Below are 72,089 nucleotides of genomic sequence, written 5' to 3' on the forward strand. Positions count from 1 at the left end.
TTTTATCATCATTGGGATAACGTGGTCAGCTGTGAAGGGGAGTCTCACTGAAGCTGGGGGAGGCACCCACCCATGTTCTGCAGGTTGAGGCTGCTCTGCAGGGTGAAGGTCAGGTTTCAGAGTGAGTCCTTGAGAGAGGAGATGAGAGGTTGACTGATCATTCCCCAACCTTGGCAGGCATTCCTTTGTCTGCTTTCGTTTGTTTACTTGTTTCAGAATTCTTCTTCTTACCTTGAATGATTCCTGACAAGCTGGTGCTTCTCCACCATCATGCTGGCTCTTGTTTATAACTTCCTTGGCAGCCTTGGGATAGAGGTTATGGAGGTGATTATCGGGAGAACTTGAGAATTCCTTGGTTCTCGAACGCTGGCTAGGTTCACTAACACTGCACTCTAACCCTTATCAGCAACTATGGCTTCATGGAGAAATTACATTGAAAAAGAATCAACCCCTTCTGTGTGGTGTGTATCTTAGAGTTTGCAAAGCACTTCCAGAGGCAGATGAGTACGAGGAAATTTATGAGTGTTTGCTGTAGAGAGGACTGTTTTTCAAATGTTAGAAACGTGATGATTGTTTATACTGCATCATCAGTTTAGGGGCATTTGCTGCAACTATTAAAAAAAAGTTAGAAAACAGCTAAAAGTTTTGAAAGTGTTTGCAATTGGACCCCAGATGATTTTTTTTTTTTTTTTTTTAAATAACAGACTTGAACATTTTCCTACAAGTAAAGCACTGGATTGTTTTTATCCAAATTTGTGTGCTTCAAGCATGCCATTGCCTCTGACAATTAAATGTGACAGTTGTGGGTCACAGTGAAGGGTCTGGACCGTTTTCCCCTTTGTTTATTCCCAACGTAGGTTGTTCGTAAACTTGCCTATGGTGTCAGTTTAGGGACGAAGAGCAGCAGAAGTGTCATCTTCCCTGTGACATGAGCTGCCCAGCCCTGGGGAGGGAGCTCCAGTTAACGAATGAAGATGTCAGGCTGTGTTCCATGACTGTCAACAGCTGCATATTTATCACTGCGCCATAGGCCCTCTCAGACTGAAAGATTTCACTGTTTATTCACAGCGAAGACACTTAATTAATGACTGGGCCTAATCGGGCTGTCTTATTATTTACAGGGATACCAGTGTGGCTTAGCTCAAGCGATGTGCAAACAAACCAGCCTTGAGGAAGCTTTAATTAATAATTCTGAGCCAGGCCTTCCGAGAGGCCCCGTCACGGGCTCCCGGGTGATCTACAACATCTCCTTTGCCATGTTCTCATGTCCCCTGCATGCAGATGAGTGGCCACCCGGCAGATCTTCCTGTTTCCACTGCACTGGGCCTTGTTTATTACAGAAGCGCTTTTATCTTTGCAGAGGACCTAATGGAGATGGATGCCTCCATGGGAAGACGATTCCTGTGTCTCTCCTGAACGTGTTGCCATTCAGAAGCATTTCCGTGAGGTTATTGACACTGGCTCTGCTAAAAGACTCATATGGTAGATCAAAAAAATTAGGTTTAATTTTGTTCATTTGGGAAATCAGAGCAAAACCAGATATGACAAGACAAGGTCACCTGTGTTCAGCATTGAGCAGGTGAGGCTGGATGCAAGAAAATCGGTTAGAGGCCTTCGCAACCCATTGGTCAGAGGATTCCTTACCTTGGTATAAAATAGGGTCTAGGCACTGGAAATAGAACTGGGGGATTACATTTGAGATATTTCAGGAGGTAGAATCAAGAGATTCAACATGGGATTGGATGTGGGGGTGAAGGAGAGAGTAAGACCTTGACAGAGAGGACGTGTTCTCATGGTTGCGTGTACATACTAAGTTGATTCAGTCATGTCCGACCCTTTATGACCCCATGAACTGTGGCCTGCCAGACTCCTGTGTCCATGGGATTCTCCAGGCAAGAACATTGGAGTGGGTTGCCATGCCCTCCTCCAGGGGATCTTCCCAACCCCCAGGGACTGAACCCATTTACATGGTTACGTAAAAATAATTTCCAACTTTTTTTTCCTGTAATTTTAAAAAACACTGCTTGATTGTCTTTTTGTATCTGGTGTGGCCAATGGCAGTTTGGTATCAAGCAGGCTTCTGTTCTTTTGTAAGTATGTGCATGTGTAAATACAGGTATATATGAATCTGTCTGAACGTGCCCATCTATGTGTATCTCAGCTCAGTTCAGTTCAGTCGCTCAGCTGCGTCCGACTCTCTGCAGTCCCATGGACTGCAGCACGTCAGGTTTTCCTGTCCATCACCAACTCCCGGAGCTTGCTCAAACTCCTGTGCATCAATATCTATCATCTATTTATCACTTCTCCTCTGGATAGACTTAGATTTTTTAGATCATTGCTGCTTTCAAATTTTACTGTGATATCCAAATGTGAGCTTTCTTTATTTATCCTGTTTGGAACTTGAGAAGTCTTGAAATCTGAAATTTTCATTTAGATTCTTGATCTGCCTCCTTCCTCCATTGCCTCTCCTTCTCAAGCCCCTCTTATCTTGATTCAGCAAGTCTATTTCATCCCCCGTGTGGCTTCGCTTCCGCTGTGCTGTCTGTTCTGTGCTGTCCCACTGCTTGGGGGCAGTTCTCCTGAATTTCCAGCCCTCTGTCTCGTTCCTGGTTCTGTCCATCTACTATTTCCCCCATCCATGTGTTCTCTATCTAAATTATTATATTTTCTCATGTCAAGTACTTTCCCATGCAGTCTCTTATTTCTGCTTTTAGTACACTCGTCTGCCCTAATGCCTTTGGGTATATTAATAACCTTATTTTAAATTCTCGGTGTGATGCCTCGTGTTCTCTCTGCTGTCTTTCCTTTACAGTGGTTGCAAGAACTCAAGTTTCGTCTTCCAAATTCCACTCTTCTGGATGGAATTCCATCCAAGGAATTCCAAATTCACCTGTGCAAGGAGACTATACTTCAGAACTGGAGAATTAATTTGCCTCAAATTCTGCTTTTATTTCTCCAGGCCTCAGAGACACCCCCTCCCCCCGACAGAGATTACTTCCTTTGCAGAGTAGTTTTGGACTGTTGTGTGGAAAGCTATTGAGATCAACTATTCTATTTATACTGGAAGGGAGGGTATACAGGGGTTGGAGTTTCTTCACAAAGTCCTGAAAGAACCCCAAAGTTCTGGTCCATTATTGACACCCTCACAATAGCTCAATTGGTAAAGAATCCACCATCAATGCAGGAGACCCTGGTTTGATTCCTGGGTTGGGAAAGTTCCGTGGAGAAGGGATAGGTTACCCACTCCAATATTCTTGGGCTTCCCTTGTGACTCAGCTGGTAAAGAATCCACCTGCAATGTGGGATTCCTGGGTTCAACCCCTAGGTTGGGAAGATCCCCTGGAGAAGGGAAAGGCTGCCCACTCCAGTATTCTGGCCTGGAGCATTCTATACAGTCCATAGGGTCCCAAAGAGTCAGATGCAAGTGAGCCACCTTCACTTTCTTTACCTATTTGAAGCACTTAAACATTTCCCTTTTTAAAAAAATCTGTGAATATTCTATCAGGAAGACATGAAAAAGAGAGACAAATAAGTGCCATTTTTAACTGAAATCCCAAAACTCCACTTCAAATGAATTTTTCAAGTGTTCAGATGGGCTTCTGATTTTGAGCCCAGTTACTATATCTGCTTGCATTAAATGACAGATACAGTCTGTTTTAAAATACAAATATATGAAAAATTAAATAAAGTTTGTAGGGTTAATTATGACTGTTTTTGAGCTGATGTTTGTTTTCTCTGTGGAATACATGGAACTGTGCTGTGCTGTGCTTAGTCGCTCAATCCTGTCTGACTCTTTGTGACTGCATGGTCTTTAGCCCGCCAAGCTCCTCTGTCCATGAGGGTTCTCTAGGCAAGAATACTGGAGTGGGTTGCCATGCCTTCCTCCAGGGGAACTTCCCAACCCAGGGATCAAACCTAGGTCTCCCTCATTGCAGGCAGATTTTTTCACTGTCTGAGCCACCAGAGAAGCCCAAGAATATTGGGGTGGATAGCCTATCCCTTCTCCAGCGGATCTTCCCAACCCAGGAATCAAACTGGGGTCTCCTGCATTGCAGATGGATTTTTTACTAGCTGAGCTACCAGCAAAGCCCACGTGCAAATATACTTCCGGCTAAAGTTTGAAAATTGTCAGTGTTAGTTGCTAATTAGCATGTGAGCAAACTTCCTGCAGATCTGCTTTCCTTTATACTTGTTATTATTTGTTGAACACAGTTCATTGTGAGGAGCTGTGGCTCAGAATTGTTATGATTTTGGCACTTAATCTCGTCGTCTACTCTCAAAAAGTAATCATTAAGTATTTAATATCATGTCAAAATGTATACAAAGAATTAGGCAGTTGGTTCACACTTTCTAGTAGCTTATGATTTTCAGGAAATTCTGACAGTGATACAGAAGCTGTAGCAAGGAAGTTACGGCTCTTATTTTTTAAGTGATGCAGTCTAGATTCTGGAATACTCACATATTAATATGCACAATGTAAGCATTTGCAGTCATTAACACAACTATCCAGGGTACATTTCAGATCACTGGACAGTTCCTAAGTGTCTTAAACAGTTTTAGAATTTACGGTTCTATTACACAGTTATTCTATCTTATTTTTAAAAAAAGTTTCCTAGAATTATTGCACCCAAGTGTTTCTGAAATTTAGGATAATTAGCATTAAGGTGGACAGAATGATGCCTCTTCAACCTGGCACAGCTTTGATTGCAAATTGCTAAAAAATCCTGCCATCTTCAGCTTTGGAGGCACTAGCCTTTCATTCTTTGCAGATTACAGGAAATTTGAAAACTTACTATTTCCACTAGTCTTTGAGAAATTCTCTAGAGTGATACATTTTTCTCCTTTTAAGATGTGGTTCACAAACTTTTCCCTTTGAAATCTGAAACTCAAGGTAGTTTTTAAAAGTATAAGGTAAATGCATCTGAGTCATTAGCATCTAAACCAGATTTCTCTCTGCACAGCTGAGCCACCTAGAGTCCCCCTGTGCCTTCCTACTATCTGGGCTCCGGGAGTCTGGTGGCTAAACGTGCCGTGTTCTTCTCCTGAGCTTTCATATGTCTAGCTCCTGCTGATGAAAATCATCTCTCCATTCCCCTTTAACATCCAGACACTTTCCCTCCAGGTTTCAACCTAACTGTTTCTTCCTCTAGAACTCACCTCAAGGAACTCCCTTTCCCAGCAGTGGGACCACATGGGATTCTTACTCTTGAATTTCCATCTTTCCTGATAAGCTGTCTGCTCTGTAAGAAAGCCCACTGTGTTTTATCTTTCTCACCACCTATAACCCAATTCAGTCCCTGACCCATGGAAGGAATTTAACAAATATGCTTATTGAATGTGAAATGCCATTTGCTAAATCTGAAACTCCAGGGAAATAGTATGCCATGACTTCAGTATTTAAGTTCACTGTGAGAAACTGAGGCTTTTTTTTTTTTTCCATTATCCCCTTTTTCTTTGCTTTCCTCGCCTTTCAAGATAGTCATATTTGTCTTGCTATTAATTTTAATACAGCAGTGAATTTACCTAGTTCTGAAACTATGTGCCTAATGGGTTAGCCCAAAAGCTTTGTAGGGAGTGAATTCTAGAATCTGGTTATCCTGTGAAGTCTTTTATCTTCAAAACTATTTCCCTGGAGTTTCAGATTTAACAAATGCTATTTCATATTCAACAAGTATATTTGATAAATTTTATTCAAACTCACTGTGGATCTCCTCTGCATAGGTGATGCTGGTTACTGAACAAGTGAATATGTGCTAAAAAAAAGTATGAAAAAATCTGCTTCTGCCTGAAACTGGCAAGTGATCCTTCTCTTCACATCCCACTGGACCAAGGACATCTTATAGTGACCCCTGATTTCAAAGAAATGGTTAAGTTTAACTGTTCCACATGTCCAAGGAAGCAAGAAAATCTGGGAAGAGTGGTGAGCACCAGTGAAGTCTCACCAGTAGAACCAGATATGTCCAGGCAGTGGAAACCAGTACAGCCCAGCTTAGGCGGCCTGCTATGGAGCAATGCCACCCATGGTGAGCCCTACTCAGGGGACAAAAGTCTTCAAATTTCAAAGAGAAAAGTGCATCTCAGAGTGATGAAATACAGTATCTAAAAACTGTTTGCATTCCTTAATTGAAAAGTGTTCAAACTGGGGAGAGTCAAAGGCCAACTTCTTTAACCAGTTAAAGCGTACCTGGTGTTGGGTTGGCCAAAAAGTCTATTTGGGTAGAAAATAGCCTACAAGGTATTACAACATTTTGAGGCATGTAGCAATCTTGTTTTTAAAATCACAGATGCCTGTGTTTCAATATTCACTGAAAGTTGAATCATTCACATTTGTTTCATTGATTCTGCAACTTATGTTTTCGTTTCATACTAACACTTGAGCTGAATTTCCAAGTGTGTTAATAATTTAATAAATGGAATGCATGCTATTTAGTTTGGGCTTCCCTGGTGGCTCAGACGGTAGAGAATCTGCCTGCAATGCGGGAGACCTGGGCTTGATCCCTGGGTAGGGAAGATCCCCTGGAGAAAGGGCATGGCAACCCACTCCAGTATTCTTGCCTGGAGAATCCCATGGACAGAGGAGACTGGCGGGCTACAGTCCATGTGGTCACAGAGTCAGACAAGACTGAGCGACTAATACACATACACACATGCTATTTAGTTTATTAAAACTCATATTTGAAGCATGCATATTTATTCTAAGTTCTAAAATTTTGAACATAGTACATGTATTGTATAAGCTCATTTTACACAGTCCGTTGCTCTGTCTTGGTGAGTGTGGACTGTAGCCCACTGCCCAGGTGTGCCTGGCACCCATGGGAGAGGCACTGCATTTCCCTGCATTTGTTTGAAGACTGAAATACAAAGATGCAATGAAAGGAGGAGTTTGGGTTATAGGCTTTCTAGCAAGTACATGATGACAAGAACTTCAAATACATTCACAGATAAATATCTGGGAAAACTGTAAACTGATCCTTATAAAAATTGAGTTTATTGGCCAGTACAAGTTGATATATTAGTGGCCTTCAGGGTGTTAAATTATAACGTATAGCATTTTCTTGATATATATTGCTTTTATTTTTTCCATTTTTGAAAACAATCACTTTGTAAGACTGTCACATTTGTAAAACTCCTTAAGTACTTGTATGAAAATGCTGGGTTTGAAAATCACTATTTTCCTACTTGCAGTTTACACATAAGGAAACTGAGGCCTGTGAATATTCAGAAACACATCTCTGAATAGAGAATTTAGAGTTCTGTTTCTGGATTTCTGGGCCAGTTTTTTTTCTCTGGACCACACATACGCCTGCAGATGCATATGTGTCCCTATATGTGTGCATGTGTATGCATGTAAGTTTCCCTATGTGTGCATGCATGTAGTCTGTATGTGTGTGTGTGTGCAAATATGTCTGTGCATGCACACATGTGCATGCAAATTTGCAGGCATGACTCTGGGCATGCCTGCCTGCCTGTGTGTGTGTGTGCAGGCATGCATACATGTATAAAGGCAGATATGAATTCATATCTGTGCATTAAGCATTTACAGCTCCTTTACAGAAAAACATGTGCAGGCACAAATGCATTACAAATACATTACATTATATTTTGGTTTGTGGTAAGTAGCTTGACATTCTCATAATAAGCAACATAATCTGACATTAAGCATGCTAAGAAGAATATTTAGTATATTGGTTATTTTTATCACTGTGAAATAAATTTGTCTTTTTGAATGCATAATGCATACTCATTTTAAAAATATAGAAAGGCATAAAAAGAAAGGAGCATCTTTTGAGCTTGTGCCACCTTAAAGTAGACACCACTACTGTTTGGGCAAATATGCTCTCATGCGTTCCTCCAGGGGTGCGTGCGTCCAGCTAATTTTACGGAAAGAGTATTGCATCATGGCTCCTTCCTGACTCCTGCATCTTGCTTTTCCTTTTGCTGCTCCCTTCTTGGCTCAGTTCCCTGCCCACACGGCCCCTCCAGGGCCCCCACGTGAGCCCTTTGTCTTAGCTCATCTTGCTTCTCGCTCATATCCTCTTGTGCAAACGTGCAAATGCACGTCTAGGGTGACAGTTGCTGCTTCACCAAAATGGGGTATGTTACGTGACCTTCTCAGCATCTTAATTGTCTCACTAAAAAATAATATCTTTAAAAATTCCTCAGGTTAACTGATAGAGATTAGGTTGTATTCATTTTAATAGATGCATGATATTTATGATATTTAGAATTGAGCACTTGTTTTGATCCCATTTATTTAAACCTTTTCATTTGGCTGCTTTGGGTCTGAGCTGCAGCACTTGGGATCTTCCATGCAGGATCTTCCGTTGCGGCCTGCAGACTCTATCTGCGGTGTGCGGGCTTTGTTGCCACACAATGTGGGATCCCAGTTCCCCAACTATGGCTGGAACTCACATTCTCTGCATTGTAAGGTGGATTCTAAACCACTGGATCACCAGGGAAGTCTCCCATTTATTTTTACCAGTAACATAGGCCTTGACAGGGGACTTTCTTTTGGTTTTCAGGAGTCCTCTTACCTCATTCTGCATACCACTCTACTGGTGAATTAAGAAGACTGGATTGTTAAGGAAAAAGGAGTAACCCTCACAAGCGGCCTATTAGCAGATGAAGCTGGTCTGGAAAGTTATATTAATGTCTAGGTTATCGCATTCATGAGAATTCACCAGAATTTTTCACATACTTCCTATTTATTCTGTTTCGGCTATCTGACCATTAATAAAATTTTTAATGAGAAGTTATATTTCTGGGTGAAGCATTAAAAGATGAACAGATTATACTGGTGACAGGTCATAAATGATAAATTAGTGCAAGGGAGCACCCTCAATTTAGCTACTAGGGGGATACCCCCTACAATAAATCTGGCCTCAGCTCTGAATCTCAGCAGTGCACTGGATCAATGGCAATAAAATAGTAACTTCTCTTTTTAGTGCCTTTGCAAATTCAAGGCCGGAGGCTAATGCTTTTGTGAGCATATAACTCCATTCCTCCTCGTATTTTAACTATAGCAGAGGAGATGGATCTTTGGTTTCTACCAATTAAGCATTTTCCTCTCTTCAATCCATTCCACCTCTTCCACTTTCAGTGTGAGAAAGGGAAAGTAGAACTCTTCCATAAAGAACTCAAGTAGACCCTCTTCCTTCAGGGGGACTGCTGTAGGGTGCCCTCATTTCTAGATGCCATGGAGACCCCACATTTGGGCACAAGGATAGCAATCGTGACTCCTTAGGACGTTCCCGAAGAAATGCTTAAGCCTTGGGAATCTGGCAGGAACAAAGCAAAATTATTTCCCTCCTTTTTGTTACTGAACCTATGACAGAAACAGAAGCTATATTTATAGACACAGGTGATTTCCTTCTGTTGTCAGCTGCTTCTAAAATGTATGAGTGTTTCCCAAAATATACATCTTTTGCAAAGACTTGAAATTAACATTTATGAAAGAGACAAATTGCACATTGAGTGTCAAATCTACCAAACTATGAAATACTTGAGAGGAAATTGCCCTTGGAAGAAAGAAAGCTCTTAGAAATTGGGAGTGATTTTCCTAAGGAATGCCTGAATTAAAACAAATGTGGACTGAACACATAACAGTGTAAAAGAAGAGGGACCCTTTACCTTCCCCATGCACACTGTCACTCCTGAAGTCCCCTTCTTCCCTCCCTCTAGCCCTCGGTGGCAGAGCAGGGTGGACTTAGGATGCCCATCCATATAGGAGTTTCCACGTTTCTTCTTGAAAATCCAAGCAGTTCTTTAAAGAAGGAGAGCAATAGGGCTCTAACAGTAGCCTCCGTATATGCAAAATGGACATAAAAGACAAGTTGAGGCAGAGACGGAAGAGTTGTTTTTCCAAGGAGAGTTAGCTTAGAAGTTTCTTCCAACCTGGGAGCTATTAACTGACAGAATATGGGAGCCAGGAAACCTTCAGGTCTGAATCAACAGGACAAATAGAATAGGACAAATCGAAAGGAAGTCGGGTGATGATGATGGCTACATGGAGTTTCACTTCTTTTCATGTGCTCCCTGCTGAAGTATGACTGTGTGACCCAGAGCTGGAGTTCCACATCCAGATGTCTGAAGCACTTAACATTGTTCTCAGGATGTTTCTTTAAGTCTACATTTGGCTGACTTCCTATTTTTATGTAATATTGTTCAAAAATGGCAAGCTTACCTAAAATTATTTTCTCATCAATAGCAAGTCAAAATGCCAACATGTAAACATTTGCTATGCTCCTTTTCATTCTGTGTTAGGAAAAATATTTTTGTTTGGCTGACTCATTAATCTGTTGGGAATTTTAAAAGGAAACCCTGCAAGATAGAGGATATATCTGTTCTTTCTCCACTTGCAAGTCTGAAAACAACTTTTAAAGATCTGAGATATGCATTTACTTCCAGCAGTGTGATATGCACTGATTCCTTCACACATTCTTTATTCCCAAAGTGCCATAGGTAACAGTTTACACGTCTTCTCTGATATACTAAAGAAACCATTCTGCCTAAAGGACTCCTGAGGATGCTCCTCCATGGATGCCTCACTTAGTCAGTGACGAGCCTGGGGAGAGAAGGAGTCAATATGGCACCCAGCATGAGCACAGATGGCCTCGTTCAAGGCTGAACATGCTACTCAACCAGCCAATCAAATCACACTGCTGTCCTGAAAAAGCCCTGGGGATTCTAACATGTTAGTAAAAAAAAAAAAAAAAATGTATGAACAAGACAGTTAAAATGTGTGTCCTGCATTCCACTGTTAAGTTAGCCTTAACTGGGCAAGGGATTTTTTTTTCCTGTGTAATTACTAGTTTTTATTATGCTTTTGAACTGCATCAATCATCTTGAAGTATAATGGATAAAGCAAATGGATTTCATAGCTGAAGAGCATAAGTCATATAAGCATATCCCCTTGGCTTAAACAAAATGGTAAAAATAACAGTGGGTTTGGAAGCAGGAGAAGATGAATGATGAAATTTTAATCCGCTCCAATCCATCATGTAACGCAGTACAAAAAGCAATTCATCTACTTACCCATTTCCACACGGTTTATCTGCTAATACCTTGGCATTTAAGGGAGAGTATTAGGCGAGATCAAAAGAGAGAGGGCAGAGATTACATTTTCTCCTCTTAGCATCGAGAAGCTCTTTGGGAAGCTTTCACAGATGTGGTGGTTCAAACCAGGAGCAATCATGAAATTCGGTAGAACAAGGCGAAAACTTACAGTCAGGGAATGGCTGCATTCTCTCAAGCTTCCCATTTACTCGGCCAGGAGGTCTTGGCTTCTGTTCCCTCATTCATGCCATGGAGTGATAACACCACTGTGTCCACAATGCCACTCTGTCCAGCCCAGTTATGTAGGATATGCAAACACACACATAAACATGTAGGACAACAATATGTCCACATTACAATATTTTAAAACTGCAAAGCATCCTATAAATGTAAGTGGTAACTGCATCCTGCCAAGAAAACTCTTCAGAAGCGATTTGTTTACAGTTTTACTTTTTGTTTTTGAAATCTCAGTTTTCATCCTGATGCGCCCACTCAAGAAATGAGACACAAACGAGAGAGCTTCATCTATCTGCATTCATTGAGATTCTCAGTGGATGCAGAGCCTGCCGATTCCAAAACTCAAAGGAGGACGCAAGAAGACAAGGGGAGATGTTTATGTACAGTTTCATGGATCTCAATTCGTTATATTGCTTACATGGCCTAGCATGGACCTGGCACATAAGCACTTGAAGGTAGCCACTTGTAAACATTTCCACTATGGCTTTAATATAATACATATAAGGGCAACAAGAAAAACCACTTAACTGAGCTTTCGTTTTGATTTAACCCAGGACTTTAAACATCTTTTCTAAAGCTCATATAATTTATAGTCATAGCATTTTGATGAGGTAAATACTACCTCCTCTGCATCTGAGAAACTGGGGCTTGGAGAGATAGTCTGTCCACGGCCTGAATTCCAGAGCTGGGCAAGCGGAGCATTGGCTGGTCCCTGTGACTGAGTGCGGGCACCTCAGAACAGTGTTCTCAGCGCTGAAGAACTGATGCTTTTGAACTGTGGTGTTGAAGACTCTTGAGAGTCCCTTGGACTGCAAAGAGATCCAACCAGTCCATCCTAAAGGAGATCAGTCCTGGGTGTTCATTGGAAAGACTGATGTTGAAGCTGAAACTCCAATACTTTGGCCACCTGAGCGGAGAGCTGACTCTTTTGAAAAGACCTTGATGCTGGGAAAGATTGAAGGCGGGGAGGGGATGACAGGATGAGATGGTTGGATGGCATCCCCGACTGGATGGACATGAGTTTGAGCAAGCTCTGGGAGTTGGTGATAGACAGGGAGGCCTGGCATGCTGCAGTCCGTGGGGTCACAAAGAATCGGACACAACTGAGCTACTGACCTGAACAGTGCTCTCACCTGAGTGAGTCTACACGTAATGTTCTTTAGCCTGCTTGCCATGGTCCCTGAGAAGTAGCCCCACCCACATTCCCCTCCCAGAGCGTGCCAAATTAAGGCGCCTGTTAAAATCCGTCTGCTTCAGTCTCAACAGTTAGAGACAGAATGCAGCCTTCCTTCGCTCCTTTTGTTGAACTCCTCACACGTGGGGGATTTGGAAGGAGCCTGGGAGAAGAGGCTGGGGAGGCTGACTGAGTTTGGGGGAAAGTGTTTTGCCTAGAAATTCGCAAAAGCCAGTCTTCCCACGTAGTTCAGTGGGCAAGAATCCACTTTCCAATGCAGGAGACGTGGGTTCGATCCCTGGGTTGGGAAGATCTCCCGGAGGAGGTAATGGCAACCCACTCCAGTGTTCTTGTCTGGAGAACCCTGTGGACAGAGGAGCCTGGTGGGCTACAGCTCCTAGGGTTGCAAAGAGTTGGACGTGACTGAGTGACTCAGCACACGTGCTGCTGCTGCTGCTGCTAAGTCGCTTCAGTCGTGTCTGACTCGGTGCGACCCCATAGATGGCAGCTCACGAGGCTCACCCCATCCCTGGGATTCTCCAGGCAAGAACACTGGAGTGGGTTGCCATTTCCTTCTCCAATGCATGAAAGTGAAAAGTGAAAGTGAAGTCGCTCAGTCGTGTCAGACTCTTAGCGACCCCATGGACTGCAGCCCACCAGGCTCCTCCGCCCATGGGATTTTCCAGGCAAGAGTACTGCAGTGGGGTACCATTGCCTTCACATGTGCATGCACAGGCAAATGTGTCCCTTTGATACCCTGTGCAATTAGGTACTTATTTTACATGTTGAAGCACAGGTATATATGAAAACAATGACTAGAAAGGCTGATAGAAAGTATAAGCTACCCTATCGGCTGTCAAGTTGGTAACTCTGACTTGAAGTACAAGTGAGTGAGCAGCTATCAGCTAACTTCCCACTCTTTTTTCTGCATCTTTCTGCACAGGTGGGAAGTGATAAGCTCCTGTGTTGTTAGCAATGATGAACAGTGTAAATTTATGTGCATAATTGAGGCTAACTCTTGTATTAAGAAAGATTCCAATTATTTTCACAAGCACATATTTCAAATCTTCTACTCAAGTCCTGAAAACAAATCCAATTATCTGAATATAATTGTTAGACATTATTTGATAAACATGAGAGTAGTGTCTATGACTGTGTGATTAAAAAAAACAAAACACCTTTATTTTCACTTGCTAAATTACAGATTTTCAGCCAAATGAATTCTTCTCCAGATCTTTCTGAAAAGACTTTAGAGAAACTGTCATATATTTATGGTAAAGGACCCCTGGAGACATGTCATTAGTATGGTCATGCATATATTCAAATTATATATTATGGAATCAAATCTGCTTGCACTGAGTTAATTTAAATGAATATGACAAGAACTTCTGGGAAAGATGTCAGCTAAATTATATGTTTACAGACTCCTCTGGCTCTTCTCCTCAACCCACAAAAATAATGTCCTCAGAAAGTAATACCAATAGCTAAGAATAAAGCAAGATTCCTCACTCGAACTGAAAATTTCAGAGCATACAATTTGGATGCAGTGGAAACTATTCCGGACACACAAGTGGTGACCGAGCACAGCATGTTCTAAAGAGCCCTGTGGACCCATGGCTAACCGGGTGGGAGAGGCGGTCACTCGTGTGGAGGAATTCCCTTGTACATGTTGGCAGCAGGTATGAGATGGGAGAAAAAAAAATAAATGCAGTCAAATAGTGCTTAGGACAAAAAAGGAAGTTTAAGCACAGCCCCAAAGCACAGTCAGAGAACTTTTCTCTCTGACTTGTCTTCCCTGCAAAGATGGGTAAGGTCAGTAGTCAGTTTCCTTTATTTCAAAGGTGGCTGGAGAAAGAATCACCCGAACTCGTTTCACTATCGTTAGCTTCCTATCCTGTAACAGGGGAACCTCTTGAAATGTGGGGGAGTTTCTGGCAGAAGCCGTCCCCCAACCTGGGAGCTGACCTATGGGCAGAGCTTCTGATAATTCTGAGAAAAACCCCAAACTAAGCCTCCCCCTACCCCCAGCTGTCTCCAGGCTCACAATGTTTTCCCAACCCCTTTGGGCAACCACACAGCTGGACAGAAAACACAAAACGTCAGTGTCTGGTCCCCCAGCAAGAGCTCAGAGGGAAACCCAAATGGTGTTTCACGAAAGGAGGGGGAGCTTCATGAAGCTTTTACTTACATTATGTTTCAGCAAATAGCAGGACTCACTAGAACTCCCCCATCAAAAGTGGGTAAACGCAACGCAAAGCCCAACTGAACGGGATGGGGTAGGTTAGAACAGCCTACACGAACAAGAAATGAATCAGTAAAATCTACCAATGAGAGCTGAAGAAACACCTTTCCAAGGCCACAGTAAAAGTATTTATTTACAGTTCAGTTCAGTTCAGTTGTCAGTCATGTCTGACTCTTTGCGACTGCATGGACTGCAGCATGCCAGGCCTCCCTGTCCATCACCAACTCTCGGAGTTTGCTCAAACTCATGTCCATTGAGTCGGTGATGCCATCCAACCATCTCATCCTCTGTCATCCCCTTCTCCTCCTGCCTTCAGTCTTTCCCAGAATCAGGGTCTTTTCCAATGAGTCAGTTCTTCACATCAGGTGGCCAAAGCATTGAAGTTTATTTACAACAGAATCTTTAAGAAATCAGATGCCAGCAGAAAAATATTTTTTAAAAGTCTGGTATAAATGAGTCAAGATTGTGCAGAAAATAGCAATATTATGAAACTAAAAATGAATTAGAAATGGTAAATAGTGAAACCAAGAGAAAATTAGATTGGTATAGGGGAGTTCTCATCACAAAAATCACACAAGGCACGAAGAAATCAAAATGATTAGAATCATATAAACAATAGAGATTTGAATACTGATGCTTCCAGTGATCAATAAGCAATGATCAAATCCAGGGATGAAGACACAAAGCTATTCCAACATATATTAGGGGAAAAAAACTCTCTTCTGAAATAAAGGGATATGAATATTTGACAAAGGAAATTATCATGTTCCCCAGTAATGTGATAAAATTCTTTAGTATCATGAAGACGTGCCCTGGTGAAGCTTTTGAACTTGAGGATTACAGAAAGAACCCCAGAGACCATGAGAAAAAAAAAAAGTTACTTAAAAATGTAAGGAAAAAAAAAAGTCTGATCATAAAAGTTTCAACCAATTTAAATATTAGAAAAGATGAGAAATATCTAAAAAATTTAAATGGAAAAAAGATGTAATCTTATTTCCTTCCATGAATAAACTGAATCACAGTGATATTTTGAAAATTAAAAATGAATAGGTAATGATATACCAGGCAGAAATAAGCCATTTTTGTGGAGTATCATGTTTAATAGCCCAATCAGAGGGGTGAGGCAAGAATGGGAGTGAGAAAATGGATACACCACATAAATTGTCCCTTAGAAGGAACCGATCACTCCTGCCAAGAGGACAGAAGCCAGAGGAGCTCTGCGGAGGGGGTTGGGTTGGGGGCTCAGGACAGACCCTTCAGGTTCTGCAGCCAGGGGCTGAAGCAGTTCCCACTCTCCTTCTTGACTCACCTCTCAATTTCAGGCCCAGCCCAGATGGTCAGCTGGTCTGACCTGGATGGTCCCTTCCTTGGAAGGAAAGCTATGACAAACCTAGACTGTGTATTAAAAAGCAGAGACATCACTTTGCCAACAAAGGTCCATATGGTCAAAGATACGGTTTTTCCAGTGGTCATGTATGGATGTGAGAGTTGGACCATAAAGAAAGGTGAGCACCAGAAAATTGGTGCTTTTGAACTGTGGTGTTGGAGAAAACTCTTGAGTCCCTTGGACTGCATGGAGATCAAACCAGTCAATCCTAAAGGAAATCAATCCTGAATATTCATTGAAGGGACTGATGCTGAAGCTGAAACACCAATACTTTGGCCACCTTATGCGAAGAGCCGACTCACTGGAGAAGACCCTGATGTGAGAGACATTGAAGGCAAAAGGAGAAGAGGGCAGCAAAGGATGAGATGGTTAGATAGCATCACCGACTTAACAGGCATGAATTTGAGCAAACCCTGGGAGATAGTGGAGGACACAGGAGCCTGGAGTGCTGCAGTTCATGGAGTCACAAAGAGTTGGACACAACTTAGCATTTGAACAACAACAACAGCAACTCCTCAGCTAGGGCCATCTGACTGATGCATCGGAAGTGGGGTGAAGTGACCTGGAGGAAACGAGAATAAGGGAATTCAGGCTATCTCGGGGCCAGGACCAGGTGTCTAGCACAGACTATGGAGAGGTAAATCCCAAAATAATTATCAAATGAAGAAACAAAGTGTCCTCAACTCCTGAGCACAATGAAATTCTGTCTCAGGGGGAAAAAAAAAGGCAAAAAATAAGCAGTGCAAAATAAAGAAAATGCAACTGCAATAATAGATTATGTATAAAATAGTTACAATATAAAATTATAAAGTGTATTCATACCTGTACTTAGGGAAATATAAGCAGAAAAGCAAGGTACTTTCTGTGATATTTTTTACTTTTAGTGATTTATCACTTTTAATGATAAAAGGAGAAAAGTGAGTTAAAGGTAAAAGTACAGTAAAATGAATACACTCACGCAAAATGTGATTCTTTAGGAGAAACAAAAAAAGAAAACAGTAAGTGATAAATGATAAAGTACTAGAGAGAATCGCTAATGTTGGGGGAGGGGCAATGTAAGAATTTAAGCTAAAATTGGGATAAAATGTAAAAGTTTTTCAGAAAATATATTATCACCATTGACTTTAGAAGAAAGAAAATCCAGGCTGCCTCTAGGAAGTTAAAAACATTGTCAAAGAGCCTACATGTCAGAAAGATGAGCCAAGCTGAGATGCTTTCATAGGTGAATTTTTTTTCAAATCTCCAAATAATAAATATCTTCTATATAAGCTTCTGCAGAGAGAAAAAGATATCACCTTTATTTGTCTAAATTTTATAAAATGCTTTATTCCAAACCTTTAGCAAGTATCCAAAAGAAAACTACAGATAATTTCATATATAATTTGAAATAAAAAACCCTGATTCAATATTTGTAAAACTGTTCTGTGATGACCTAAATGGGAAAGACATCTAAAAACAGATGGGATATATGTATACATATAACTGATTCAGTTTGCTGTACAGCAGAAACTAATACAACATTGCAAAGCAACTATACTCCAATAAAAATTAATTTAAGAAAAACAAAAGGAGCTAACTGGTTACATATAAATAATTCTAAGCTTTTGAACAATTATAAAACTACGTGTCAAAGATATATTTGCTTTTTAAAAAGTTGACAGGAAATTGCAAATCGAATATTAGTTATTCTAAGAAAGAATGGCTCTTTCATGTTCATAATTTTATTAATAAAATTAAGTTTAAAAGTCATGTTCACTCCAATAAGTACTAAAGTAACATTCACTAAAATTCTGTATTGACTCCATGTTTAAAAAATATGTGATACTTTTTAAAGTGATAATAGGAGAAATCAATGGTAACACATAATGAAAACTGTATAGCTTAACTGAAAGGCAGCAGACAATTTTAAAGCACTAACCGCATTCCCATTAAAACCAGGAATACGGAAAGTAAACAAGGAAATTTGACAAAAGTATAAATTAAAAAGTGGCAGTACAGGAAAGTTGTAGGATTCTTTTTCTTCTGTTTGTAGATTACGTGATTTTTTGATGCTGGAAAATAAGAAATCAACTGACAAACTACCAGAAATAGTAAGAGATTTCAGTAAGACAAGGAGTCAGAATATTAACATAAAAACCAAGAAAATAGATGACTTTGCTCATCTGGTTGCTGAAAATTTAAAGCACTGGAAGAACCAAATATATCTGAAGGTTTGGAAGAATATGCATGAACACACATTATTGGAGAGAGTGGATGTTGGTACACTGTTCTGGGAAGATGTTTAGCGTCGTGAGTCAAAATTTAAAAGCAACACATCATTTGACTTAGAAATCAGATTTCCAGTGATATCCCCCAAGGGCAGCGCATAGGTATGCCAAAGTATCTGGGCATAGTTGTAACAATATTGTTTACAGTAGCAAAAATATAAAAATGTAGTAAAGAAAAGATGACATATATAGAAAACGGAACACACTATAACATCAAATCAGGGCATACAAAGCAAAAAGAACACCATGTAACATTAAAAATGGTGATGTAGCTATATGGTTATTAACTTGAAGACGTGTCTGACAGGTACTGAAAAGCGGCCCATTTAAGAACAGCGTGAGCAGGGCGACTCCTATTTTGTACACTTGCTGTGTCACTCACGCACGGCCGATTTATTCGTCAGGCCTCTGTCTGGAAGATGTGAACAAGAAGAAGCAGTGCTTTTCTCTGAATTATGGGAATTCGGGTGAATTTTCGCTTCTTTTTATGTTGTATTTTTTTAGACGATTTCCTTCTGAGCTTTCTCCCCTCCCTGTTTCTCTTCCTTCCTTCCCATATGTTATTCCTCTTCTGCTACGAGTTTTTGTCAAATTTAGTAAGGGAAAAAAGCTATATGCAATTATTAATAAATCAGACAATGGATTTCAAGGATATTCAAGATTTTTGCATGCGTGCTAAGTCACTTTAGTCATGTCCGACTCTTTGCAACCCCACGGACTGTAGCCCACCAAGCTCCGCTGCCCATGGAATTCTCCAGGCGAGAATACTGGAGTGGGTTGCCATGCCCTCCTCCAGGGGATCTTCCTGACCCCAGGGATCAAACCCTCGTCTCTTATGTCTCCTGCATTGGTAGATGGGTTCTTTACCACCAGTGCCATCTGGTTTCAAATCCCTTTAAAATGTTTGTGTGGAGTTACACACGCCTGTGTATCCGGAACAGTGTTTGAGTAAGTCAGCTATTAGCCAAGAGTTTCAAATCGTTAAGAGACACACATTTAGAAGCCACATGATGTTTGAGGATTTAATTTCCGAAGATAATCACACTTCTGTCATCCTCTATCCTACAACTTGTTTCTTTAATGATATTTTCAAATTGCACCATCAAGCCTGGATGACATATTATTACTGAGGGTAGTTAACTACATCCTATTATTCCCATGCAGCAAGCTTTCTTCTCATAACATTAAGAGTGAGAATTTAAAGTTTGGCAACTGGCCATGAGGTTTCTAACTCTTCCTGTCCGCCCCATCCTTGGGAAAGTCCTGTGCGGTTGTGTGTTTCACACTCCTGCCTTTAGGCGAAAGGTCGGTCCAGACTCTTCACGTGAAAAGCCTTTTGCTCTTTCCAGGTGGCCCGAGCAGTGGTTCTCACGCTTGAGGGGAATCTCAGGAGGGTCCTTAGAGCTCACACTGCCCGACTCCACCTTTAGTTTTTGCTGCAGGAAGTCTAGGGTGGGGTTCCAAGATTCTACATTTCTCATGAGTTCCCTAGAGGCTGATCTGCTGGTCCACGGACCACACTGGGAGAACCGGCATTTGGTAACCAGAGTTATTTACAAACTTTTGTTTCCTTTTTCATTGCAAACCTATAGATGATACCCTTGAGGATATTTTTAAGAAGGCTGAGACAGCAAGCCTGGAATGTTTTCAAAAGGAGGCAACAAGAGTTCATTTTGCTTGTACTTTCACAGAGCTCTCAAAATGAGTGTGGTCATAAACAGATTGATACTTAACCCACATCTTGGCAGGACTAGAACAAATCGGGCAGAGAGAGTAAAAGAAATTTGCCAGCCTAGATCTCTTGTCTCTGTTCCCTTCCCAACTAGATTTTCGGAGAAGGCAATGGCACCCCACTCCAGTACTCGTGCCTGGTAAATCCCATGGATGGGGAAGCCTGGTGCACTGCAGTCCACGGGGTCGCGAAGAGTCGAACGACTGAGTGACTTCACTTTCACTTTTCACTTTCATGCATTGGAGAAGGAAATGGCAACCCACTCCAGTGTTCTTGCCTGGAGAATCCCAGGCACGCGGGAGCCTGGTGGGCTGCTGTCTATGGGGTCGCACAAAGTCGGACACGACTGAAGCGACTTAGCAGCAGCAGCAGCAACTAGATTTCGTGGGAATAGGTTTCTGTGGTGGGTCCTTGGGTGCACCTTTACAGGTACTTATTTTCCCTTTGAAGTGGGAGCAGTGATGTACACAGTACTGTACGTAAAAACAGACAATCAGCAAGGGCCTGATGCACAGCGCAGGGAGCTCTGCTCAGCATTCTGTAGTAATCTATGTGGGAAAATACTCTGAAAAGAGATGGATATACATATATGTGCAACTGGCTTGTTTTGCCGTATGACTTAACACAACGTTGTAAATCAACCATCCTCTAATATAAAATAAAAATTAAATTTAATTTAATAAAGGAATTCCTGATAGCCAGAAGGAGAGAAAAGACAGATATTTTTAAAGGAGTTGAGCTGAAGACCAATTTTTCTGGTGAGCTTAGAGGTCTGAAACAATAAAATTTTAATATGTAAATGAAGGGAAGTCATTTCTGCAGGGGCTACTAATAAGCTCTATGTGGGAGAGAGCCAAAATTATCTGACCTTTTATTCGTGAAACTGTGGGTTTGCTAAATGAGCCTGGGCATTTGCAAAGCATGCTTGTTATGAGATGTTTCCTTCCCCAGGCTTTGTTTCTGATAGCAGTCCATTAAAAGGATTATACATTCTCATTAGCAGATACTAATGTTCCTTGTGAATGATGCTCCCAGTTAAAACGCAAGCTTCTGAGTTCTGTTTACTTTGGCCACTTATTCTTATTTTCTTATCACCAAATTTCATTTTTGTGTTTTCAAGACTGTTAAGACTGCATTCCCATCTTTTGGAGATGTGAAAGTTGAAGAGGGGAAGATTTTGTTTCAAAACAAAAGAATATTTTTAGAAGACAGAGCATGGTCTTATGTGCGAATGAGCTGGGGGAGGGAGGTGGTGAGTTCTGTATTTCTGGAGTTTTCCCAGCTGAGGTTCAACAAGAACAACAGAGACGCTGCTGCTGCAGAAAGGGCTCCATCGCTGGTGGTTTCTAGTGACGATTTCATGATTCACTGATCTTGTAGTTTCTGTCTCTGGGCATGTTCTTTTGGTTGTTAATTAATCCCTGACATGAAAAAAACAACAAACATTTAAAGCAGAAAATAGTCATAGTATTTTTCCACAAGGGTGAGTCGACGGCTACCCTCCCTGCCCTGGCCCCTCGCTCACACCGTTTGCTGTTCTGGAAATATTGGCAGTGGCATATGGCCTGAAATAACTCCAGAGTCAAGAGAACAAGATTGAACTTTCAGTGCCCAAGATTTATGCATCAAAAATGTCTAGGTCCCAAAGCATGTTTTATGAGAGTTAAAATGGAAGATATAGTCCCTTTGCCTCAGGTGGCAAACAGGCCATATGTCTGGGAGATTTACCTCTGCCCAGGAATCCCCGGGCCTCCACCAGCCTCTGAACTCAGAGGATCTCACCAGGAGGGCAGCGCACGCCAGCCCAGTCACCGGTACAACCGTGCTTGTAATTACAGAGGGATTCCAGCCTAACCAAGTGCGTAAAAAGATAGATGCAGGAAAAAAGGAGCAAAGTGACACATGTTCATCACATAAGTATTCAACAATTGTACATCTTCTCAAGCAACAACGATGGGGATTTATCTTAAAAGGACTGGCAGCTGTATGCACAGGATCGATGTCGAGTAAAGTCCCAAGACCACCCTTCCAACCCCAGACCAGCCTGTTTCATCCAAGATTCATGGATTCTGGTAGCTTTCAGATTCAGAAATTTCAGGGACTTCAATCTGGCTGCCACCTCCCAGTCCACTCCTGCTTTCTCTCTTCTCTTATAAAGTCTTTGGTTTTAGTCACTTTGACTTTATGGTTCCCTGTTTCTTATTATCCAGCCCAGGCATAGCTATAACGATTAACCCGTAGTAGGCAGGGAAGCCTGGTGTGCTGCAGTCCTTGGAGTTGCAGAGAGTCGGACACGACTTAGCAACTGAACAACAAAGGCTGTTTGATGTTGACTGTATAACATAACTCATTTTGTTAAATTGACCAAACCAGGCATAGCTATAGGATGAGAAAAGTAAACACATGGGAAGGAAGCAATTCATGTTGGTGTCTAGGTTGCGAAGGTTTACTTTAGGGTCTCTGGGAGAGACAGGGCAGATGTAATAACCGAGTGCAAGGATTTCTGTAGGAAAGTCTTTCACAGGATACAGTGTCTTTCATTTGAACTGATTAATGACTGTGTGTGTGAATGTGTCTGGACATCAACTGCTCTAGTACACAAGAACATTACCATTTGTCAGGCAAGCCATCTCTATATATTATTTTCAAATAAAGATTACCATTTTCAAAGGGTGCTTTCTTTAGAAATTGCAATCTACTCTGGAAGTGAGTTTAAATCAATATCTTTGTTACCTGTTGCCAAAAGCAGATCCATATGGGGGTTTCCCGAAGAGAGAATCTGGGCTATTTCTAAACACATTTGTTTTTCTCTTATGAGTATAAAGAAGCGCCTGATTCCAGCACACTCATTTAACTATTGGCTTCAGAAAACCGCAAGTGATAGCTTCTCCTTTCATTCTTTTGTCCTGCCTCCATTACTCACTTAGTCTGAGGAAATATTTCCATTTCAGTTACAATTGCAAATCAATTAAGAGGTTCTCATGGTTGATTCAATCAATCAAAGTGGCAACTGTTTAAACAGAGTCCCTTCTGGGTGAATCTTTATTATTATACTGGTTCAACAGATCTCGACCCTCTTAGGGGTATTAGAAAACTGATAACCACCTTTTCTTTAGAGAGTTATCCTCTAGCTGGGGAGACCAAATATAAACACAGTGAAGCTAATTAAAAACACTAGATTTAAATAGAAATCTTCAATAAAACATGAGGTGTCACATGGTGGATGATTAATATTTAACTGAATAGTGAGGCTGACTCTAAGCTTCAGTGCTGGTGATCTTTCAGAGATAAATGTCACCCTGATAATTGCTAGAGACAATCGGAAGGGTCACAGTGGCTAGGCTGTGCCTACTTCCTTTAGCTACCTCACTTCTCTTGCCCCACGACAGGTACCCACCCAAAATATCATGTTCAGTCATTGAATTCTACTGCTGGGGATGGAGCAAAGCCAGTCTCTGTATGAACAGCTGATGGATTCCGGTGTTCAGAAAGAAGACTGCCTGAGTCATGATGGGCCAGAAAGGAGGTAGGAAGGATGGATAACATGGATCTTCACCTCAATTTTTCTATTTTTATTTTTTAGTTTTGGTTGTGCTGGGTCTGTTGCTGTGGGAGGGCTTTCTCTAGTTGCACCGCACGGGCTTCTCTTCTTGTGGCTCACGGGGTTAGTTGCCCTGCAGCACGGAGGATCTCAGGTCCTCAACCACAGATTAAACCCATGTCCCCTGTCCTGGAAGCGGGGTTCTTCACCATCGGACCACCAGGGCTATCCCTCAGTTTTTTTTTTTTTTTCTTTAACCGTTCCGTCCCGCTGCCTCCCGGCAGGTCCCCAACCGGCGCCCCAGTCCCCACAGTCCTGTTTGGACTTCTGTGGTGATAGAGGATCCTTATCCCTCAGTTTTTAAAGGGTAGTTACACTTGAAGGAGTGGAGTGGGGACTGCAAACTGAACAGAAAGTTAGAGAAAATAAAGTGCAGGGAGCCATCAGGAAGCAGATGAGTTGTAAAGGACAGGCTACGTGGACAAGGCGCTGAAAAGGAAAGGTATCAACTTCCTAAGACAATGGCGTGGGAGTCGTCTACCTGGAAGTGACAGCTGATGTTTTAGACATGAACTAGATCAACACAGAAGAGAATCTGAAGAGAGAAGCCATGAGGTCTAACGTTAGCCTGAGAGGAGGAGAGAGAGAGGATCTATATATTCAAGGATGAAGCCCTCATTGCTAGAAGAGGTCTCAAAGAGACTGAAAATTGGCAATGGTTTGATCCAAATGCTACAAAGATCAATACTTTTCATTAGCAAAGTGCCTTGAAATTTGATTTGATCTTGTTTGCAGACAGTATTACGTATAAAGAGATATTTATGCTTCTAAGTTCAGGCATGGAACCTCACATTAATCAAAGGTATTAGCTCATTTTAATTTTTCTTTGCTACATTTATGCTTGAGCCAGTGAGACCATTTTGGGATATCTATCTATATAAAAATCTATATATTGAGAGAATGTGAGAGAGATGTTGTATTTTTTTTTAAGATTCCTTTTTGGCAATTAAGTGAGTGGTTGATTCCCTTAATATTCGGAGAGCAAACACAGCCATCATTATGAATCACTGTAGTTGATGAGTCTAATCCTTTTTCGTGCCATTAGAGCAGATGCTCACATCTGAATCCCCCGCAGACAGATCAGTCTTCATCATCTCCTCATACATATTCCAGCATCTGTACTGGGTTTTTGATGTGCTGTACTGGCATGAGGTCACAGCACCACTTTTCTGGACTGGCAAAGCAGCTGCCCAGGAAATCGGAATAAAACAGTGAAGAAACTGCTGTTCTTCGCAAAACTGACAGTGACCTCTGAGCCTGAGGATTTGGGTGTGAACGGTGTCTACTTGTCTAATCCTGGCTTTCTGGAGGAGCTCCCTCCATAGAAGAGCTGGTTGAAATCTAAGACTGGTCTAAACTTTGCATACGACACAGGTCTGTATGGGCAAAGCCGTGGGTTTTTCAGTAGTCAGGCTCGGATGTGAGTTGGACCATAAAGAAGCCTGAAGGCCCAAGAATTGATGATTTCAAATTGTGGTGCTGGAGAAGACTCTTGAGAGTCCCTTGGACAACAAAGATATCAAACCAGTCAATCCTAAAGGAAAACGACCTTGAATATTCACTGGAAGGTCTGATGCTAGAACTGAAGCTCCAGTCCTTTGGCCACCTGATGTGAAGAGCTGACTCACTGGAAAAGGCCCTGATGCTGGGAAAGATTGAAGGCAGGAGGAGAAGGGGTCGACAGAGGATGAGATGGTTGGATGGCATCACCAACTTGATGGACACGAGTTTGAGAAAACCCCGGGAGATACTGGAGGACAGAGGGGTCTGGCATGCTGCAGTTCATGGGGTCACGAAGAGTCAGACATGACTTAGCAACTGAACAACAAAAACTCTGTATATAGCCTCAAAGTTAAAGCGCCAGTGGTGCCAGGAAAAACAGCCTTTCCGACGCAGGTCACTGAGAATGCCCGTATTTTGTGATTGGAAATCACAGCACACACACACACACATGTCACAAACAGATACGCCTTGTTGCTGATTATAGCACAACATGAGATCTCGTGCCAAAAGGTGGATGAAACCGCATGAGAAATTATTTGAATATTTGTATTTCTGTGAAGACCCTGGTACTTCTATGAACCTGAATCACTGAAGGGAAGGGAATTTTGCTGTTCTTGTTTTACCCGCCAGGCTTGGTGCTCAACAAAGTTCCCAGGGCTACTGGTAAGAGTTTCCCAGGGCTCCTTCGCAATGCACCACAGGCCGGCTGGCTTACACAGCAGACATGTGCTCTAGCGGTCTGGACCACTGGTTCCTTCTGAGAGCTTTGAAAGACAGTCTGTCTCAGGCCTCTCGCCTCGGTCCTGTGGGTTTGCTCGTGGTCTTTGACATTCTTTGGATTTTGCCCCTTCCCTCAGATCTCTGCCTTTCTCTCCTAAGAGCGAGTTTTTCCCCGTGTACCCATCTGTGTCCAAGTCTCTCTTTTTCATAAGGACACCACTACTGGAGCAGGGGGCCCCTCTTAACTAATTATATCTGCAGGGACGGTGTTTCCAAATAAGGGTTCATTCTGAGGTACTGGGGGTTAGAACTTCAGCATGTAAGCCTGGGGAGACACACAGTTCACTCCCTCTCATCTAGCCTCCCCCAGATCCATGTTCTCCTCACACACAAAACACATTCTCCCCATCCCAACATCCCTAAGTACTTGCAGAGATGGTTGATGAATCACATCTCCCATTCCATAGACGATTTTGCAGTTTGACCTCATCGTTTCCACATTAAGAGGCAGACTCTTTCCACCTCCTTTGAGTCTAGGCTGCTCCTGGACTCTTTTTACCAACAGAACATGGTGGGAATGACGCTGTGAAATTCTGAGGCTGCCTTTGTGAGGTCTGGAGCTTCTGCCTTCCACTCCTGGAATGTCTTTCACTGGGACCCTGCTGCCATGTTATGACGAAGCTCAAGCTGCCATGTGGAGAAACTCTGATGGAAAAGCCCCAGCCCCCAGCCTTTGCTGGATGGAGCCAATGATCCGTACCACTGCCAACCATGTGAGGACATTCTGGAAACTTCTGTCATCCCAGCACTTCATATGACACCAGTAAGGCAGAATAACTCTCTGGACACACAATTATAACTTATGATAAACTGTTGTTGTTTCAAGGTGTTTTGTTAAACAGCAATAGAAAAATTCAAACAGAGTACAGGCTTCCCAGGTGGTGCTAGTGGTAAAGACCCCACCTGCCAATGCAAGAGATATGGGAGACAAAGGTTTGATCCCTGGGTTGGGAAGATCCCCTGGAGGAGGGCATAGCAACCCACTCCAGTATTCTTGCCTGGAGAGTCCCATGGACAAGGCCTGGTGGGCTAAAGTCCATAGGGTTGCAAAGAGTCGGACCCAACTGAAGCAACCTAGCATGCAAGAGCAGTATTAGAAGTGGGATCCTTCAGCCGCAAAAACCTAAACCAAGGTAGTGTCAGCTTTGGTGAGGAGTAGGGAGAAGAATGCTGCTGCAAACTCGGAATGCATGGAGCCAATTCTCATTCAAGCCTGGAAGAGCGGTGACCTGTGACCTGAAGCGGAAGAACATTTGCAAACTCATCCTTGTGGGAACACAAGATAGAATGCGAGTCTGGTAAACTTTGTGGATCTAGCAGAGATCTCCAGGCAGGATGTCGAAAGCACCGTTGTGCTTCTTTCAGCTCTCGATGATAAAGCGCGGAGAGAGAGACGGATTTGAAAAGAAACAGTTTGCTTTTTTTAAAGCAGAATTCAAAGGAAATATTCCAACTTTGGACTTGCTAAGTTGGAAAATAAAACTATTTCTCACTGCATGCCTCTTCACTGGGCAAACATTTCTCAAGGTAAAAGGTGACTCGGGCAAAGATCAAAGACAGATGTTGCCAGGAACACAAGGCCTGGGGTTAAAGTCAAGTCAGGGGTGTGGGAACACCATGCTTTGTTAAGATCTCAGAGTTTTAAGAGGTGCTTGTTATTCCCCTACACTGGACACAATTTCTTCTAAGCATCTTTCTTTTTTAATTTTTTCTTGTATACTGGAATATTATTGATTAAGAATATTGTGATAGTTTCAGGTGTAGAGCAAAGTGACTCACTTGTACATGTATCTTCTTTTTCAAACGCTTTTCCCATTTAGATTGTTTCAAAATAGTGAGCAGTTCCCTGTGCTATACTTTGGGTCTTGGCTGGTTCTCCATTTTAAATACAGCAGTGTGTACATGCCCATCCCAGACTCCCTAACCATCCTATCCTCCTAACCGTGTTTCTGTTTTACAAGTTCATTTGTATAACGTGATTTTTTTATTCTGAATATAAATTATATCATATGATATTTCTCTTTGTCTTACTCAAAATTCACTCAGTATGACAATTATGACAATCTCTAGGAAACTTAACGGTGGTTTCTCATAACTCCCCAACTCATAGCCAAAGTAGAGAGAAGCCTGTGTCAAAGAAAAATCTGGGCATGGCGTCTGTCCAATGGACTGGATTAAAGGTTTTATACTCTGGCATCCCACTAAGCTGGGCTTCTCAGTTGGCTAGTGGTAGAGAACCTGCTAGCCAAAGCAGGTGATGCAGGAGACCTGGGTTCAATCCCTGGGTCAGGAAGATCCCCTGGAGTAGGAAACGACAACCCACTCCAGCATTCTTACCTGGGAAATCCTGTGGACAGAGGAGCCTGGTGGCCTACAGTTCATGGGGTCTCAAAGAATTGGACATGACTGAGCACACCCCACCTTAATTTAGGAAACTGTACCATTTTGTCCCCAAAGTACAAGATAGAAAGAAGATTCTTTTTCTCCCCAGTGTTCTGAGGGCAGGCAAAAGCTAATGTGTCATGAACATGGTCCATTTCTTATAGCAAAGTAAGGAAGAGTCAGGTGAATAAGCCCACAGTCCAAAGGGAGAAGCCACATGCTGACCAGTTCTCCTCCCCTTGAGAAGGTCTTTGCTGTTGTTCAGTCACTCAGTCATGTCTCTTTGCGTCCCCATGGACTGCAGCATGCCAGTCTTCTCTGTCCTTCATCATCTCCCAGAGCTTGCTCAAACTCATGCCCATTGAGTCGGTGATGCCTTCCAACCATCTCATCCTCTGTCATTCCCCTCTCCTCCTGCCTTCAATCTTTCCCAGAATCAGGATCTTTTCTAATGAGTCAGTTCTTTGCTTTCATGTGGCCAAAGTGAGAAGGCCTAGGTCTTCCTAAATGAGCACAAGACACTGAGGACCTTCATGGCTAGGTTTCACAATCACTCTGTCTATGCTTCCCATTTTCCCTCTTTGAATTGGAGTGTCAACTTCAGGCATTCTGTGCCTGTCTCTCCATGCATATTTTGTCTTGTATGTGACTAGATTTTTTTTGTTTTTTAATTCAAGGATCTTCCAACCTGAGGATCCTCATGGGAGGAGGTTTATCAATATCTGTGTCTGACAGAGAATTAGATCCTGGGAATAGTAGTCATGTATGGATGTGAGAGTTGGGCCATAAGGAAAGCCAAGGGCCAAAGAATTGATGCTTTTGAAATGTGGTTCAAAATTGATGCTTTTGAACTGTTGGAGAAGGCTCTTGAGAGTCCCTTGGACTGCAAGGACATCCAACCAGTCCATCCTAAAGGAAACCAGTCCTGAATATTCATTAGAAGGACTGATGTTGAAGATGAAACTCCAATACTTTGGCCACTTGATGTGAAGAACTGACTCATTGGAAAAGACCCTGATGCTGGGCAAGATTAAAGGTGGGAGGATAAGGGGACAACAGAGGATGAGATGGTTGGATGGCGTCACCGACTTGATGGACATGAGTTTGAGCAAACTCTGGGAGTTGGTAATGAACATGGAAGCCTGGCATGTTGCAGTCCATGGTGTCTCGTAGAGTTGGACACGGGACATAACTGAATGACTGAATTGAACTGAACTGAATTGTGTTAATGCCTGATGCCACAATGTGATGAGAGTTACAGCTTCTTGGGAGGAAAATGTGTATTTTGCATCTCAGAGAACGCAAGTAATTCATGGCCAGAGGATGGTTTCCAATAGACTGCAGGTGACTTCTGGAGAAGGAAATGGCAACCCACTCCAGTACTCTTGCCTGGAACATTCCATGGATGGAGAAGCCTGGTAGGCTAAAGTCCATGGGGTCGCAAAGAGTCAGACACGACTGAGGGACTTCCCTTTCTTTCTATAGTTTCTTTTGGAGAAGGAAATGCAACCCACTCCAGTGTTCTTGCCTGGAGAATCCCATGGATGGAGGGACCTGGTGGGCTGCAGTCTATGGGGTTGCAAAGAGTCGGACACGACTAAGCAACTAACACGCGCACACAGGTGACTTCAAATTCTTGCCTCTAATGGACACACAGGGTCTGTGCTCCCCCCTTTGCATCTGACCTGGCCTCTTGCCTGAACTTGGCTGAGGCAGTGCAGTGGAAGGATGTGATAGAACATCCACAGCTGGGCCTGCATCTGAAGCTTCCTGCTTGGCTCCTCTTGAAACCCTCTCCTGGGATCTGGCAGCTGTGTCAAGAGGCCCAAGCTGGCTGAGTTGAGACAGGAAGTTCCTGCTCTGAGCCTCGCCTCCAGTGCGACACCTGGGAATGAAGCAGCCTGACTGCAACCCTGTGATCCCAGCCTGGGTCTCTGGGGACAAAAGAAGTGCCCAGCAGAGCCCAGAGTCTAAATTCTTTATTTACAGACACACAAACAGATGAAATGATTGTCATTTTAAGCCACAGAATTTTGGGAGTAGTTACCCAGCAGAAATAAATCACCCACCAAGAGCAGGCAGTATACAGCAGCTTTGTTCATGCCTTGGTCACTGTTCTTGGCCAGTGATCAAATTTTCTGAAATTTCAGCTACACTAAACATGATTGAATGAGCATTTTAAATATACTTAATTAAAATAGAAGGGCCATGTCTTACTGTGATTACACTTGAATTATTTGGCATACATTTATTAAACTATCAAAAGCTAATCGATTGCCTCAATATTTTATCTTGATTCTACTGAATCTATATTCTAAGCAGAATTATTAATCCACTTCATTTAAGTACAATCATATTTGATGAAAGTAGACAGACAGAATCAGTCTTGGGATGGTGTGTCCAGAGTGAAGAACCGAGCTTCACGTTGTAGGAGCCCTCTGCCCTTCATTGTCAGCATATCCTTTTATTTTTCCTTGTTTTCATTTATTATCTTCTGTTTTTATTTCCAGAACACAGTGTTACTGTGTGCTATGTGCTGAGGATGAAAGTTTTGAGAACTATGAAGTACAGAGAGAAAAAAGGAACATTTTAAACAAAGACAAATTTAAAACCCCAAACTCTTTGAAATTTCAAATAGTTTTCCCTCATTCAAAATCCATAAGCCATAAATGACGAGCCACCAGAGACAGTGGGATCTCATTGAGTGTTTTGCTGTGAAAGCAAATCACAGGCTTGCTTTCTCCTTTCAAGTTGCCTGATTTTCATTTAGGGAGCTATGAGCTATTCCCCCCATTATTACCAAAATTGATTTTGAGTCTGCATCTGAAGCATTATCCACTGCTTCTCTGAGGAAGATGGAATATATATTTATCAAAATGTCCTAGCTGAATAAAAGCTAAGTAAAAGCTGGTAACACCAATGCCAGCATATGTGTATTTTTAAGCAGAAGAACCGTCCTTTCAGTTCAAAATGTCTTCCTTCCCTTCTCATCTGTAAGGAAAAGCCCCTCATAGGGTCCAGTCCTCCCGTGAAGGGAACAGGTGCTATGAGTAAGAGATGTCTGAGAAGATTGTCTGAAAAGACAGGGACACCTGTAACGGACAATTGGCATGCTGTTGGAATTTCTCCAGATAATGACATTACACAGACTCCTAAAATGTCAGACATAAAATAATAAACAGGACTCTGCATGTGGTTGTTCTTTCTAAGCGAATAGAGCCATCTATGGATCAAGTCTTTATTTCTCTGGATTCTGTCAGAATGATGCCCTATAGTCAGAAGCTCTTTACTTCACAAAATACTGCACAGGCAAGCATTTCTTCCTCTCCACAGTATTAATTAAATTACATAAAACTGGCAGTGTTTAAATCCTGGCATCTGTATTGTCTCACTTAATTACACCCCTGGACTCCTTTCAAAATTCTTTCATTTGCTACAGGGACACCTATTGGCCAAAGGGGAAGAAATCGGATACAAGTGATGAGATACGACTCGGGATTTCTACCTGGCCCACCGCCCACAGCGAGGACGGCTCTCCTTCAGTCTGTCTGACTGCGGCGTTCCCGATCCCGTGCTCTGCAGCAGAGGGAAAAAGTCACCATGATAGAGACTCATTGGAAATTAAGTAAACTTCATAAATAAAGCACTTTTGAACATTCTTCCACCTTAAAAAAAATACATGAAGATCATTAAGTGGAATGTGGGTTACCATGCCCAATTTCAGCATTCTGTGTGTGCCAGATAAGCGTGGGCATGGGAGAAGCATCAGGAAGCTTGCCACAAGCACCCTGCTCAGAAGATTGCTGTAAGCTCAGGTCAGCAGAGGTGATCCAGGCCCTGAAGGATCACTCCTCTGGGCAGAGCATGTGGACAGAACGTCTTCATGACAGAAGAACCAGCTGCCCGGCTCCAGGTGCCGGATAAAGAGAGGTGCTCAGTCTGCTCAGTGGTGTCCGACTCATTGTGACCCCCATGGACTGTATGTAGCCTGCCAGGCTCCTCTGTCCATGGGATTCTCCAGGCAAGAATACTGGAGTGGGTTGCCATTTCCTTCTCCTGGGGATTTTCGTGACCCAGAGATTGAACCTGTGTCTCTAAAGTCTCCGGCATTGGCAGGCAGGTTCTTTACACTAGCACCACCTAGGAAGCCCATGGTAAAGGGTTATTGCCAGTAAAAGGCAAAAGCAAGTGAAGCCCACAAGATTATTTTTGGTAAATTCTTTCTCTCTCCCTCTTTTTAATTGATTTGTCCAAAAACCAAATTAATTTCTGTTCTGGGTCTACTTATTTTACCTTTTAAAATATTTTCATGCATGGCTGCCATCTGAGCCAGAAAGCTGACATCATCTTTAATCTGTTTCCTCTTCCCCTACGTGCAACCCCTGATTTCAGCATCTGCTGTCTTACACGTCTCTCCTCACTGCCTGCTCTGCAGTTTGGACAGTTACACTCAGTCGGGCTGGGTCTTTTCTAGATCAAAGGATCTTTTGGCTCTTTCCCTGCTCTCTGAATCTGCCCAATGATCTTTCCAAAGTATGAATCTTGGGTGGTTACTCTTCAATGGCTCCAAATTGCCAACCACAATAAAATCCAAACTGCTTTGCATAGAAATTGAGACCCTCCATGATCCGGACTTTGATTCCCTCATCAACCTCATTTCTCTCTCTATTAAATTGTTCACTGTTGTTGAACCACTGAAATGGGATCTATAGACTGAAGCTTGAAAAATGATACTTCTCTTCCACTGAGAAAACACAGTGAAAATTCAACTGGATTTTATTCTTTGTAGGAAAACGTTGAAGAGAGAAAATCCTAAATTTGATTAAAAAACAAAATGTTACTTGTTGTAATGCAAATTTGGTATTTTTTTAACCAAAATAAACACATTTGGCAATTTAGAAAATACTGCTACTGAACACCAAAAAAGTTTATCCATCTTCATTTCATTTGTCCAGTAAGTATTTAATAAATGTATAATATGAGTTTGGACAAATTGAAAGTGAAAGTGAAAGTCACTCAGTCATGTCCAACTCTTTGTGATCCCATGGACTATAGTCCATGGAATTCTCCAGGCCAGAATACTGGAGTGGGTAGCCGTTCCCTTCTCCAGGGGATCTTCCCAACCCAGGGATCAAACCCAGGTATCCCACATTGCAGGCGGATTCTTTACCAGCTGAGCCACCAGGGAATCTCATATATATCATTGCACATGTATATATCACTGAGGTACCCTAGGGCTTCCCAGGTGGCTCAGTGGTAAGGAATCTACCTGCTAATGCAGGGGATGCACCCTCAATCCCTGGGTCAGGAAGATACTTTGGAGAAGGAAATGACAACCCTCTCCAGTATTCTTTCCTTTGAAATCCCACGGACAGAGGAGCCTGGAGGGCTACAGTCCATGGGGTCACAAGAGTAGGACATGACTTAGCAACTAAATAACAACAGCAACACAGTATAACATACAGTTCATCAGTCATTGGCTCATGAAGATGAGACATGGTTCCAGCCTTCCATGAGTTAACAGTCTAGTGAAGGAAATGAATAAGAAAAAAATACGTGATACAGCGTAAGTGTTATAAGAGGCACGAAGCTTAAACAACTTGTAGTTAGGTCTTTTTATATTGCAGGTAGTAAAATGCTCATTTGAGCCAAAAAAGAGAGAAAGAGAGAGAAATTTATTGTCATACACAAAGGAAAATCCCAGTAGTATACATTCAGTTACGGTTTGATCCAGGTGCTCCAGTAATGTTACCAGATTCTTCTTTCCTTCTCTCACCTCCAATTACACTTGTGTTGGCGTTCCCATACATTGGTTATCCCTGTGTGGCAATAAATGTTGGCATTAGAAACTCCAGACTTGAACTTTACCATTTAATCAACTTTATACAAACAAACAAAAATAAAACTTCTTTCATACAATGGTCACAGATGATTGTGAGTTCTTGGGACATATATCCACTATTGATCCAAACACGTGGCTAAGAGAACAAAAAGTATTGATTGATCAATATTTCTTCTCAGTTAACATGAAGACATTGGAAAAATTCTGAAGCATGATATTGTGAAAATACATGTTAGCTTTGTGTTTTTCAATTAATTGAAACAAAAGAGTGTATCTTAAAAATGAGGGCAGGTGGACAGGAAGGTAAACCAAATATTTTATTTCTTTCACTTATATGGAAAAATTTTCTACTCTCATTCTAACAGAAGCCCTTATTTTCAGGCTCCTGACTTGCTAAATGGTCAGAAATGTTCATAAACAAGTGGTGCTTTGGGGATCATGGCTACATATCCAGGACTTTAGTATTCCTGATATTTGGGTTTGCTGCTGTAACAACAGAGGTCAGCTCAGACATGTCTAAATAGAAAATATATAGCACCTAGGCTGAAAATGCCTATAAATGAAGCATGGGCAAGTCATAACTCCTAAAGTAGGGGTCCCTAGCCTCTGGGATCTAATGCTTGATGATCTGAGATGGTGCTGATGCAATAATATTAGAAATAACCTGCACAATAAATGCAACGTCCTTGAATCATCCTGAAATCATCTCCTTCAGTGTCCATGGAAAAACTGTCTTCCGTGAAACTTGTCCCTGGTACTAAAAAAGGTTCAGGACTGCTGTCTAAAGGGTACCCAAATTCCTAGTTGTTTTACAAAATTATCTGCTTCAGCATATATTTTAGGTCTGAAGCTTGTGATAGTTTATTTGCCTGTAACTACTGAAAGGTTAACAATTCTGGCATGAAATCAGCGGGTGAAAAAAATCCTTGAAATTAATTTATACGCATTCACTATTGGCGATGCATTTTACTGAGAACCATGTTAGTTGCAAGTTTAAAAAAATCACTGCCATTATTAATCACCCCAAATAATTACCCTTATAAAAATGTAATTTCAACACACAAAAACTGAATATATTTCCTTCGATTGATCTATGAAAGAGACACCCAGAAATGGCACAGCGGAGACACCAAGGGTGAGTTTCATAAACGATTCATCTTTGGGGCGCATCTGAATCCCTAATTGTGCAGCTTTTCTCCCGGCAGGTGATTATGACTAGGTTGAAACATTTACATTTATATTTGTTATCTGCAAGAGATAATTAGATATTTCCACCACAAAATAACTTACATTAATGGGCCGTAACTTTCAATATGTAGCTTTAAACTGCACATTTAAGTGATATAATATCTGTTTCCCTTAATTTTACTATAATTGTCTGCATGTAGAAGCTTTATTATTTTTTTTTCTTTCAAAAACACAATTGGCTAAAACAACATATTAAATGCTTTTAGTTTATTACTTGGAAGTTTTAGAATAGATAACCAGGCTGACTTGTACAGAATTTTACTAAAGCACCAGCATGTCAAATGAAAGTGACGTTGAACTGAAACAAAGCCTCTACCGCCTTGGCTAAAACGATAAGGATTGCATGTGGAATATACTTGTCTTTGGGGAGAGGTATGTAAGATATGGTGGAGTTTTTGTGTGTGTGTCATTTCTGTGCATAATCCAAATATCTTTTAGCTTTAATTAGAAGCAAAGTTTGCCTTAATTATATACTTAAACTTGTTCTCTTAAGTTTGGTCAACTTCTCTAGGGTTTGGTCAACAATACTTTCTTTGGTGAAGGGTCAGTTTGTAATTGTGTACTGCAAATTTTATCCATTCATTCCCTCAATGACTCTATCAGCTCCAGTTCAATGGCCTGAGACAGGTTCACGGGTCAAAAGAAAACCCTAACAACCTCCGTTTAGAAGACATATCTACCAGGAGTCAACTTATAGATGAGCTTGGCTCCATCAGATTAGTATCTCCAGTTTATAAGCACAAAACTGACTGCATGAAACATAAATAGGATGCTGTCAGCCAAGGAGAATCACTCAGTCTGAGTAATTCTTTAATTAGATACGGAAAGTGAATGTCTCTGCACTCAACTTGCATCCCCTAAGTTGGCCTGATTAATTACTCTTCCTAGGATTTTAAACATGTGGGCATGCTAAGTGGCTTCTCTGGCCTCAGCCGGTAAAGCATCTGCCTGAGATATGGGAGCCCTGGGTTTGATCCCTGGGTTGGGAAGATCCTCTGGAGAAGGCAATGGCAACCCACTCCAGTATTCTTGCCTGGAAAACCCCATGGATGGAGAAGCCTGGTAGTCTACAGTCCATGGGGTCGCAAAGAGTTGGACACAACTGAGCCACTTCACTTTCCTTTCCTAAGTCACTTCAGTCATGTCTGACTCTTTGTGACTCTATGGGCCACAGTCCACCAGGCTCCTCTGGCCCATGGAGTTCTCCAGGCAAGAATACTGGAGTGGGTTGCCATTTCCTTCTCCAGGGCATCTTGCTGACCCAGGGATCGAGCCCACATCTCTTATGTGCCTGGCATTGACAGGCAGATTCTTTACCACTAGTGCCACCTGGGAAGCTAATTGCTATTCTTATGCTTTTAAAATATTAATATCAGAAACATAAAAAGATTCCAAATTCTCATGAGTTTAAGTGGACAACAAAATATTCATGCAGACAAAGGCCTCCAGAAACCTGTAGAAAAATTCTTCAAGCTTTGGAGTTAGAAATTATGACTTCAGTGATTGCCAGGGGAAGGGATGATGGGAAGGGATAGTTGGGGAGTTTCGGATGGATGTGTACACACTGCTACATTTAAAGTGGGTAACCAACGTGGTCCTGCTATAAGCACAGGGAACTCTGCTCAGTGTCATGTGGCAGCCTGGATGGGAGGGGAGTTTGGGGGGAAATGGATACATGGCTATGTATGGCTGAGTCCTTTCACTGTCAACTGAGACTATCACAACATTGTTAACTGGCTAAACCTCGACAAAAAATAAAAAATGTTTAAAAATATTTAAAAAGAAGTTACGACTTCTAGTTAGTCTAAAAGGAAAAAAAAAAAGAAAAAAGCTCAGTTTCTTTGCAAAGATTCAGCTCCTCACTGACAACTGTGTGGTGTTACTGGTGATATTAAGCAAATATTATAATTACTATGTACATATAAGAATAATACATGGAAATGCTTATATATTAATGCTAAGAATGCAAAAAAATAGTAATAACAAATGATCCCCACAAAGGGTCTTTAGAGAACGTTCAGAATAAGATGCTAATCACCCAAATCAGTAACTTTTCCCAGAGACATGTTCTGTGTAGCTTCTTTCCTAATTAGGCTTTTTTTCCTAAGTAATATAAACAGTCCCTGAGCAAATTTGTTTATACTACTAATTAGTCACATCTGGAATAAAATGTTCGCAAAGAATCGACACACAGCTCTCCGAATCATGAGTGTGATTTTTTCTTTTTGAAACTAATAATCTGAAAAATGTGGTTTGACACTATAGCCTATGACATTCATGTTATTAACGCATAAATGTGTGCCATTTAAAACTAGAGGCCATTTGCTTTCATATTCTAAAAAGTACCCAAATAAATATGCAACATCTAATGATACTTTTTGCTTTATTTATTTTTCACACTCAAAAGTACCTGTGAAGCCCCAATCCAGGGTGAAGTAGTTTCTTCATCAATGTGAATACAAATCAGCCTTGAAGATGATTTTGTATCTGGAATTTCTGTGTCATCTGCATTTTAGACTGAGCTAGAATGATGAATTGAGTATCATTTGTTGAATAATTGTGACTTTGGGCTCTTTCCTGCCGGCAGCACACGAGCAGCTATTCCAGGAGCATCATTATCAGATAAGAAGACCTCTGAAATGGCCTGCCGGCTTCATTTTCACACGTTTCCCCTCCATATACAAAAACCACAGTCGAGTGTTTGTAATTCAAATGTCTTTCAATTAGTTTAGTCTCATAGAATCATTCTTCAACTTAGAAGCCAAGGTCTGGCACTTGAAATTCAGGAAGTACATTGAATAGCATTCCATTTGTCACACAGGACACCATACAGCACTGCCGTTGTCACTAACACACTTTCCTAGCTGTGGATGGGTTTTAATGTGTTACCGTGAGAAGGGCGCGACCTCTAATATGACCTTGACTAGGTAAGCCCTCAAAGGACTTCTCCAGCACGCTGGTCCACCAGGCGGAGTTCCAGGTACTGGGATACACAGGGCCCTCTCTTGGAGCTGTGTTCTTGCCTAATGAAACAGAGTAAAAAGTAAAAAGCGGCCACATCTTATGGTGAAAAAGTATTAATAACATGAAGAAAATAAAAAGAATGTGATAGAGATTAGACAGTTTGAGGTTAATCTGGTTGAGAAATCGGGCCTTGGGAATATCTCAGGAGGGGATTTCAAGAAGAGTGACGCCCCTTATTTTGTGTCTTGGGGGAGACACAAGCTGGGCAGTTTTCAGGAGAGGGACTGCTCCAAGTGACAGCTTCCCCCAAGGGAGGAAGGGGAGCTTGGAAGGACATGAGGTCAGGAGGACGAGACTTGTCAGCCAACAGCAACGAGTTTGGCTTTCACAGAACACAGAACACAGATCTGCACATTAACTTGTATTTTTCCACAAGTTTTCATGTGTGTTTAAATTGTCTAGAGTTTCTGTCAAATTATTTTAGTGTCCCAAGGGGATAGTTCCTGTGTATCACTGAAGAATGTGGCAAAAAATAAGTATTTCTCAATATTTTTGCTTTAACAAGAAACTGTAACATATTAAATCATTCTAAATAGAGAAAAAGCAGAGATATATGTGCAATATAATAGTAAATATCTGTATGAATAATTGTTGTTCAGTCTTTCAGTCATGTCCGACTCTTTGTGATCCCATGGACTGCATCATGCCAGGCTTCCCTGTCATTCACTATCTCCTGAAGTTTGCTCAGAATCATGTCCACTGTGTCAATGATGCCATCCAATCATCTCATCCTCTTCATCGCCCTCTATTCTTGCCCTCAATATTTCCCAGCATCAGAGTCTTTTCCAATGAGTCAGTTCTTCGCATCAGAGGGCCAAAGAACTGGAGCTTCAGCTTCAGCATCAGTCCTTCCAATGAATATTCAGGGTTCATTTCTTTTAAGATTGACTGGTTTGATCTTCTTGCAGTCCATGTAACTCTTAAGGATTTTCTCTAGCATCATAGTTCAAAAACATCAATTCTTTGGTGCTCAGCCTTCTTTATGGTCCAACTCTCACATCTGTATATGACTACTGGAAAAACCATACCTTTGACTAGATGGACCTTTGTCGGCAAAGTAATGTCTCTGCTTTTTAGTATGCTGTCTAGGTTTGTCATAGCTTTTCTTCCAAGGAGCAAGCGTCTTTTAATTTTGTGGCTGCATAACCAGTATCTTCCTGGTTAATTAACATAATTAATTTCAATAAGTTATTCTATTTTTAAGTGTTACTGGCTGTTGATGAGCAGAACGGTCATCAAATAAATAAATGTCAGCTGCTACAGTCACAATATCAAGAGTATAATGGTTGTTAGGGGATATGGGGAAGCAGCAGTGAGATTTAGAAATCAAAGTCTTAAAACCTGAATTCAAAAAAAACTATGAAAAGATGTTCAATCTCACTGGTAATCAGAGAAATCAATTATAACCACAGTGGTAAAACATTTTGCACACAAATTTGAAAAAGTTTAAAAGGAACTTTGGGAACTTCGACTCATTGCTCATGAGAATGTATTTCTATATAAGTATGCTGAAGAACAATGTGGCGTGTCTAGTAAAGTTTAAGAAATGCACATCCTCTCATTGAGTTGCTCTACTCATAGCCATGAGTTGAACCTAGGGAAATGGTGGTAGCAAATGGGAGACAACATAAATATTCACCCAGGGGAAGATGCAAGAAAGGACGCATTCCATGGCAGAAATCTGCCATGGAGCATGATAGGGCATTGAGAATAACTGAACCAAGATTATGCAGATCAATGCTGATGACTCAGAAAGGCAACGTTACGGGAATAAACAGGTTTAGAAGGATATCTTTAGTGTGATACAATTTATAGGAAGCTTTAAAATATGCAAAACAATATTGGATATTGCTCAGGAATATACAGAAGTGGGGTAATGCAGGAAATAACAGGCATATTTGTTTGTCACAGAAAAGAATTATAAAATGACAATTTCTGTTTTTTAACATTAACTTGCCAATTTGTCAATGATTATCAAATTGGTATTCTCTGTAAGTTCATGTTCAACAGAGACTAAAACCAGATTTGTTCATTTATCTTCATTAAGAGCTGATCAAATAATACTGTTAAACTTTAATTTCAAAAAGTTTCATTCATATAAATTGAGATGCAACAAAAGTTATTTAACATAATAAGTTTGAAATTCCCAAAACCTCCATTATATAATAAATCCCAGAAGTTAAAATACTGTCCATGTCTTTATTTCTTCAGGTTTGATTCTTACAGCTTTTCAATGTAGGAGAAAAAAAAAAAATCACACTAAAGAACTTTACCACACTGTGAGTCTTAAAAAAATTAAAAATAGAACTACCATATGATCCAGCAATTCCACTTCTGGAATTACTCAAAAGTATAATGATGTATGAGTTCTCTGGTGAATTATACAAAGGTATAAGAGAGAAATTATATCAATTGTCTATAATCTCTTTCAGATGATAGAAGGAAAGGAAATACTTCCAAACTCATCTCTGAGGCTGGTGCTATCCTAATTTAAAAACCAGAGAATGACATTATAAGAAAAGAAAATTACAGACCAATGTCTCTCATAAACATAGATAAGCATCCTCAACAAAATATTAACATACTGATTCCAAAAAAGCATAAAATTAATTATATACCATGACCAAAGGGGATTTATCCCAATTATGTAAAGCTGGTTCAACAACTACAAGTCAACCATTGCACTCCATCATATCAACAAACTAAAAAATAAAACTCATATGATCATGTTAATAGATTGAGAAAAAAGCATTTGACAAAATCCAACATCCATTTATGATAAAAACTTAGTAAACTAGGAATAGAGGGGAGCTTTTGTGACTTGATAAAGATTACCTACAAACATTAACTGGCGAGAAACCCAAAGCTTTTACATGAACGTGAGGTACAAATCAAGGATGTCCTTTGTGATCACTCCTTCAGTATTGTACTGGAAGTCTTTTCTGATGCGACAACATAAGAAAAGAAGATCTATTAGATTGGGAAGGAAGACACAAAACTGTCTTTGCTGATGATATGGTTTGCTGTTGTTCAGTCGCTCAGTTGTGTCCGACTCCTTGTGACCCCATCGACTGCAGGACACCAGGCTTCCCTGGCTTTTGCCATCTCCAGAGTTTGCTCAAACTCATGTCCAGTGACTCGGTGATGCCATCCAACCATCTCATCCTCTGTCGTCCCCTTCTCCTCCTGCCTTCAATCTTTCCTAGCATCAGGGTCTTTTCTAATGATATGGTTATCCATGTAAAAAATCTTAAAAAAATCAATCTAACTAATGAAACTAATAAAAGATTATAGCAAGGTTGCAGGTATGACGTTAATATACACACTTGTTAGAATGTCCAAAATCCAGAACAATAACAACACAGAATCCTGGCAAGGGCACGAAGCAACGTGAATTGTATTTCATTGCTGGTGGGAATGCACAAAGGTCCGGCTGCTTTGCACGACAATGAATGAGGTGGTTTCTCACAGAACTAAGCATTCTTACCATACAATCCAGCAATCACACTACTTGGAATTGATATTTACCCAAAGGAGATAAAAACTTATGCTTATACAAAATCCTGCAAATGCATGTTTATAGCTGCTTTATTCATAATTTCCAAATCCGGGGTAAACCAAGATGATCTTCAGTTGGTGAATGGATAAACTGTGGTACAACCAGACAATAGAATGCTTTTAGGTACTAAAGGAAATGAGGGCTTCCAGGGGGCACTAGTTGTAAAGAACCCACCTGCCAAGGCAGGAGACATAAGAGATGTGGGTTCCATCCCTGGGTCATGAAGATCTCCTGGAGAGGGAAATGGCAACCCACTACAGTATTCTTGCTTGGAGAATCCCATGGACAGAGGAGCCTGGTGGGCTACAGTCTATAGGGTTACAAAGAAACAGACATGACTGTAGGGACTTAGCATGCACACAAGAGGAAATGAGCTGTTAAGCCACAAAAAGACATGGAGGGAAGTTAAATACACATTATTAAGTGAAACATTACCACCTGAAAAGTCTATCTATTGTATGATTCCAAATATACATTTTGGAAAAGACAAAAGCAAGGAGACAGTAAAATAATCTGTACTTGCAATGAATTAAGGGAAGATATAAATGATTAGGAAAAGGAGAATGGTTAGGAAAAGGAGGAAAGGAAAGATACACCCAACTGAATGCAGAATTCCAAAGAATAGCAAGGAGTGGTAAGAAAGCCTTCCTAAATGAACAATGCAAAGAAACAGAGAAAAACAATAGAATGGGAAAGACTAGAGATCTCGAGAAAATTAGAAAAACCTAGGGAACATTTCATGCAAAGATGGACACAACACAGGACAAAATGGTATGGAATTAACAGAAGATGATGATATTGAGAAGAGGTGGCAAGAGTACACAGAACTACACAAAGAAGGTCTTCATGACCTGGATAACCAGTGGTGTGATCATTCACGTAGAGCCAGACATCCTGGAGTATGAAGTCAAGTGGGTCTTAGGAAGCATCAATACAAACAAAATTAGTGGAGGCAATGGAATTCCAGTGAGCTATTTCAAATCCTAGAAGATGAGGCTGTGAAAGTGCTGCACTCCATATGCCAGCAAATTTGGAAAACTCAGCAGTGGCCACAGGACTGGAAAAGGTCCGCTTTCATTCCAGTTCCAAAGAAAGGCAATGCCAAAGAATGCTCAAACTACCGCACAATTGCACTCATCTCACATGCTAGCAGGATCATGCTCAAAGTCCTTCCATCTAGGCTTCCACAGTATGTGAGTCGAGAACTTCCGGATGTTCAAGCTTGATTTAGGAAAAGCAGAAGAGTCAGTGATCAAATTGCCAACATTGTTGGATCATAGCAAAAGCAAGGGAATTCCAGAAAGACATCTACTCCTGCTTTATTGACTGTGCCACAGCTTTTAGCTGTGTGGATCACAACAAATTGTGGAAAATTCTTAAAGAGATGGAATACGAGACTACCATACCTGCCTCCTGAGAAATCTGTATGCAGGTCAAGGAGCAACAATTAGAACCGGACATGGAACAACAGACTGGTTCCAAATAGGGAAAGGAGTACGTCAAGGCTGTATATTGTCACCCTGCTTATTTAACTTCTATGCAGAGTACATCATGTGAAATGCTGGGCTGGATGAAGCACAAGCTGGAATCAAGATTGCCGGGAGAAATATCAATAACCTCAGATATGCAGGTGAAACCACCCTTATGGCAGAAAGTGAAGAGACACTAAAGAGCCTCTTGATGAAGGTGAAATAGGAGAGTGAAAAGCTAGCTTAAAACTCAACATTCAAAAGACTATGATCATGGCATCCAGTCCCATCACTTCATGGCAAATAGATGGGGAAACAGGGGAAACAATGAGACTATTTCCTTAGGCTCCAAAATCACTGTGGACGGTGACTGCACCATGAAATTAAAGATGTGTGCTCATTGGAAGAAAAGCTATGACCAACCTAGACAGAGTATTAAAAAGCAGAGATATTACTTTGCCATATAGTCAACGGTATGATTTTTTTTAGTTGTCGTGTATGGATGTGAGAGATAGACCATAAAGAAGACTGAGGTCGGAAGAATTGATGCTTTTGAACTGTGGTTCTGGAGAAGAGTTTGAGAGTCCCTGTACTGCAAAGAGATCAAACTAGTCAATGCTGAAGGAAATCATCCCTGAATTTCATTGGAAGGACTGAAGCTACAGCTAAAGCTCCAATACTTTGGCCACCTGAGGGGAAGAGACCACTCACTGGAAAAGACCCTGATGCTGGGAAAGACTGAAGGCAGCAGGAGAAGGGGATGACACAGGACAAAATGGTTGGATGGTATCACCAACTCAATGGATATGAATTTGAGCAAACTCCAAGAGAAGGTGAAGGACAGGGAAGCCTGGTGTGTTGCAGTCCATGGGTTTGGAAACAGTTGGACACGACTGAGCAACTGAACAACATACATGATTAGACAAAGCACAGAGGACTTTAGGGCAACGAAAATATTCTGTATGAGATTACAATGTTGGCTATATATCATTATACTTTTGTACAAGCCCACTGACTCATTGGAAAAGCCCTGATGCTGGGAAAGATTGAGGGCAGGAGGAGAAGGGGACGACAGAGGGTGAGATGGTGGGACAGCATCATCAACTCAATGGACATGAGTTTGAGCAAGCTCCAGGACTTGGTGATGAACAGGGAAGCCTGGCGTGCTGCAGCCCGTGGAGTTGCAGAGTCAGACAAGACTGAGCGACTGAACTGAACTGATAGAATGCATAACACCTAGGTGACTCCTGAGATAAGCTATGGCTATTGGGTGGTTAAGAGATATTAATGCAGGTTCATTCCTGATAAAAATGTACCTTTCTTATGAGTGATATTGATAACTGGGGAGGCTATGCATACAGAGGGTGGGAATAATCTCTGTAGCTTCCTTTCACACTTGTAAACCTTGAAGTATTCTAAAAATGGGAGACCAGGGTTCAATCCCTGAGTTGGAAAGATCTCCTGGAGAGGGAATGGCAACCCACTCCAGTATTCTTGCCCTGCCCCCCAACAAATAGGGGGCTCAAAGAAATATTTAGACTAGATTCTGTCGTGGCTCAGACGGTAAAGTGTCTGCCTACAATACGGGAGGCCTGGGTTCAGTCCCTGGGTCAGGAAGATCCCCTGGAGAAGGAAATGGCAACCCATTCCAGTACTCTTGCCTGGAAAATCCCATGGACAGAGGAGCCTGGTAGGCTACAGCCCATAGGATCGCAAAGAGTCGGACATGACTGAGTGACTTGTCAGTGTCAATTCTAAAAATAAAGTCTTAAAAAAAAGAGAAAATGCTTCATAAACCATCAAGTATCATGCAAAGAAAAGACTACTGTTTTCATGTTGAGGGTGGTGTTAGACAAAATATTATTTTGTAGGTTTCAGACTGAAGAGTAAGGTTGATGGTTGGGGGCAGCCGATTTGATTCTCTGGTGAGATTCTTAAAGGAATAACTTCAAGACGTGTGTTTGTACAAATTTGATAATGGTGTGAAGCAATCATGGGCCCAATCCTGGCATTTGAGACAGAGGTGGATGGTTTCTCGAGGTCCCCAAACAAGTGTTTAAAACCTGCAAAAACGGCCTCAGAAAGTGGGAAGAAGAAATTAAATTTAGTTCTGCTTGTAAATAAGAAATATTCTGAATCCAAACACATATGCTCTATGCTAAACTCTCCTCAGATTAGCATAATCAGAAAGTCGAATTTGCTAATTCCAGATCAAGGAAGGAGTTCTAGCCCATCTGTTTCTTTGTAAAATGTGAGGACCTATTACAGTCTCAGTGAGAACAGAACTTGGTGTTTATTGCCATGTTAATGTTTTGTCCTTTATGGAGCACCACTCACCCCGAAGTCTCCTCACTTCGCTGCAGACAGTCAGCGTCTCCATAACCCACTTGGTGGGCAGGGGGAGCAATGAGGCAGCTGTTCCCCATGCAATATTAAAGAGCAATTTGGGATCCAAAATAGAGAAGGATATTGCATTCACATAACAGTGTCGAGGAAATAAAGCACACAGTTGCCTCGAATGAAACGGAATGAAAACGAATGCCTCACTTGTGTACAGAGTAGCTGGGCACCTTTCAGTTCATTTCAGTCGCTCAGTCACATCCGACTCTTGGCGACCCCATGAACTGCAGCACACCAGGCCTCCCTGTCCATCACCAACTCCCAGAGTCCACCCAAACCCATGTCCATCGAGTTGGTGATGCCATCCAGCCATCTCACCCTCCGTTGTCCCCTTCTCCTCCTGCCCTCCTTCTCCTCCTCTTTCCCAGCATCAGGGTCTTTTCAAATGAGTCAGTTCTTCCCATCAGGTGGCCAAAGTATTGGAGTTTCAGCTTCAACATTAGTCCTTCCAGTGAACACCCAGGTCTGATCTCCTTTAGGATGGATTGGTTGGATCTCCTTGCAGTCCAAGGGACTCTCAAGAGTCTTCTCCAACACCACAGTTCAAAAGCATCAATTCTTTGGTGCTCAGCTTTCTTCACAGTCCAACTCTCACATCCATACATGACTACTGGAAAAACCATAGCCTTGACTAGACGGACCTTTGTTGACAAAGTAATGTCTCTGCTTTTTAATATGCTGTTTAGGTTGGTCATAATTTCCTTCCAAGGAGTAAGTGTCTTTTAATTTCATGGCTGCAATCACCATCTGCAGTGATTTTGGAACTCACCTTTACTGTGTTTTAGATCCAGACAGCTTTTCTCCAGGAGCCCTTGCAGGCTGCCAAACTGGATGTCCACTTGGCAGTGACCCTGGAGAATGAGCACCCACCCCTGATTATCAGTAGCGTTGATGGATCTTCCTTCAAGTTCTCCCCTCCAAGCAGGGAAGGCGCTGAGTCTGTGCTTGGTGCAGGAGCTGGGAGGTTGGAGGTGTAGGAAAAGAATTGGCAAGTCAAGGACCATAGCAACCTATGGATAAGCCCACAGCTCTGCGCCTGAATTTCTAACCTGTGGTGGCTTTAATGAGCCTCCTCTGCTGGACCTATTTTTCCAGCTAAATACTATTCTTAATGAATGAGCCAGGATAGTTCCACACAGGGGACATCATTTATTTCAGGTGGAAGCCAGGGGGCATATTTAAGAATATTACACAGGTCACACACAACAAGGCACATGGAATACAAATGTCAGAAAGTCATTTGCTTTTTACTAGAAACTTCTTTTGAACTCTTGAGAGTGCCTTGGACTGCAAGGAGATCCAGCCACTCCATCCTAATGGAAATCAGTCCTGAATATTCATTGGAAGGACTGATGCTGAAGCTGAAACTCCAATACTTTGGCCACCTGATGTGAAGAACTGACTCATTGGAAAAGACCCTGATGCTGGGAAGGTTTGAAGGTGGTAGGAGAAGGGGACGACAGAGGATGAGATGGCTGGATGGCATCACCGACTCAATGAAACTGAGTTTGAGCAAGTTCCGGGAGTTGGTGATGGACAGGGAGGTCTGATGCGGGGCAGTCCATGGGCTTGCAAAGAGTCAGACACAACTGAGCGACTGAACTGAACTGAACTCATACTCTTTTTTCGATTAAAAGTGAACTTTCTCAAACGTCATTTCCTGATAAGTTTAGTAGTTCACCTCTTGCCATACATATTAGAGTTCTAAATTACTAGGACCTAAAATATTCTGGTCCACCTTACCAGAATTGGTAGAGAATGAATAGGTTTATACATGTGTACTTTCTGAGCTGCCACCAGAGCTCACTACTTAGATTGGTAATGTTAATTAAAATACTAAACTTTTACATATTTTGCTTTTAATAGCCTACAGAAGATGGTTCACTGATTCCTTGATATCTGAAGGTCCTCACTTTGAGTATCAGCTATTTCCCTGTGCTTTCATATAATGGTGCCACATGAGACCTGGTTTGAAGTGGCCTTATTCTAAGCCTCTGAAACATTCTGTCTGGTTTTCATGGTGTTCTGCTTTCTCGCCACCATCTCTCTTTCTGCTTACCACAATTTCCTCCTTGCTTCTATTCTTTGCCACTTTCAATTTTTAAATGTGTCACATGATCAAATATTTTCAGAGTGTTCATAAAGAGAGAGTGAATTAGAGTCCTGAGTGAGCACAGGTAAAATTGATTATAATAAAACACAAGACTTTCCATGTTATCCGTCTTAAAAGATGGTTCATTTTTAATCCAAATCGTTGAGGCTGCTGGTTTAAGTGAGAAGGGGCTGGGTAAGGTTGCCTCTCAGTGTTCCAGTTGTTGGAATAATCCCTACTGAAAGGGGACTGAATGTATGTATATATTTTGCATTAATTTTAGTAGGGCATAGGTCTTGATATATGTACATATGTTTGTATATACATATATGCATGTGTATACTGAAAATAAACACTAAATGATCTACTGAAACAAGATTTCTGATTCCAGAAGGAAGTATTTGTATAAAAGGTGTTTCCCATGTGGGATGACCCCTGTGTACCTCTATCCACAGTAGCATAATTTTTAATAGCAAAAAGCTGGGAACAATTACAATAGGAGAAAGTCTAAAGTGATAGAACAGTGAAAGGCTGTAAAAACAGAAAGAAGGGAAGTTCTTTGTGTATCAACATGGTGTGATTTCTGTGCTGTAAAAGGTTGTCTAGCTGTTGTTGTTCAGTCGCTAAATCACGTCCAACTCTCACGCGACCCCCTGGACTGTAACCCACCAGGCTCCTCTGCCATGGGATTCTCCAGGCAAGAAAACTGGAGTGGGGTTCCACTTCCTTCTCCAGGGGGTCTTCCTGACTCAAAGATTGAAGCTATGTCTCTTGCATCTCCTGCGTTGCAGCTGGATTATTTACCACTGAGCCTCCAGGGAAGTCCCCAAAGGTAGTCTAAGTGAAAGTGAAGTTGCTCAGTTGTTGCTGACTCTTTGAGACCCCATGGACTGTAGCCTACCAGGCTCCTCCACCCATGGGATTTTCCAGGCAAGAGTACGGCAGTAGGTTGCCATTTCCTTCTCTATAGGATCTTCCCAAACCAGGGATCAAACCTGGGTCTTCCACATTGTAGGCAGATGCTTTACCATCTGAGCCACCAGAGAAGTCTAAAGGTAGTCTAGAGAGCTGTAAAAAAAATAAGCCCACATGCATCAGCACAATTGGAGTTTATTTCTCACTCTCATTTTTGGAAAGGGGTTCTCCTCCACGAGGTGATTCTGGGACCTTAACTCCAAAGGATCATTTTGTTTTCTTTAACTGAGATTGCGTGAAGACCATCATGTTTTTCCTTTCCTCATCTGGTCCTACTTCCCTCCAAAGCTTCATCATTGTCTGCGTCCAGCCAGTGAAATGGTGAATGCATCCCTGCTTCTTAACTCTTGATCTTAACACATTGTATCTGAAAGAGCTGGACCCACAGCCATAGCTCAATCAAACAAAGGTTGTAAAATGCCTGTTCCTGCCTGAGCAGCTGCTCTGAGCTATAACTACTTACCCTGAAATGGGAGAATGTACTTTGTGGACTTGTAGGTTTCTCTGCCATCATCTCATTTACATATCCCTACTAGAAAAAAGCAAGGTGCACAGTATCTGTGTCACTAGGCATCTAAAGAGAAGGGGGAATGTATATTTGTATTATTACATGTCTTGAAAAACAATTAGTTACCATGGTTACCTATGGAAGGAGTTTGGGGAATTAGCAAATAGGAGAGGAGACAGAAAGGAAACTTCATTATATACCTTTATATACTTTTGATATGCTAACACATGAATGGAATTACTTATACAGAAAAAAATAAGAACTAGGAAGATGATGGACTGCTGTACCAATCTAGGCAGAAGGAAGGTAAGAAGTATGACTTCCAGACATGCTGTCGACCCATCTGGCTCAGGGCCTGCACATCCCACCAGCAGCGTGGGAGTGTGCAAGGCCATCTGGGAGCCCCGTCAGGAACTGCGGTCTTGAAGGCTGTGAGCGAAGTGTAGGCGAAGATGTACCAGAACTGATGTCATTATAGGAAACCTACTTTTCTTTTCTGAGAGAGGAGACAGAAGCTCATACAGGGACTATCTCACTTCATACAGTCTGTGAAATATACATAAGTAAGGCAGGTGTATTTTCATAGTTCTTTTCAGTAAATATATATTTCTTATTGACCTCGGTGGATTGGAGAGTTTTCACCACAGAGAATGGAACACTGATGTCTCTGGACAAGTAAATACTCCTTGCAGCATCCAGTTATGGATTCAGGCAATGAAGGATATCTGCAGAGACAGTAGGGGATGAAAGTTAGGTCCAAGTAGTCAAAGCTATGGTTTTTCCAGTTGTCATGTATGGATGTAAGAGTTGGACTATAAAGAAGGCTGGGCACCGAAGAATTGATGCCTTCAAACTGTGGTGCTCGAGAAGGCTCTTGAGAGTCCCTTGCACAACAAGGAGATCAAACCAGTCAATCCTAAAGGAGATCAGTCCTGAGTGTTCATTGGAAGGACTGATGCTAAAACTGAAGCTCCAATACTTGGGCCACCTGATGCAAAGGGCCAGCTCGCTGGAAAAGACTCTGATGCTGGGAAAGATTGAGGGCAAGAGGAGAAGGGGGCGACAGAGGATGAGATGGTTCTAGGGCATCATTGACTCAATGGGCAAGAACTTGAGCAAACTCCAGGAGGTAGAGAAGGACAGGGAAGTCTGGCATGCTGCAGTTCATGGGTCACAAAGAGTCTGACACAACTTATCAACTAAACAGCAACCACAAGGAGATGGAGAGATGGCAGAGGGGGAGATGGCTGCCTAGTACCTACATGGGATGATGTCCAAGGGAGGTTTCATCTTTATCTTCAAAAAATGTTGCCTATAAAGACTGAGAAGCACCAGGAATCCAGCGTGAGGGAGGTTGTCAATGATTTTTATAGGTTCACTGTGACAGGAGCACAGCCCCCAGGAGATGTCAGCATACTCCCCACCCCGGTGTCATCAGCTGATGCAACCCTGCCTGCTTTCCTGGGAGAAAGCTGGAAGGATGATCTGGAGAAGCAGCGGCAGGGGTGTCCCAGGAGGTGTACTCGGGACAGCCTTGGGAGACGCGCTCTCAAACAAGACAGGAAGGATGTGCTTCACGTTTTGGCTAAGGCTTGATTCTGCTGTGGAGTCTGAAGTATAGTGCCAGCCATTCTTCAGCGTTTCATTTATCTGAGCCAATGCAAAACTCTTGACTCCAATTATTTATAACATGTCCTTTCCCTAATCACCCAGTATTCCTCATTAGATGGATCAAAATTTCCTGAAAGAGACAACAAAAGAAAACATGTGGTATCACCCCTTAGGAAAGTATGTTATTTTGCTTTTCCAGTGTGCAAGCATCCACTCAGATCTTGCATAAACAGGCCACAGTTTGCATCTTCAAGGGGCTCCATAACTCCTTGGGGAAGACAAAGAGTAAAATAAATAAGACTGTGCTAAGAGTTATGATTAAAAGTACATATTTTTGGTTCCCAAATTTTTCAGTTTCAGGGACCCATAAAATTAGAAGTGTAATATAACACACAGCTGCCATTATTTATTTGGTTCAGAAAGTCCTTACATAAAACCCACCACTTACTAACATCACCATTTCATTGTATAAAGCTTATCACAATACCTAAAAACATGGTGTATAATCACATACAAGGAAAAAAAAGAACTTTTGGAAACAATTGATATACATAATCTTAAATAGGAATCTTAGGGGTAAAAGTTGGTTTCAAGGGAATTTCTTTTAACTGGCAGTTTTTTCAGGGTCTATAGACCAGGCAGCCCACCGTGAGTTGCTGCTGTCAACACCCCTCCAACAATGACTATGATGAGATAAGCCCCCAGCCTGAGCTCTTTTAGGAAACTTGAGAATAATTACATTCTTCATGCCTCATTTTCTGGTGATACTCTAAAATGGGAAAAAAAAAAAAGAAAACGGAGACAACCACACTCCCATACCTCATTCTCATAAAGCTCTGACCTCTCTGCCCCTGACTCAATAACTTTTAAACTTGAGGAAATCCTTTTCTTTTTTTTTTTTTAATTATCATTTGCAATTTATTCCCAGAAATATTCTTCCTCTGCTTTTTCTTTTATTCTTTAATAAAAGGCTTATATTATGATATTTTCCAAATACTGAAGCAACTTTGTATTGTGGACTAAATGAAGTGTGGTGATGGTACGTTAGATTATACATCAGAAATCTGGATGTTATTTTGTTTAATATTTTTCTTGTAAATAAGAATAGGCTATAATTTTCTTCATTGCCATCCCTCATTTATGCTTTTTCTAAAAAAAAAAAAAACAAAAAACCTCGAGACTGCAATGACCCTTAGAGGCAACACTTATTTTTCTATTCTCTGAAAGAACTTGGTAAGGTTTGGAAATAATTGTTTCTTGAATGTTTGTTAAAACTTAGTGGTAAAAACTCTCTGGGTCTGAAAATGATTTCTGGAGAAGATTTTTACATGCTGATTCAGTTTCTTTAATGGTAAGATTTTCTTTCTCCTCTTAAGTTAGATTTAGTAATTTGAAATGTTCTAGAATTTACCCATTTTACATAAATTTTCAAATATATCAATCTGAATTTTTGTAGTTTTGCTTACAACTGTTTTATCTCAGCTATATCTGCAGATATGTTTCTCTTTAATATTCTTAATACTGTTAATTTTGTCTTAACAGTATTTTAATTTTTTAATTAAAATACTTAACACTTTTAATTAAAATTTTAATTTATAAAAATTATTAAAAATAAAAAATTTAAATTTATTAAAATACTAAAATTTTTATTAAAATAATACTTTTATTGATTTTAACAGTATTTTAATTTAACTTTTGTTATTCTTGATTAATATTTTCAAAGATTTGTCATTCCTAGTAGTTATTTTAAATAATCAGTCTTTGATTTCTGCTGATTCTCTCTAATGTTATGTTTCATTTTCATTTCATTCATTTGTGCCCTTATTGCCTATTTCTATTTTTTATTTATTATTTTTAACAAGTTAAATTGGATACTTAGTTCATTTGTTTCAGTCTTTCTACCTTCAAATAAGAGCATTAAACATGATGAGAATTTAAGTATCTTATTAGCTGCATCTCATGAGTTTTAATTAGCATTGTTATTATCATTTAGCTGTAAATATTTTTAGCTTTTAATTATGTCCTCAGTCTTCTTTAACCTATAAGAGCTCCTCAGTCTTTCTCTATCTTTCATAACCTTCATACTTTTGAAGAGTAAAGCCTAGATATTTTGTAAATTGCCCCTCAATTTGTACTTTGTTACAATCTTTTTTTTTTTTTTCTCTTTTTGTGTTCTACATTTTAACTTCGTGTGTGTCTAGATCTAACATTGTTCTACTTATTTGTTGGGATTCACAGTCATTCTGAACTGGATATTAATCGAAGATTGATGTTTTCAACAATTTTGGAAAACTTTCAGTCATTATACCTTCAAAATGTGGTCCACTGGAGAAGGGAATGGCAAACCACTTCAGCATTCTTGCCTTGAGAACCCCAAGAACAGTATGAAAAGGCAAAAAGATAGCACACTGAAAGATGAACTCCCCAGGTTCATATGCTACTGGAGATAGCTACTGCTATCTACTGGGATGCTACTCCCAATATGCTACTGGAGATCAGTGGAGAACTAACTACAGAGAGAATGAAAAGATGGGGCCAAAGCAAAAACAACACCCAGCTGGGGATGTGACTGGTGATGGAAGTAAAGTCTGATGCTGTAAAGAACAATACTGCATAGGAACCTGGAATGTTATATCCATGAATCAAGGCAAATTTGACGTGGTCAAATGGGAGATGGCAAGAGTGAACATTTGACATTTTAGGAATCAGCAAACTAAAATGGATTGGAATGGGTGAATTTAACTCAGATGACCATTATATCTACTACTATGGGCAGGAATCCCTTAGAAGAAATGGAGTAGCCATCATGGTCAACAAAAGAGTCAAAAATGCAGTTCAGTTCAGTTCAGTTCAGTTCAGTCACTCAGTCGTGTCCAACTCTTTGCGACCCCATGAATCACAGCACACCAGGCCTCCCTGTCCATCACCAACTCCTGGAGTTCACTCAGACTCACGTCCATCAAGTCAGTGATGCCATCCAGCCATCCCATCCTCTGTCGTCCCTTTCTCCTCCTGCCCCCAACCCCTCCCAGCATCAGAGTCTTTTCCAATGAGTCAACTCTTCTAATGAAGTGGCCAAAGTACTGGAGTTTCAGCTTTAGCATCATTCCTTCGGAAGAACAGCCAGGGCTGATCTCCTTCAGAATGGACTGGTTGGATCTCCTTGCAGTCCAAGGGACTCTCAAGAGTCTTCTCCAACACCACAGCTCAAAAGCATCAATTCTTCGGTGCTCAGTTTTCTCCACAGTCCAACTCTCCCATCCATACATGACTACTGGGAAAACCATAGCCTTGACTAGACGGACCTTTATTGGCAAAGTAATGTCTCTGCTTTTGAATATGCTATCTAGGTTGGTCATAACTTTCCTTCCAGGGAGTAAGCATCTTTTAATTTCATGGCTGCAATCACCATCTGCAGTGATTTTGGAGTCCCCAGAAATAAAGTCTGACACTGTTTCCACTGTTTCCCCATCTATTTCCCATGAAGTGATGGGACCGGATGCCATGATCTTCATTTTCTGAATGTTGAGCTTTAAGCCAACTTTTTCACTCTCCACTTTCACTTTCATCAAGAGGCTTTTTAGTTCCTCTTCACTTTCTGCCCTAAGAGTGGTATCATCTGCAAATCTGAGGTTATTGGTATTTCTCCCGGCAATCTTGATTCCAGCTTGTGCTTCATCCAGCCCAGCATTTCAAAACATGATGTACTCTGCATATAAGTTAAATAAGCAGGGTGACAATATACAGCCTTGATGTATTCCGTTTCCTATTTGGAACCAGCCTGTTGTTCCATGTCCAGTTCTAACTGTTGCTTCTTGACCTGCATACAGATTTGGATACAATCCTCAAAAATGACAGAATGATCTCTGTTCGTTTCCAAGGCAAACCATTCAATATCACAATAATCCAAGTCTATGCCCCAACCAGTAATGCTGAAGAAGCTGAAGTTGAGCAGTTATTTGAATACCTACAAGACCTTCTAGAACTAACACCCCCAAAAGATATCCTTTTCATTATAGGGGACTGGAATGCAAAAGTAGACAGTCAAGAGATTTGCCCAACAGGCAAATTGGGCCTTGGGGTAAAAAATGAAGCAGGTCAAAGGCTAACAGTTTTGCCAAGAGGATGCACTGGTCATAGCAAACACCCTCTTCCAACAACACAAGAGAAGACTCTATACATGGACATCACCAGATGGTCAACACAGAAATCAGATTGATTATATTCTTTGCAGCCAAAGATGGAGCAACTCTATGCAATCAGCAAAAACAAGACCAGGAGCTGATTGTGGCTCAGATCATGAACTCCTTATTGCCAAATTCAGACTTAAATTGAAGAAAGTAGTGAAAACCAGTAGACCATTCAGGTATGACCTAAATCAAATCCCTTACAATTATACAGTGGAAGTGACAAATAGATTCAAGGGATTAGATCTGATAAATAGAGTGCCTAAAGAACTATGGACTGAGGTTTGTGACATTGTACAAGAGACAGGGAGCAAGACTGTCCTCAAGGAAAAGAAATGCAAAAAAGCAAACTGGCTGTCTGAGGAGGCCTTACAAATAGCTGTGAGAAGAAGAGAAGCGAAAAGCAAAGGAGGAAAGGACAGATACCCATTTGAATGCAGAGTTCCAAAGAATAGCAAGAAAAGATAAGAAAGTCTTCCTCAGTGATCAATGCAAAGAAATAGAGGAAAACAACAGACTTGGAAAGACTAGAGATCTCTTCAAGAAAATTAGAGATACCAAGGGAACATTTCATGCAAAGATGAGCTCAACAAAGGACAGAAATGGTATGGACCTAACAGAAGTAGATGATATTAAGAGGGGGTGGCAAGGATACACAAAAGAACCATACAAAAAAGATCTTCATGACCCAGATAACCACGATGGTGTGAACAGTCACCTAGAGCCAGACATCCCAGAGTCCGATATCAAGTGGGCCTTAGGAAGCATCACTATGAACAAAGCTAGTGAAGGTGATGAAATTCCAGTTGCGCTATTTCAAATCCTAAAAGATGATGCTGTGAAAGTGCTGCACTCAATATGCCAGCAAATTTGGAAAACTCAGCAGTGGCCACAAGACTGGAAAAGGTCAGTTTTCATTCCAATCCCTAAGAAAGACAATGCCAAAAAATGCTCAAACGACTTCACAATTGCACTCATCTCACATGCTGGCTTAGCAGCAGCAGCAGCAGCACATGCTGGCAAAGTAATGCTCAAAATTCTCAAAGCCAGAGTTAAACAGTACATGAACCATGATCTTCCAGATGTTCAAGCTAGATTTAGAAAAGGCAGAGGAACCAGAGATCAAACTGCCACATTTTCAATGTATCCTGCAGATATCCTTCTTTAATCTTTTCCATCTCTTAGTCTCTATTTGATACATTTTGGAGATTTCAGATTTTCTAGGTCTGAATTTTCTCTTTAACTGTGTATAATCTTCTGTTTGCCCCACACATTGTTGTATCTATTAGGTTTTTAATGCAAAATCAGTGGGTTAGAATCATAAACATTTACGTATCTGCCACTTTTCCAATTAAGATGAGTTGTTTTCCTGGTCTGGGATCACTTGACTGATTTCTATTGTGAGCCAGTACATCACTCTAGTGTGGAGCTTGGCTCAGTGTAAGCTAGGGTGTTGGAAAACACTTAGACGTTAGTTGCAGTGTCAGGCATCTCTTAGATGCAAGTCGGCTGTGTTTTCCTCAGGGGGGCTATGGTAGGGGGGTTCCAAAGAACATGGAGAGTTCTGTCCTTATATGCAATTATGAAAGCACTTTTCAAATCTGTTTACATCATCTCTGCAAATGTTCTATTTTTCAAGCATAGAGTCAAAATGAAAAGGGACCACTGAAGAACTTGCATTCAAGAACATCAGTTAGAGCAGTTTTACAGATAATCTGTCAGAGCACTCACCCAATATTTGTTTGTTTTTTGTAGAAGCTTTACAGTTTCAGGTCTTATGTTTAAGTCTTTAAAACATTTTTTAGTTAATTTCTATGAGTGATGTAAGATGGGGTTTCAACTTTATTTCTCTGCGTGGGGGTATCCAGTGTTCCCAGCACCATTTACTGAAGAGACTGTCCTTTCCCCACTGAGTATCCTTGGCTCTCTCGTCAACTACAAGTTGACCACATATCCTAGGATTTATTTCTGGGCTCTTGTTTCTGTTCCTTTGGTCTGTTTGTCTATTTTTATGCCGATACCATACTGGTTTGATTACAATAGCTTTACAGTATAGTTTTAAATCAGGGAATATCATGGATCCGACTTTGCTTTTAATCAGACTTTCTTTGGCTATTTGGGGTTATTTGTGATTCCACACAAATATTATTTTTAAAATTTCTGTGAAATATCTCATTGGAAATTTTAATAGAGATTGCGTAGAATCTGTAGATGTCTTTATCTTTGGGTAGTATGGGCCTTTTAACAGTACTAATTCTTCTGACTAATAAACATGGAATATTTTGCTGGTTATTTCTTTGTTAAATTGCTCCGAGTGTCCTATAGTTTTCAGTCTGCAGGTTTTCCAACTTCTTCCAACTCCTTAAATTTATTCCTAAGCATTTCTTCTTCATTATGTCATTGTAAACAGGATTGTTCCATTTATGTATTTTTCAGATATTTCCTTTTTAGTGTATAGAAACACAACTAATTCCTGCATGTTGATTTTGGGTTCTGCAGCTTTCCAAATCTGTTGATTGTTTTTAACAGTTCTTTAATGGAGCTTTAGAATTTTCTACATATAAGATCATATTACTGATATAGGCAAAGACAGTTTTACTTATTTTCTGATCTGAATGTCTTTTGTTTCTTTCTCTTGCCTGATTGCTATGGCTAGGACTTCTAGTAACATGTTAGGTGAGAGTGGTGAGAGTTGACACCCCATCTTGTTCCTGACCTTGAATGAAAAGCTCTCAGTCTTAATCATCTAGTATAACTGGTGGGCATGCACGAGACGTTCCACACCTACAAGGTGGCATGATTAAAAAGAGCCTAGGCTCTGAAGTCAGGGAGAGGCGTGTTCTAATTGTGCCTCTGCTACTACTCTAAAGTCTTACAAAAGTGCTGTGTCTCAGTCTCTTTATCTCTCAAATTAGGGTAATCTTAGCACATGTTGCTTTCCTGAGAATAAAATAACGACTACAAAGTACTTAGCAGACACTCAAAACATATTAGCCTGCTTCCCATAAGGTCAGCGTTTCTCACAGTGATTCAAGGAACATGAAACATGCCCCAAGAGCAGGGGAAAGAGAGCACATGTAATTCTCAGTCCAAGTGGGGATCCTGCAGATTTCTCCACCTAGAAGTGAAAAATTTCTTTGATGCCACTTATATTTATCTTGAAAAGACATGTGCATTTGCAATTCCCTGCATAATCCCAGCGCTGTTCTAAGGGTGTGGCTTCTCTTGCAGCCTGCTTTAGTAACAGCTGCTTTCTCTCCCACACTGTGCCCCACTGTGCTTGGAGTGGAGGAAGAAATTCTGCTTAGTCATCACTGCCAACTCTGGGTCATGTTTCATCCTCCATCTGCAGCTCCATGATATAGAACCTTTTCTTGGTATAGTCAGCCAGAACCCTGGGTCACTCTCCATCATTCCTTGAAGTTTATGACTTCCAATCATTGATGCTTTTCTCAGTACTGCTGCTACCATTATTATGATTATTTTTTAAATTATGGTTATTTTGATAATCACACAGAAAAATAGCTCTGAAATATCACTGAAGTATGCAATAAGTATCACCCCCATGAGCAATCAGTAAGTAATATTATATCATGACTAAGATACATATGCACATGCATTTCAGAAAAAAAAAAATCTTATTCATATTAGGTGCAATGAACTCCTGTATTTCCTATTCTCTTCTATTCTTACTCTCTCTCCTAGTTCAAAGAATATTTTTAGTACTCACTTAATTTACATCAAAACTTCTGTCTCCAAGTTCCCTGTGCCATCTAGACTATCACCCCTCCCACTATAACCAAGCGAAACTCTTCCTTCTCCCATCTAGAATCATCTCTCCTTTTGTGCAGTGCTTCCTATCCCCTCTGACTCATTCATGACCATCTCTTTTGCAAATCATTATTTCTCTTTTGTAAGTCATGATTTCTCTTTTCATCAAATTTCCTCCTTTTCTGGATCATTCCCATCACCATTGTAACTACACCCCCCTTAATGATTGCATCCAGCCCAATGGCTTTAATGCAGTAAACGTAATGTATTTACATTCTAATGACAGCCAGATTTATTTCTTTTACCTTGGTTTTCCCCCTGAAATTCAGACTTGTGTCTAATTACTAACCCAGCACACCCACTGGGATGTTTAATGAACATCTTAAACTTAATACGTCACAACAGTCCTCCTGGTTCTGTGCTCCTTCATCCACTGTTTCTGTAACCCTCTGCTCTCTATTTGTGTTCAGTGGCAAGTCCGTCCTCATATTGGCCCTGATCCTTAGAGTCACCTTTGATTCCTCCATGCCTCCCATACCTAGGATGAAAAACTTGTTCTGGTTGGCTAGGACTCTCCAGTTTTAGCCCTGACAGTCCCAAGTCCTGGAAGCCTCTCAGCACCAGGAAAAGCACACGGTTGGTCACCTTATCACATCCTACATCTTCTCTGTTGCATTTCATGACTCTCACCTTCTGAAGTACTGTATGCTCCCTTACTTATTCATTAATCGTCCCTTCCCATTTCCCTATAAATGATACTCAATGAGAACAGGGCCATTGCTGATTGAGTTCAATGCTCAGTGACTGGAAGACTACATGGAACCCTGCAACCACACTGCAAGTGTGTGTTGGGCAGATACACTTGTTGGTCTCTATGCAAGACTGTTGAAAATACCCATCATGTAAAGTTAATGTTCTGTGTCTTATCTATCCTGTGGCTTTTTTATACCTCTGGACCTTACCAATACCTCAGGTGAAAGGGGCAGACTAGAACTGTCTGTCTGAAGTTTCCTATTGCTCTGTGACCAATTTAAGACCCCGAATAAAAATTAAAGGACCCTTGCCATGACCCCAGAGCTACAATTTGGAGTTGAAGGCTTAGCCAGTTCCTAATGTGTCCCTGTTTTGCCTCCCATCCTTCATCAGAAGCTCTTTTAAATTTTGTGTCTAAGTCTGTTTCTCCTCACTAGAAGGTCGTTTTCTGGGCGGCAAATGCTCTTAGTCACCCCAGGAGCCATCATACTTAGTTTCTCAGTCGTGTCTGACTCTTTCCAACCCCATGGACTGTAGCCAGCCAGGCTCCTCTGTCCATGGAGATTCTCCAGGCAAGGGTATTGGAGTGGATTGCCATGCCCTCTTCCAGGGGATCTTCCCAGCCCAGGGATTGAACCCAGGTCTCCCACACTGCAGGTGGATTCTTTCCTGGATGAGCTACCAGGGAAGCTCAGGAGCCATCATGGTGCTTCACAAACAGGATTTCTCGAAAGAAACACTGTTAACTAATATTTTTAAAAAGGAAATCCAAACACTAGAGCAGCAGAACTTACCAGGAAATTGCTTCAGGGAATTAAGGGGGCATACAATGCATGCACACTGTTTTGAAGCCTGCAAGTTGAGCCTGGCGGTTGCAGGGAGAGGGGAGCAGTGGTTCCTGGGTTTGCCCATTAGAGCTTAATTGACTGCATATCTCCCGCCTTCCGGCTTGAGCAAAGGGATGTTTTCAGCCCAATTAGCCTCCAGGTTCCTTGGATTTGGTTTTGTAGTTATTTAGACCCATAATCTTCAGTGGGAATAATGCATAATTAGTGAGGCAGTGGTGACTCACTCTCCACAGAGGTGGAACTTGGCCTCCCACAAAGGTTTCTAAGAATAGCTGCTGCAGACATGTTCTCAAAGAACAGAAACCAAATGCTGTGTCTATAAAGATTCCTCCTGGTGCCTAACAAGAAAGCCATGATAGAAATCAAGAAAAATAATTTCCAGCATGCAACCTATGTACTGGAGATCCTGAAAAGACAAAAGAGTCTATTCCTGCAGTTAACGCTATATTTTTTATGGTAAAAGAACAGGGTAGTTTGCTGTTCATTCTGTAGGCAGGAAAAAAAAATATGCAAGTTCTGTTTTTTTTTTTTTTTGCAAAATGTTTCAGAGATTTTTCCAAGAGATAAGTGAATGCTGCTACTTACTTATCAGCTGAATGTAGATAAACACTGTATTTTTCTAATATATAACACTTCAATCATTTGTCTCTTATTTAATGTGTCAATAAGTCACTTAGCATATATTTAACTAAGGACTATAATGTGCAGGAAATTGTGAAGGATATAGAGTTGTATGAAAACTTGGTTGCTGTTTCCTGGGAATTTGCAAGCAAATAAGAAGAGAAGAAATAAATGCAACTAATGCCAATAAATGGCAGAAAATTGAACAATTCAAATACTTACTCTAAGTCTTGTGAATGTGATTTTTGCTGAGCCTTACCTCAAAATGACCCTGATGCTGGAAAGACTGAGGGCGGGAGGAGAAGAGGGCAACAAAGGATGAGGTGGTTGGATGGCAGCACTGACTCAATGGACATGAGTTTGAGCAAGCTCTGGGAGATGGTGAAAGACAAGGAAGCCTGGTGTGCTACAGTCCATGGGTTTGCAGAGTTGGACACAACTGAGTGACTGAACAGCAACAACTTGAAAAATGTAGCATTAAGGCAAAAACAAACAAACAAACAAAAAAACTTGATGGAAAGGTATGGCCTTTTAGAAATGTATTTAAAATAATATGTTAAAAATTGTGGCATACTTCACTCTGTATGACAGGCTCTAGTGCCATCCATTGGCTTTCCTGGTAGCTCAGAGGTTAAAGAATCTGCCTGCAATGCAGCAAACTTGGTTCGATCCCTGGGTCAGGAAGATCCCCTGGAGAAGGGAGAGGTTCCATCCACATCTCTACAAATAATGGGTAGGATGGGGAGTGGTGGGAGGGAGGTGCAAGAGGGAGGGGACATATGTATACACATAGCTGATTCACTTTGTTGTACAGCAGAAACTAACACAGCATGGTAAAACAACTATAATACAATAAAAAATAAGAATAAAAACTTTAAATTATATTTCAAGAAAAAAAATGTAGCAATATATTTCTCAGTGTGGGCACGCACATTGCAAAAGAGATACACAGAAAGGTCAATAAAAGATAGTCAGGAGGCTAAGGAAGGCGGGGAGGGCTCTCAGGCCCTATGCTGACAGCAGTTCAGTTCAGTTCAGTTCAGTTCCATTCAGTCCCTCAGTCGTGTCTGACTCTGTGCGAACCCATGGACTGCAGCACGCCAGGCTTCCCTGTCTATCACCAACTCATGGAGCTTGCTCAAACTCATGTCCATCGAGTCAGTGATGACATCCAACCATCTCATCCTCTGTTGTCCCCTTCTCCTCCTGCCCTTAATCTTTCCCAGCATCAGGGTCTTTTCCAAGGAGTCAGTTCTTCCCATCCAGTGGCTAAAGTATTGGAGTTTCAGTTTCAGCATCAGTCCTTCCAATGAATATTCAGGACTGATTTCCCTTAGGATGGAATGGTTGGATCTCCTTGCAGTCCAAGGAACTTTCAAGAGTCTTCTCCAACACCACAGTTGAAAAGCATCAATTCTTCGGCACTCAGCTTTTTTTATACTCCAACTCACATCCATACATGACTACTGGCAAAACCATAGCTTTGACTAGATGGACCTTTGTTAGCTAAGTAATGTCTCTGCTTTTTAATATGCTGTCTAGACTGGTCAGAGCTTTTCTTCCAAGGAGCAAGTCTCTTTTAATTTCTTGGCTGCAATCACCATCTGCAGTGATTTTGGAGCCCCCCCAAATAAAGTCTGTCATTGTTTTCATTGTTTCCCCATCTATTTGCCATGAAGTGATGGGACTGGATGCCAGGATCTTAGTTTTTAGAAAGAAGAAACTTCCTTTTCTTGCCTGGAAAGAGCTCAGCCTATAAGACTGTGCCACAGCTCAGTCAATGAAGAACCTCTGTACTTGGAAGAACTCTTAATTCCTCCCATGGAATGGTAGGTTAGGGCTTGAGGAGAGATTTAGAGACATACAGAGAATTCTTTCTGGAGGAGGAACAGCTCTAGTTGGGTCTAACCTAATGATAATAAGTATACCATCTAATATCATTTCCCAGGTGGCTCAGTGGTAAAGAACCCACCTGCCAATGTAGGAGATGCAAGAGATGTGGATTCAGTCCCTGGGTCTGGAAGATCCCCGGGAGAAGGAAATGGCAACCCACTCCAATATTCCTACCAGGAAAATTCCATGGACAGAGGAGCCTGATGGGCTATAGTCAATGGGGTCCCAAAGAGTTAGGCAAGACTGAGCATGCACACAAACATACTATTATTTATTGAATGATTTATTTGTGCCAGGCACTGTTTTAGATGCCTTCCGTTCATTATAGTGTTTATCCTCAGCAACAACTCTTTGAATTAAATATGCTTATTCACAATTTAGGGCTTCCCACGTGATGCTAGTGGTAAAGAACCCACCTACTGATGCAGGAGATAGAAGAGATGTGGGTTTGATCCTTGGGTTGGGAAGATCCCCTGGAGGAGGGCATGGCAACCAGCTCCAGTATTCTTGCCTGGAGAATCCCATGGACTGAGGAGCCTGGCTACAGTTCACAGGGTTGCAAAGAGGTTGGACAGGACTGGAGCAACTTAGCATGCACACATGCATTCACAATTTAAAGGGGCTAAAGCTTAGAAAGATTCATTGACATGTTGAGTTTGTTAGTGGTAAAGTTGGGAATTTAGACAGGGTCTCACAGATTCCAAACCCTGTTCTCTTAGCAGAGTTAAAACTGTTCCGAAAGAGAGGTTCTTAGCTTCTGGTTATAGGAGGATATGATCGCAGACCCAGACATCAGCACAGGCTCTGCCTTGGAGATACCTGGAAATGTACTGAGAAGTAAAAATACCAGCTGGCGATCATGACCAGCCTACAGAGGTGTGGAGAGGAGACAGGTGAGAGTTGAGGCTGAGGTCCAAGGATCAGATTTAAAGGATTCTTATTATAATAAGCTGAGGACCTTGGTCTTCTTTATCTTGACAATAAGTGTGTTAGTTGCTCAGTCATATCCAACTCTTTGCAACTCCATAGACTATAGCCCACCAGGCTCCTCTGTCGATGGAATTCTCCAGGTAAGAGTACTGGAGTGGGTTGCCATTCCCTTCATCAGGGGATCTTCCTTACAAGGGATTGAACTTGAATCTCCTGCATTGTAGGCAAATTCTTTACCATCTGAACTATTAGAGAAACCCGTATCTTGACAATATGGGTAGATAACAGAAGATTTAGAGTGATAGCATGATTAGACTTGCATCATGCAAAAATTGAAGACAAAAGGAGAAGAGGGCAGCAGAGGATGAGATGGTTTGACAGCATTACTGACTCTGTGGACATGAACTTGAGCCAGCTCTGGGAGATAGTGAAGGACAGGGAAGCCTGGGGCGCTGCAGTCCATGGGGTCACAAAGTCACAAAGAGTTGGACATGACTTAGAGACTGAACAACATGCAAAGAAAGATCTCACTGTTGGCCTTGTGCCCCGAGGGCTGCATTTCTCTTTTGGGCCTTGGATCCCTGAGCAGAAGGGCTCTGGCCACCTGGAGGGGTGGGGAGTGGGGGTGGAGCTAAGATTTCAGAGTTTGCAGAACTGCAGTTCTTGTGTCTACAAATACTTTTCAGAATCTGCAGGGATTTACAAAGTCCCTTCATTTTACAAATGAAAAAGAGTCAAGCACAAAATGGTTGCATGGAGCCCGGAAGCTATTGAAGATTTTAGTGAATGTGCAGGTATTCTGGCTTCACGACTTTGGATTATTTAATGGTTCTTATAACACCAACGTGGAAGGGCTCTAATCCTGGGAGCCTGAGATGAGGAGGCTGAGATGGTGTCATTCATTCTGCCTATTGCTGTTTTCCTGGTTGGAGGGCATAGGGTCTCAATAAGTAAACTCATTTTGCCACAAGCCTACTGAGCTATGAATAATAAGTGTAAATTTTTCATTTTTACCCCATTAAACTTTTATAATAAAGTGCTTCATTTGTCTTTGTCATTGACAGGTGTTATCCACTTTCACACTTCACACTTTATCAAACATGCAGGGCACACTGAGTTGCTTTATTTGGTGGTTGTTGTTTAGTGGCTAAGTCATGTCCTACTCTTCTGTGACCCCAGGGACTGTAGCCCACCAGACTCCTCTGTCCGTGGGACTTTGCAGGAAGAATACTGGAATAGACTGCCGTTTCCTACTTCAGGGGATCTTCCCGACCCAGGGATCCAACCTGCATCTCCTGTATTAGCAGGTGGATTCCTTCCCGTGGAGCCACCAGGAACGCACATTGCTTTATTTGGTCCACCACAAAACACGGTTTCAAGGAATGCTTGCCCGGAAGACAATCTTGGGAGGCCGCTGTGTTATCATGGGAAGAGCTCAGGGTCCAAAGACCCGACCTGCAGATTCAGACCTGGGGTTAACAGCTGCACAGACCAGGGAAGCGCACCTCATTTCTCTAACACTCTGTTTATCTGGGGAAAACACACACACACACACACACACAAAACTGCACAAAAATATTTTTCTCAATTTTTGAGCGTTAAATGAAATAAAGTATAATCAAATGTGTTTACTTTTTTTTAAGACAACTTTTGGTGACTAATATGTCTGGTTACAAAGCAAACTATCTTTGGGTGTAATCAACTTGTAAAGTGGTTATATCTATTTTTTTTTTTTCCCTCCATATCTGGAGATATTTTTAAAAGCTAGCAAAATTCAACTTTAAATTTTTAAAGTAAAAAAAAAAGTCATTAGTGTTGACTAGAAATTTTTCACAAATGTGGACATTTTTTATGATCTTGATTAAGCTGGGTGGACCCAGAGCCGTCTCTGGTTTCTACCTCGTAAAGCCCCACTGCACAGATTTTCCCTTTGCATAGTGGAAAGTGCACACTAATGGAAAGAGGCTTTGAAGCCAAATCTGAGCCCTGTACCCCATCACTTTAATGAAACCTCAAGACAGTTTTGCATGAAGTAGAAAAGACAAGCTTTACTGGTTTGCCAGGCAAAGGGGGCCACAGAGGGCTAAGGTCCTCAGGACTGTGTGTCTCCATCTGGTGAGAAGTTTTATAGTCATCATTTAAAGAGGGGTATGATCAGCTGTAGACATTCTTCTGACTGCGGTGAATGGGCATCAGCATCATCAACCTTCTGGTTCCAACTAGTCTGGAGTCTACAAGCCTGTGGGTAGCATATCTTTAAATTCTCCCACCTGGCGAGGATTTCAGATCTGCAAAACGGCTCAAAGATACTGTGGTGAGTATCCCTGGGGGGGAAGTCAGGACCCTGCCCTGAGGCTGCAGTGTTGTTTCTGTTTCTTTGTCTCCAGATCTCCTCCCTTCCACAACTAGCAACAGTTTTAACCTACGTGTTGGAATTTAGGAAAAGTCTTGGAGGCTGAATGAAGTCTATTTCTTGTAATCAAGAAATGGAGGACATAGCAAGTTTGTGCACCCAGGAGGCCGACAGGATTCTGCTCGCTACCAGCTTTTCTTCCTGAACTCTTTCATAGAGGCCAACAACTTTATGTGTCCTACACTAAGGGATGAGCGTGCATATGCACGCTAAATGTCCACCAATATTTGAAGATAACAAATACGGGTAAATCAGTTCAGGCTTCCCAGGTGGCTCAGTGGTAAAGAATCTGTCTGCCAAGTAGACACAGGAGGCATGAGTTCCATCCCTGGGTTGGGAAGATCCCCTGGAAGAAAAAAATGGCACCCACTTCAGTGTTCTGGCCTGGAAAACCCCATGGAAGGAGGAGCCTGGTGGGCTACCTTTCAGGGAGTTACAAAAAGTCCAATAAGACTGAGCATGGACCCACAAATCAGTTCAACCTTTCTTTTCCATAAGACTCACAAATGAATTTTTAGACATTAGATGCATGAGGTTCTGTGCTATCAATACGCTATAAGCAAACTCCATCGCAAGTGCTATTCAGTTCAGTTCAGTCCCTCAGTCGAGCCCAACTTTGTGCGACCCCATGGACTGCAGCACGCCAGGCTTTCCTGTCCATCACCAGCTCCTGGAGCTTACTCAAACTCATGTCCACTGAGTCGGTGATGCCATCCAATCATCTCATCCTCTGTTACCCTCTTCTTCCACTTCCAACCTTTCCCAGCATCAGGGCCTTTTCCAATGAGTCAGTTCTTCACATCGGGTGGCCAAAGTGTTAGAGTTTCAGCTTCAGCATCAGTCCTTCCCATGAATATTCAGCACTGATTTCCTATAAGATAGACTGGTTGGATCTCTTTGATGTCCAGGGGACCCTCAAGAGCCTTCTCTGCCACCACAGTTGAAAAGCATCAATTCCTGGGTGCTCAGCTTTTTTTATAGTCCAACTCTAACATCCATAAATGATTACTGGAAAAAACATAGCTTTGACTAGACAGACCTTTGTTGGCAAAGTAATGTCTCTGGTTTTTAAAATGCTGTCTAGGTTGATCATAACTTTCCTTCCAAGGAGCAAGCATCTTTTAATTTCAGGGCTGCAGTCACCATCTGCAGTGATTTTAGAGCCCCCCAAAATAAAGTCTCTGTCATTATTTCCCCATATATTTGCCATGAAGTTATGGGACCAGATGCCATGATCTTAGTTTTCTGAAAGTTGAGTTTTAAGCCAACTTTTTCACTCTCTTCTTTCACTTTCGTCAAGAGGCTCCTTAGTTCTTCTTCGCTTTCTGCCATAAGGGTGGTGTCATCTGCATATCTGAGGTTATTGATATTTCTCCCGGCAATCTTCATTCCAGCTTGTGCTTCATCCCATACAGCATTTCTCATGATGCACATAAATTAAATAAGCAGGGTGACAATATACAGCCTTGACGTACTCCTTTTCCTATCTGGAACAAGTCTATTGTTCCCTGTCCAGTTCTAACTGTTGCTTCTTGACCTGCATACAGATTTCTCAGGAGGCAGATCAGGTGTTCTGGTATTCCCATCTGTTGAATTTTCAGTTTGTTGTGATTCACACAGTCAAAGGCTTTGGCATAGTCAATAAAGCAGAAGTAGATGTTCTTCTGGAACTCTTTGCTTTTTTGATGATCCAACAGATGTTGGCAATTTGATCTCTTGTTCCTCTGCCTTTTCTAAAACCAGCTTGAACTTCTGGAAGTTCATGGTTCACATGCTGTTGAAGCCTAGCTTGGAGAATTTTGAGCATTACTTTGTTAGCATGTGAGATGAGTGCAATTGTGTGGTAATTTGAGCATTCTTTGTCATTGCCTTTCTTTGGGATTGGAATGAAAACTGACATTTTCCAGTCCTGTGGCCACTGCTGAGTTTTCCAGGTTTGCTGGCATATTGAGTGCAGCACTTTCATAGCATTATCTTTTAAGATTTGAAATAGCTCCACTGGAATTCCATCACCTCCACTAGCTTTTTCATAGTGATGCTTTCTAAGGCCCACTTGACTTCACATTCCAGGATGTCTGGCTCTAGGTGAGTGATCACACCATCCTGATTATCTGGGTCATGAAGATCTTTTTTGTATAGTTCTTCTGTGTATTCTTGCCACATCTTCTTAATATCTTCTGCTTCTTTTAGGTTCATACCATTTCTGTCCTTTATTGAGCCCATATTTGCATGAAATATTCCCTTGGTATCTCTAATTTTTTTGAAGAGATCTCCAGTCTTTCCTATTCTATTGTTTTCTTTATTCCTTTGCACTGATCACTGAGGAAGATTTTCTTATCTCTCCTTGCTATTCTTTGGAACTCTGCATTCAAATGGGTATATCTTTCCTTTTCTCCTTTGCCGTTCGTTTCTCTTCTTTTCACAGCTATTTGTGAGGCCTCTTCAGACAGCCATTTTGCTTTTTTGCATTTCTTTTTCTTGGGGATGGTATTGATCACTGCCTCCTGTACAATGTCACAAACCTCCGTCTATAGCTCTTCAGGCACTGTCTATCAGATTTAATCCCATGAATCTATTTCTCACTTCCACTATATAATTATAAGGGATTTGATTTAGGTCATACCTGAATGGTCTAGTGGTTTCCCTACTTTCTTCAATTTAAGTCTAAATTTGGCAATAAGGAGTTCATGATCTGAGCCACAGTCAGCTCTTGGTCTTGTTTTTGTTGACTGTATAGAGCCTCTCCATCTTTGGCTGCAAAGAATATAATCAATCTGATTTCAGTGCTGACCATCTGATAAAGTCCATGTGTAGAGTCTTCTCTTGTGTTGTTGGCAGAGGGTGTTTTCAATGACCAGTGTGTTCTCTTGGAAAAACTCTATTAGTCTTTGCCCTGCTTCTTTTCGTATTCCAAGGCCAAATTTGCCTGTTACTCGAGGTATCTCTTGACTTTCTACTTTTGCATTCCAGTCCCCTATAATGAAAAAGACATCTTTTTTGGGTGTTCTAGAAGGTCTTGTAAGTCTTCAAATAACTGCTCAACTTCAGCTTCTTCAGCATTACTGGTTGAGGCATAGGCTTGGATTACCTTAATATTGAATGGTTTGCCTTAGAAACGAACAGAGCTCATTCTGTCGTTTTTGAGATTGTATCCAAGTACTGCATTTTGGACTCTTGTTGAGTATGATGGCTACTCCATTTCTTCTAAGGGATTCTTGCCCACAGTGGCAGATATAATGGTCACCTGAGTTAAATTCACCTATTCCAGTCCATTTTAGTTCTCTGATTCCGAAAATGTTGGTGTTCACTCTTGTCATCTCCTGTTTGAGAACTTCCAATTTGCCTTTTTGCCAGTTTCCTCATGGACCTAATATTCCAGGTTCCTATGCAATATTGCTCTTTACAGCATCAGACTTTACTTCCATCACTAGTCGCATCCGCAACCGGGTATTGTTTTTGCTTTGGCTCCATCTCTTCATTCTTTCTGGAGTTATTTCTCCACTGATCCTCGTTGGCATATTGGGCACCTACTAACCTGGGGAGTTCATCTTTCAGTGTGCTATCTTTTTGCCTTTTCATACTGTTCATGGGGTTCTCAAGGCAAGAATGCTGAAGTGGTTTGCCATTCCCTTCTCCAGTGGACCACATTTTATCAGAACTCTCCACCATGACCTGTCCGTCTTGGTTGGCCCTGCAAATACTATAAATGTGGATTAAGTTTTGTTGTTGTTCCCACACTAATATGAGACTAAGTGTAATTCCCAGTAGTAAGTTTTACACACACACATACACACACACACCCCACACACACCTTTCAGTTGAAGCACAGCAGCATTATCTTAATGGGTCATCTTCACTTCTGGGTCTTCCCTCAGGAATGCTGTTAGTCTCCATTATTATGCTACAGGGCATCATTGTTATCCCCATTAGCTGTACTATCCATATCCTTTTCCTACCTGGGAGGGTCCCCTGCTTACCTAAATGATGCTGCTACTCTCAACCTCACAGCACAGCACCGGATTTTGGAAAAGGCACTGGGCAGCTGTTAGACCAGATGGATGATCTTTAGTTGTAGGCTTTATACATTAACAGGACAGGAAAACATCTGGGTAGTGGCAATGAAGTGGGGCCCTGCTTTCTCTGATCTGGTGACCCAATAACATCTGCTTTTAAATTTAGGGGATTTGAGATAAATTCCGAAAACCTAGAATTTTGGTCAAATTAAATTCTATTGATAATGGTCTATTTGCAAATTGGAAATCGAAATTATTACTCCGTTATGTTTTTCAAATTAAGACAGTAGATGAATACGATCTTGGGCTCTTAACTGCATGTATGTGCGTGCTCAGTCTTGTGCAACTCTTTACAGCCCTATCACCCACTGCAGCAGCCCAGGCTGCTCTGTCCATGGCATTCTCCAGACGAGAATACCGGAGTGGGGTGCCATTTCCTCCTGCAGGGACCTTCCTAACTCAGGGATGGAAGCTGCTGTCTCCTTCACTGGCAGTTGGATTCTTTGATAACTGAGCCACCAGGGAAGCCCTAACAACATATGCAGAAAGGAGCAAAATCACCTTTGTCAATGGCTTCTGCTTCACAGGAAAGAATTTGATTGGAAAGGCAGAGTCCTTCCCCACCCGACATGGCCTTCCAGATAGGAGTGCGTTTCCCAGCTCTGCAGCTGGAAGGCGGAGGCCCCATGACTCCTGAGAGCATCCTGGGCTGCCAGTAGCACAGTGTCATGATCTGGGTCACAAGGCTCGGTTTCACTGAAGCAAACCCTGGATGCTCAGAAACCAGGAGAGAGGGGAACTCCACCCTTCACCTTCTGTGCTCTCCAGGCCCAAAGCCTGATCCCTTTTACAAACTCTAAACCCTGACATACCTAGGTTAAGTTAGAACGTGATGTGCATGCGTGAGTGCTAAGTCACTTCAGTCGTGTCCGACTGTTTGACACCCTATGGACTGTAGCCTGCCAGGCTCCTTTGTCTGTGGGATTCTCCAGGCAAGAATACTGGAGTCAGTTGCCATTTGCTTCTCCAGGGGGAGCTTCTAGACACAGAGATGGAACCCACGTCTCCCGTGGTTCCTGCATTGCAGTCACTTTCTTTATCACTGAGCCACTGCAGATATGCGAGATGTGTCAAATCTCAGGATCTTCAAGTTGGAGAGAATCTGAGAGGGTTCTTATTCCGATCTAGTGTTAGGGACCCTGACTTGGTACATAACATCTTCTATTGATAATTATAATGTGTTGACTAGTAAACTCTGGCAGTAGGGGATGTGATATTTTTTTCAAAGCAATGAATTTAGATTTTAGAACAAACCAGATAATTTCTTTAGAAAGCTTTAAAATAAGTGTCCATGGTTATTTACATATTTATTTTATGTTACTGGTTTGCCTCTAAAAAATGCTTGAAGATATATCTTTATTTATATCTATATCTATGTCTATTGATTAGATAATCTATGGCTAGATCTATGCTTTCCTCATGGCTCAGAAGGTGAAGAATCTGCCTGAAATGTGGGAGACTTGGGTTTGATCCCCGGGTTGGGAAGATGCCTTGGAGGAGGTTATGGCAACC

The 72,089-nt window shown here is 41.5% G+C and overlaps 3 long non-coding RNA genes across 4 annotated transcripts; 1 reads left to right on the top strand and 2 right to left on the bottom strand.

The window, feature by feature from the left end:
- Positions 1 to 20,858: 20,858 nt before the first annotated feature.
- Positions 20,859 to 26,494, bottom strand: LOC112448089 (uncharacterized). Its single transcript, XR_003036480.2, has 2 exons — positions 26,346 to 26,494; positions 20,859 to 21,515 (listed from the first exon to the last, which is right to left on the bottom strand). It is a non-coding gene; the product is annotated as an uncharacterized lncRNA (long non-coding RNA).
- LOC112448090 (uncharacterized) lies at positions 23,361 to 34,279 on the top strand. 2 transcript variants are annotated; one of them, XR_003036481.2, is made up of 2 exons: positions 23,361 to 23,620; positions 31,800 to 34,279. It is a non-coding gene; the product is annotated as an uncharacterized lncRNA (long non-coding RNA). The 2 variants fall into 2 exon arrangements; XR_009495889.1 differs by lacking the exon at positions 23,361 to 23,620 and adding an exon at positions 26,555 to 26,741.
- Positions 34,280 to 49,087: 14,808 nt separating this feature from the next.
- Positions 49,088 to 49,782, bottom strand: LOC132346181 (uncharacterized). The gene is made up of 2 exons (XR_009495943.1): positions 49,433 to 49,782; positions 49,088 to 49,345 (listed from the first exon to the last, which is right to left on the bottom strand). It is a non-coding gene; the product is annotated as an uncharacterized lncRNA (long non-coding RNA).
- Between the last annotated feature and the right edge of the window lie 22,307 nt (positions 49,783 to 72,089).

This window comes from Bos taurus, chromosome 9 (genome assembly GCF_002263795.3).
Source record: "Bos taurus isolate L1 Dominette 01449 registration number 42190680 breed Hereford chromosome 9, ARS-UCD2.0, whole genome shotgun sequence".
Classification (NCBI taxonomy): Eukaryota; Metazoa; Chordata; class Mammalia; order Artiodactyla; family Bovidae; genus Bos; species Bos taurus.